Source organism: Benincasa hispida, chromosome 5, assembly GCF_027475165.1.
Source record: "Benincasa hispida cultivar pf3 chromosome 5, pf3_genome.v1.1, whole genome shotgun sequence".
Lineage (NCBI taxonomy): Eukaryota > Viridiplantae > Streptophyta > Magnoliopsida > Cucurbitales > Cucurbitaceae > Benincasa > Benincasa hispida.
In genome coordinates, this window is record NC_143482.1 from 46,195,895 (window position 1) to 46,267,983 (window position 72,089).

The following is a 72,089-nucleotide window of genomic DNA, read 5'->3' on the forward strand; positions in this document are numbered from 1 at the left end:
ATGTACTATACATAAAAGCGAGTCTTTGTATGTGTTTAATAAATCATTAAACTTTCAATATTATGTCTTCTCAAATTTTAAAAAACGTAAGTTAGATAAAAGAAAAAAACTTATTAGACCTAAATTGAAAATTCAAAAAAATTGTTAGACATTTTAAGAAGTTCATGAACCTACTAAACACTAAAATCAAAAGTTGATCAAATAAATAAAAATTTTTTAGAGAGCATTTGGACCCCCAACTTACCTCGGGTAGAGTGGACTATTATATCACACTCAATATTTGAGTATTCGTTTATAATAGTTGAAGTTCTTAATCATTATCGTCCACACTTAGTTACAATAGGACCATTTAAAAACCCTATTGTCTACCGTGCTTACAATTTTATAACCATTATTTCTCCACAAACTATCATAAACTATTGATTATAATAACCAATTGTCCAAACAACCCTTTAAAATTTTAGACACTTACGGGATGTTTAGGACAAGAAGTTGGTTATTATAGTCGTAGGTTGTTATAGTTGGGTTATAATAGTTTGTATTTTAGGTGTAGATTATTTCAGTTTGAGTTATGATAGCATGTATTTGGGATGTAAATTATTTTAGTTTGAGAATGAAATAGTAAACACCGTAGTAAAGAATAAAAAAAGATAAATATAAAATAATAAAATATATAGCAAATGAAGGTTTTGAACTAATGTTGACTATAACTAATCGAGAATTTTGAAATAATATTTACAAATAATTATTATAATCTTAGGATAGTTCTCGTCCTAAATGTCTAATAAAAAGAGAAAAGTTAAAAGAATTAAAAGCTTAAAAATTTTCAACTACAATTATCACATATCATGATGACTTTGCAATCCTAAGTGGACTTCTCCACTAAGTCACTAACTAACTGTGTGGGGCCAAAGCAAAAATAGACATTTCACTTTATGATCAAGATGTCTCTTTGATGGTGGGTCCATTTTTCTTTTCAACACACTTCTCTTTGCACCCACTTTAACAAAATTATAAAATTAAAATTTGGTCAATTCTCCCGTAGGAAACTCAGAAAAAAGGAAAAAACAAAATAAAGAAAAAAAATCTCCCACAGGTGAAAAAAAAAAATAATAATGGTGGGCCTCACCTACTTGAGTTAAAAAGGGGGGAAAATGATACCCAAGTTTTAAATTTACCACTTGATAAAAGGGTAATAATTTTTTACACCAAAACTTTCCGTTTCATTTCATCATGGGTTATTTTAAACTTGGATGAGTATTGCAATAATGACCTTTTAAATAAATTTTTATTTAAAATTTTGTTACATTTAATAGATATTATAACGTATCTACGGTGATGACCCAAAAAATAAAAATAGGAAATGATATTTTATCATTGGACAAATTTTCAACTTTAGAAATGATAATATTTTATTCGAAGGAATTTCATATTTCCATCGTGAATGTTTTTCATAACTATCCAAATAGATGAGTTTTCTCTATTTTTAATATTTTTTTTTCTTTCTCTTAATTTTTTATCTTTTCATTTTATTTGTTTAATTTTTATAGATATGTTTGAATTAAGTTTATAGTTAACATTTATAATTAATTTTATCAATAATAATGTCAATATAATGATTTATTATGAAAAAACATAATTTTTTAAAAAAAAATATGAATAATCATTATTATATTTGCTTAAATCCTTTTTATTGGCAGTATATATTAACATCATAAATTGTTTCTTAAGATTATTAATTCTCTAAAAATATTAATTAATTAACTAATAATAAAGTAAGTTAATTTTTTAAATTAAACGATCTTGTACATTTGTACTTCTAGTTTTAATCTATAATCATAGTTACTTTTTTAATTAAAAACATTGTTTGATGATTTAAAATCAATTAGTTTATATCAATTATTTTGTATGTATATAAGGCTTGTAATTGAGATTAAACAATTAGTCAATTATTTTTTCAATTAATAAAACTACATAAAAACAGTATTTAAATTAATTACCAACGTTTTTTTAAATAAAAATTGATAATATAAAATATTTGATTGATAATAAATATATTAAACTGGAGGGTGAGTGGTAAATTTCATTAAATTTTAATGGCTTAAAATTGATTTAGTATTTAATGTAATAAAAATAAATTAACAAATGAAAAATAATTATTAAAGTTAATTTTTAATGATTTTATATTTTAGAATTGCATAAAAAAATATCACACATTTCTAAACATCCTATTCACATTCCAATACATAACCAAACACATTCATATTTGATTCTCAAGCATCTTACTCTTAGCATATGAATATATTAGCGATTAAAATTGTAAAAGGTTTGCGGTTTGAATTTCACTATCTCATTATACTAAAGAAAAATAGATTAAATTGAAAATTTGATACATATAGTTTGGAGAAAGTCAAAATTCAGTCCTTATGGTTTAATAAGATCTTCATAAATAGCCTTGATTTATCAAAAAGACCAGTCACGAGGTCTTATCAAACCATGTGGACTAAATTCTAATTTTTAAAATCGCAAAGACTAAAATTTAATTTTCTTCAAAATCAAATTTGTAAAAAAAACTTAATTTCATGCAAAAATTGATGTCACAAGCGTTTTTTTTTAAAAATTTCGAACCATAAAGCTCTTGGTTGTTTAACACATCAGTATACCAGTTGAACCACTTTGACAATAATTTTTATTTTATCATTAAATAGAATTATGTTGGTGAATTTAGCGAAAATTGAACCTATATGTAAATTTAGGTCGAATTTGATTAAATTTATATTGAAATTTTTCATAAATAGAAAAAATATCAAATTATTTATAGAAATAGTAAAAAGAAAAAAAATGATAGATACTAATAACTTCAATCAATCTATATTATCTTATTTTACTTTATTATTATTATTTCCAAGCGTAGGTGAATTCTGGAGTAAAAGTTGATTTCCCCCCTTAAATCTCGTTATTATTATTACACTTACTAACCAATTCCAAACCGCCCAAATTAAATTCTTATCTCTTATGACTCCTTTCACGCTTCTTTATTGGATGTTATTTTTCTTTTTTCTCTTTTCTTAAAAAAAAAAAGGAAAAAAAAGAAAACAAAAATAGAAATTTAAATCCTAAACCTTCTTTTTAGGAGTCTTTTCGTAGCTCCCTCTTTTAGGAGTCTAGTGCTACCAACATTTCATTAAATCGAATTATTCTATACTATTAATATAATTTTAATTGAATGATTAATTTTACCATATTTGAACTTGCATGATAGTAACATTTTAGTTCTTCTACTTCTAAATTTACGATAATCTAGTATCTACACTCTAATAAATATTAATTTGGTCAATTTACTTTACAATTTGTAACAATTTAATCTCTATTACGAGACATTCGATTAAGATTTAATTTTTATTTTTTATTTTTTATCATGGTAGATTGATTAACTAATTAAAGATTCAGTTTAGTTATGAATTATAAAGATAAAATCGTTACATAATAAAAATGGACAGTTAAAAGTTGAATAAGGAGGGTCAGATTTGATTGACTTCTAATTTCTCCAAATCTCCACAATAGTAGAACCTAGGCTCAAATTGGATGGGCCAAGACATTTCGGCATTCAATTAAATGGGCCCGGCCCACATTGTAGGTCCATTATCTCACACAAAAGCCCAAAGCATAAGCCATTGCTACGGTTTTGGATTTCAGTGATAAGCAAATAATTGAATTTGGTTTCCGGTTCTCCGTCCACCGGCTTTCTCCTCCGGCCATTTGACACTCAAATTCTCTCACTCTCCAGCAACGAACCCCACCGTTCTTCACAGAAGAGATACATTAACGTCCTCCGATCCGACGGAACACGGCGGAGATGGGTCCACCCAAAACCCTCCGCACGATCTCACAGGAAGCCTTCGACGAGGTGGTAAGAGAGAATGTGGAGGACCTGGGGATGGATCCGACTGAAGCTCTCCAGGATGCAATCGAAACCTTAACTCTCCAAGGCGTTGATCTCTCAGGTGATTTGTTGAACTCCATTCGTAACCATTATTTTCATTTTCCGATTGTTGGTTCTTTCTTTATGTAGGCATTGTGAGATGTGTTCCTGGAGAGGGTAGCGCGAGAGATAATCCTTTGGTACAGAGATTGGAGAGGCTGAAACAATTGGATGGTGATTCGAAGGATAGAATCAGTGACGAGTATGTTGACGAGATTGTGGTTTTATTTGATGGAATTTCTGAGCTATGTGGATCAAAAGAAGAATCCGGAAATGCATCGATTGCATTAAGAAATGGGGGATTAGGATTGCTTTGTTCTCTTTGTTACAAGATTCCAAATGATTGTGAACGTGCTATTGCTTCTGCTTTGAAGACAATGGTGTTATTGCTTCCAGGTACTGCACAATTGTTTTCAGAATCATGGAGGTTGGAAAGTAAACATACGGAAAACAAGCAACTGTGTGTAAATCTAAAATGATTTTCTAGAATGAATTTGGGGTTTGCAAGGAAAGAGTTAGTCGATGAATAACTTGGTGTAGCTTTACATTTGGCTTCATATCATCATCCTATGAATTTGTTTGGAATGTTCATATCTAGTGTCTGAAATCTTGATATGATTGCAGATTTACACAGTACGGAAATATTTCGTACTAGCAATGGACCCAAAATCGTAATGGATATTCTGAATAGTGGCAAGCAAAATGTAGACATCTTACATGGTGGATTTGCTGTCGTTGCTGCGGCTGCAACTGCTAATGAGGTTCTTAAAGAGGTATTCATGGAGATGAACATTGATGAGCTTATTTTGCAGACTCTGAGTACGTACAGAGGTGATTGTATTAGTAGCTTATATGATGCTATTCGGATTCTGCTGACACCTGATGATCATCGTGTAGTTGCCTCTCAAGTAAGTGGTCTTATTCTTTTCCATTACCACCTTCCTTATGGATGATTATATGACCAAGGTTAATGATGTGGATGTCGATGAAAATCTTCAGGTTTATGGTTATGCCCGAAGATTTGCAAAAATTGGAATTGCTAATGCTCTTGTTGACTTGCTACATGGAGGACTTAACTCAGCTGGTCTAGTTTCTGCGAGCATTGCTTTAAGGGCTGTTGCCGTTAATGTAAGTTTTCAAATTTGGTTGGAAAGTAAAAAGGTATATCTTTTTATTGGGGAAGAAAAAAAAGACTCTTTTCATAACACACATAAGAACGAGTAGTTGATATTATTAGACCTTTCTGTTGATTTCTCATTACTTTAAATTGATTGGAAGAGTTCTCTCTCTTCACAGAAAAGATAAGAACGAGGATTCACTTTATTAGACCTCTTCTATAAATTTTTTTCCTCATTAATGCAAATTGACTAGACAAGATTTTGCAGCTGGAATCATTTGGCTAATAGTCATGCACGTCATTTTTAAAGTCTTATTGGTGATGTATGTGGTAAAATCTGCCATCTTGATAGTGAGTCTTCTTGAATTATCACTATGTTGTGATACTAACTAAGAATATGTTGCTTTTTCTTTCTTTCACTAAACTCATAACTATTAGAAGCTTCTTATGTGAAACAAATGTACTAAGATATCTAGCGAGGTGTGTGCTATCTCGTGGGGCTTTGGGGAGAAAGAAAAAATAGAATTTTTAGAGCACTTGAGTGATGTCTAGGCCCTTTTTAGACCTATTTAGACCTAATGTTTTTCAGTCGAATTCAGTGGTAAAAACCTTTTCGTAATTATTCGTTAGGTCTTATTTTGCTTGAATGGAGGTCCTTCTTGTAGGTTGTCTCCTTCTTTAGTGGCCTCTTTTTGTGTGCCATTGTATTTTTTTTATTGGATGTGTTGATACCAAAAATCGTACCAACGGTGAATTTGTATTTCTTGAGGGAGAGTAGCCCAATACCCTGCAAAATGAACAAAACTAGACACTGGTGTGGTGTTGAGCTAAATCCACTCCGACGCTCAAATTAGAATCAAGTTTGAAAAAGGTTCAATTGATAGAAAATAAGTCTTAGTTTTCAACATACCTCAATCATAGCTTGGGGATTATATAGGTTGATCTTTTAGTAATTGAAGCCAGCAAGACCTTTACTCTTCCAAGCCACTTCCGGACTTCTCTTCTGTCGTTACCCATCCAGGCCATCATTGCTTGAGCCGTTATACATCTCAGCCTTCAATATGCTCGGCTCTTGGGTAGATCTCTGACGTCCGGTTAACTAACTACTATCTGCAATGTAATTATACATCTTTAATACAATAATTGCTTAGTTAATAGTTTAGTAACATAGAACGGAAATGGACATCTTATAAGTCTCCAAAATAATTATTTTGAAACACACTTTTTAATGTAAATACATGGCTCATGCATGGTTCATGTATGTTGAAGCCATACAAAAATTCTCTCACAACATACTAAAATTTGGCCTTTACATGGCCAAACCATGCAAAATTCCACTAATAAACACACACACATATATATACAGATACACACACATATATTACTCCAAAATGCATGGCCAAAAAGACCATGCAATGCTTTAAATGGGCATAAGCCCAATTGAGATTCATTGCCACCCATATTTCTCTCTTTTAAACGTATGTTGACGTCACATGAGGTTAGCCTTCCGTGAATGGGGTCAACAAATTGCCGACCCCTCTTGCAGTGCTCCTTAGCTGACCCCTTCATGGGGTTGGTTCTTCTATCTTTTTGGGAGTTGTCGACCCTTCGTCTTATATATATATACACTCTAATTTAACTCATCTGCATAACTAAAAAGTGTGCATAACTATTGCTTCTAAATGGCTAAAAACCACCTAAAAGCTTCTTAGCTCGATCTCTTAGGTGGACCTTATTTCTTAGCTCGATCTCTTAGTTCAACCTTCTTTCTTAGCTCGATCTATTAGTTCGATCTTCTTTCTTAGCCTTAATGGGTTGAGCTAGCTAAGGTCGTTTTCTTTAACTTTGGGCCTAATTAAAATATATTGCTCATAATGGGCTCTTGATTATCTCTGCCCTAATCTTGGCTTTAATTTAATTAACCAGGTTTAATTCTTCTACATTTGCCCCTCTCTTGAGCTGAGCTGTGTATAGCTTTTAAATAGAGTCTAGTTTGAGAGCTCTTTCTCAAAATTTTAATGCATCCATTGCTTTAAGCTCGATCTTGGTAAATTTATCGTTTTTCGTGCCAAATTTCCTTTTTATAAGATTCACTTGGCCATCAAGATTCAACACACTTCATTTTTTTTTCACCTTTCTCCCATCTTTCTTAAGGTAATCTCTTATTTGGCTTATCCTTGTTCATGGAGAACATTCAAGCCTTAGATCTAGGGTCGATGTGTCAACCGACTTCGATGATGTCAATTTTGTTCCCAACCAAAGGCCTCGAAATTGTATTCGTAGGGGATGTGTGTCCTGAAATAACGATTCGGTTCCCCAGATTTCTTCCTCATGTCCACTAACCAATTCTCTTAGGAATAAATTTGAGATTTCTGATTCTGTGCATATGAGAATCTCTTCATTAGACGAGGAACCATCTAACTCTCCTTTAGGTGAAGTAGCTTTTTATCCCACAATGTTCACCTATGGGGTCAGGTTTCCCTTCCACCCCTTTATTCAATAGTTCTTAACTTATGTAAATGTAGCGCCCTTTTAACTATTTCCCAACGCTTACTGTGTGCTGTTAGGTTGTTACATCCTTTGGTTTCAGTTAGGGAACCCAAATCCCATTACAACGGAAGAATTCATGTCCCTCCATACTCTAAAAAAAATAAAATCATCATCTAATTCTTATTATATTAGTACTCGTAAGGGAAATTCCATCATTTCGTGCCCCACTGCTACAAAAGGGTGGAAAGAACAATGGTTTTTTGTCAGTGGCGACTGGCTCGTATCAGACTATGGAGGTCCCTCTTTTCTGGTCTTGATCGAGTTCGGGACTTTTATTAAGTTTCTTACGTATTCATTCGATCGGGACCAACTTTTACATCTCATGCTGGCAGTTTTTCTTCTCTACTTTGTATAGTTCATTATAAGCCTACCTTGACCAGCGCATTTGCCAACTTTCGTGACTTAGTCTTCTTGATTAGCAATTTGATCTGCTACGGTTAGAGCTTGGTTCAACGAGAATCACTTGGTACCTTTGAGCTCGACCTCTCAGGTAGACTTGACTTTTTTTGACCTTTATATATATATATATATTTTAAATAAAAAGTATTATAACATAAAGTTATTTTGGAGCTTTATCTAACCCCTTTTCTTTTTAGAAATGGCTCCTCGCCAAATTATGCATCGAAGAATGGAAGTGGGAACTACGACACCTGTCCCTAAAATTTGCTCCACAAACTCCATTCCCATGACTTTTAGGGCATACTAGTTGGGTCTGTCCCCCCTTGGAGTTCATATGATGAACCACCTTCCCAACGTTTGTATTTTTGTACCTCTCCTCACCACAATGTTTCTAACCAAACTGTGATAATTTCGACTCCCTCAACTGTTGAAGGGTCCAACTCATTCCTCCATATCCTTTCAACTTCAATTGTCCATACGAGTCTGAAAGTGACAATGCTGCGTACTTGACTCGAGTTATGGCCTAATGGTCAGGGGTGAACGAAAAAGTGCGACCTGATGGCACACCGACCCAAGATTGGGTATCCACAGGCCCAGCAGAACCTTCACATGGTAAAAGACTTTACCAGATCATATCCTTGCATTTTCCAGCTAGTCTCATTTTTCTTGTTTCTTTTCTTCAGACATATTACGAGATGTTGATGTCCTGTTAGAAGCTGAGTGATGAGGTGGAATATCACAAGCAAAATCATGCGAGAATGCGCGAGCAGATGGAGCTTCTCAGACGAAATTCTATCCCTCGGGGAGAATTTGATCGAGTTTCAGCTCTATATGTTGAGGCGTCCACTAGACTTGTTAATTCTCGGGAATCTTTGGTGACAATTCAATCTAAGTATGACACTTCGATCGGCGGGCTAGGAAAAGCTATCTACTGCCAAGACAGAATTGCAAGAAGCTCGGGCCAAGCTATCAGATGCTAATGCTTGACTCTTAGGTAGATCTTTGATGTCCGGTTAACTAGCTACTATTTGCAATATAATTATGCCTTTATAATACAATATGTGCTTAGTTGATGGTTTAGTAACATAGAACGGAAATGGACATCTTATTAGTCTCCAAAATAATTACTTTGAAACGCACTTTTTACCGTAAATACATGACTCATGCATGGTTTATGCATGTCTAAGCCATGCCAAAATTCTCTCACAACATACTAAAATTTGGCCTTTATATGGCCAAACCATGCAAAATTCCACTAATAAATATATGGATCTTATTTGATCCATGCAAAACTTACTCCAAAATGCATGGCCATGCCTTTAACTCAATGGGCATAAGCAATTATCTCTCTTTTGAATGTATGCTGACCTTACATGAGGTCAGCCAATTTGCCGACCCCTCTTGTGGTGCTCCCTAGCCGACTGCTTCATGGGGTTGGTTCTTCTATCTTTTTTTGGGACACTCCCTCTTATTATTATTTTCTATTTTATATATATATATATTCTAATTTAACTCATTTGCATAACTAAAAAGTATGCATCATTATTGCTTCTAAATGGCTAAAAACCACCTAGAAGCTTCTTAGCTCGATCTATTAGCTTGATCTTCTTTCTTAGCCTTAATGGGTCGAGCTAGCTAAGGTCGTTTTCTTTAACTTTGGGCCTAAATAAAATACATTGATCATTATGGACTCTTGATTATCTTTGCCCTAATCTTGACTTTAATTTAATTAACTAGGTTTAATTTCACCCTCTACAGTTGCCTCTCTCTTGAGCTGAGCTATGTATAACTTTTAAACGGAGTTTAGTTCGAGAGATCTTTCTCAAACTCTCCAGGCATCTATTGCTCTAAGCTCGATCTTGGTAAATTTTTCTCGAATTTCTTATAAAAATGGTTCACTTGACCATCAAAATTCACCACACTTCATTTGTTTCACCTTTCTCCCCTTTTTCTTAAGGTAATCTCTTATTTGGTTTATCCTTGTTCATAGAGAACATTAAGCCTCATATTCTAGGGTCGGTGTGTCAACTGACCCCGATGATGTCGATTTTGCTTCCAATTAAAGGCCTCAAAATCGTATTCGAAGGGGACATGGGTTCCAAAATAACGATTTGGTTCCCACGTTCCTTCCTCGGGTCCACTAACCATGAATATTTTAAATTCTCTTAGGAATAAATTTAGGATTCTCGATTATGTGCATATAAGAATCCCTTCCTTAGATGGGGAACCATCTAACCTAACCCTCCTCTAGGTGAAGTAGCTTTTTATCCCACAATGTTCACCTATGGAGTCAGACTCCCACTACACCCCTTTATTCATAACTTACATAAACGTAGCACTCTTTCAACTATTTTCCAATTCTTACTGTGTGCTATTAGGTTGTTACATCCTTTGGCATCAATTAGGGAACCCAAATCCCATTACCATGGAGGAATTCATGTCCCTTCATACTAAAAAAAAAAAAAAAAATTCTCATCTAATTCTTATTATATTAGTAATCGTAAAGGCAAAAGGGTGGAAAGAACAATGGTTTTTTGTCAATGGCAACTGGCTTGCATCAGACTATGGAGGTCTTTCTTTCCTTGTCCCAATCGAGTTCATGACTTTTAGTAAGTTTCTTACGTATTCACTCGATCGGGACCAACTTTTACAACTCATTTTGAAGGTTTTTCTTATCTGCTTTGTACAGTTCACCACAAGCCTGTGTTGACCAACACAACTGCCACCTTTCAAAACTCAGTTTTCTCGATTGACAATTTGATCTGTTACGGTTCGAGCTTGGTTCAACCAGAATCACTTGATACCTTTGAGTTCGACCTCTTAGGTAGGCCTACCTGGTTTGACTTTTTTTGTTCCTTCTTTTTTTAATAAAAAAAATAACATAAAGTTATTTTGGAACTTTATCTAACCCCTTTTCTTTTCAGAAATGGCTCCTTGCCAAACTATGCATCGAAGAATGGAAGCCAGATTGGGAACTAGGACACCTGTCCCCCAAATTTGCTCCACAAACTCCATTCTCATAACTTTTATGGGCGTACCAGTTTGGTCTGTCCTCATTCGGAGTTCATCTGACGAACCACCTTGCCGACACCCATGTATAAGTACCTCTCCTCGTTACAATTTTTCTAACCGAACACAGTGATAATTCTAACTCCCTCAACTGTTGAAGGGTCCAACTCCTTCTCCCCATATCTTTTTGACTTCAATGGTCTATACAAGTCTGAAAACGGCGAGACTGTGTACTTGACTCAAGCTATGACCCAATGGTCAGAGGTGAACGAAAAATTGCCGACCGATGACACGCCGACCCAAGATCGGGTATCGCACAAGCCCAGCAGAACCTCTGCATGGTAAAGGACTTTACTAGATCATATCCTTGCGTTCTCTAGTTGGATATGTATATATTCTCATTTTTCTTGTTTCTTTTTTTCAGGTGTCCTACGAGATGATGATGTCTTGCCAGAAGCTGAGTGATGAGGTGGAATATCATAAGCAAAATCATGCGAGATTGCATGAGGAGATGGAGCTTCTTAGACGAAATTTTGGCCCTCGGGGGAGTTTGATCGAGTTTCAGCTCTATATGCTGAGGCGTTCGCCAGACTTGTTAATTCTCAAGAATCTTTGGTGACTTTTCAATCTAAGTATGATACTTCGATCAGGGAGCTGAAGGAAAATCTATCTATTGCGGAGACAAAATTGCAAGAAGCTTGGGCCAAGCTATCAGATGCTAAATACTTGGCTAAAAGCTTCAGAAAAAACAAAAGCCTACTGTCAGATGGAGGACGATTGTCTTCAATATGGAGTCACGCTGGCTGTGGGCATTGTTAGAGCAAAGTATCCCGACGTCGACTATAGCTTTGTTCCAGCTGAAGTTAATGCTTGGCGAGACGACGAGAATCGAAGCCTCGATAGTTTAGGTGTTTTTGCAAGCCAACCTTTGCTAACTACATGACGTCTTGAACTTCACTGACACGTTTCTCCAAGGTGTCTCTGATTTGCCTGACTCAAGAACCTGAGCAGAATTAGGCGACATTGATAACATAGATGAATTATTATTATTTTTTTTAAAATTTCTCAACTTGTAATTTTTGTCAGTCATCATTATGTAATTAGAGCATGTAAATTTGCTTGCAGCTTGGGCTGGCAGCTTGAGCTTGCAGCTTGGTCGAATGAAACTTGCAATTTTAGCTTCTGTTTATTGAGCTTTGTATCCAGCTTTTACTTACAGCTCGAGCTCGCAACTCGACCTATTGAAACTTGTAGTTTCAGCCTTTGCTTTGACAAATTTAGTACTCTTTGGCCCCCATTCATACATGAGTAACTTTATTCATTAGAGAAAAATCTCGTTGCTTGAGCAAATTAGAAGACTCAAAATGCTCATTATAAACTTGAAAAAGATAATTCTCATTGTTTGAATTAAAAGAAATTATGAAACTTTTGTTGCAAGTTTGAAACAAAGCTGAAAAATACAAAAACACTCCTTATGAAAATATAAAGAGATATTTACTGAAAATAAAATTTTAGATGCTCAGCATTCCACGGGTAAGGCATGCTTTTTCCACTTAGGTCATCTAAGCTATAGGTTCCAGGTCGGATAAGCTTGGCCACTTGATAAGGGCCTTTCCAATTTTGTCCCACGGCTTCGCTACCGGGATCTTTAGTGTTAGGCATGACTCGCCTCAGAACTAAGTCATCTACTCTAAAGCTTCACTTGCGCACATGGGAGTTATAACATCGAACAACCTGATTTTTATGCTCTGCAACTCGAAGATGTGCAGTCTCACGGTGTTCTTCTAAAAGATCTAGGTTTAACGGGAGTGCCTCATCATTCTTAGTCAGATTGAACTGTTTAGCTCTAGGTGAAGGAATTTCAATCTCTATCGACACTATTGCTTCTACCCGGAACGGAAGTGAGAAAGGAGTCTCACCGGTAGAAGTTCTTGATGCCGTCTGGTAGGCCCACAAGACATTTGGTAGCTTTTTAGACCACAACCCTTTTAATCCTTCCAGCTTAGTTTTAAGATTTTGCTTGATGATTTTATTGACAACCTCTACCTGTTTATTAGCTTGCAGATGAGTTGAAGAGGAAAAGTAAAGCTTAATGCTGAGGTCGGCATGAAATTGACGAAACGATGCATTATTGGAGGCTTGAAACTTCATATTTTGCTCATTATACTGACAAAATTACAAGTTGATGAATTTAAAAAAAACTAAAACTATTCATCTATGTTCCCAATGTCGTCTAGTTCTGCTAAGGTCCTTGAATCAGACAAATCAGAGACACCTTGGAGGAACATGTTAGTGAAGTTCAAGACGTTATGATGAGAGGCAGTCGGCAGAGGTTGGCTCATAAAAACGCCTACCCTATTGAGATTTCGATTCTCGTCTTCTTGCCAAGCATTAACTTTAGATTGAACGAAGTTATAGTCGACGTCAGGGTTTGTTGCTCTAGCAATGCCCACAACCAGCGTGACTCCATATTGAAGGCAATCATCCTCTATTTGATAGTAGGCTTCTGTTTTTTCGAAGCTTTCAACCAAGTATTTAGCATCTGATAGCTTCGCCCGAGCTTCTTGTAATTCTGTCTTGATCGTAGATAACTTTTCCTTCAGCTCGCCGATCGAAGCATCATACTTAGATTAAAGTGTTGTAAAAAATTCTTGAAAATTAACAAGTCTGGTGGATGACTCAGCATATAGAGCTGAAACTTGATCAAATTCTCCCCGAGGGATGAGATTTCATCTGAGAAGCTCCATCTCCTCACGCAATCTCGCATGATTGTGCTTGTGATATCTACTCTCGCTCAAGAAATATACATTCACCGTTACGATTTTTGGCATCAACAGGATGAAACTTCAATTTTTAGATGAAACATACCAAGATACCAAATATACCTGGCGTAATGTCTTTCTTGCTTGATCTGTATTGCATTGTGGTTGGTGGACTATCTTCTTCATTAGGCCAACCATTCTCCACTGTGTCTGTAGTTCTTTTATGTCAAAATGGGTATTATCACAAGACTCACTTGTAACCTAGGAAGCACGGATACTCTGATTAAGGTCGAGTATCCGTGTCCGACACGTCCGGACACGCTCCGAACACGTGTCCGACACATCAAAAACGTGTCCAAATTAAATATTTAATATTTTCTAATTTCGGACATGGCGGTGGGACATGGCCTGGACACGTTGGTGGTGGCTGATTAAAGAAGAAAACGAAAATAGGAAAGGAAAAACTAAAAAAAAAATATGAAAGAAAACGAAGGAAAAAGAGAATAGGAGAATAAGGAGGGAAATGAAAAGTAGCCTTGAAATCTGGGATTCTAAAAGGTTAATAAATAAAGATAATATTTGAATCCTTGAAAACTGAAATCCGTGAAATATTTGGAGGTAATGAATTAAAATAATTTAACTTGAATGGAAAACAAAAAGAACGGAAAGTATGCATGTTTTTACATGTTTTATCTATTAATATATTAATGGACATTTGACGCGCAAAGTTGAGTTGAGTTCGTTTCGTAATTATTATAGGAGGGGAGTAATTGAGGTAGTTGATGCGAATAACGAGGTGAGAAATGTGTGTTAATGCGGATAGCGGAATAGTAAACCTCTTCAATTATTGGTGAACCAAACGGTGAGTGAGTTTTTTTTATCCACCCAACTCAACCTAATTTGGGAGGGCAAATGCCCCTTTAATCAATAGATACACTACACATATATTAATAACATACTAACAATTTGTTTAATATTTTTTTTAAAGTATTTTCTTCTGGATGATGTCAGATAATCAAAATCTCAAAGAATTTGTTTAATATTTTTTAAAGTATTTTCTTCTGGATGATATCAGATTATCAAAATCAAAATAATTTACATGCTTTATCTATTAATATAGTAATAAATAGATACACACATATATTAAAAAAAATTGTTACACACGGTTAAGAACCAAGGTAGTAAGGATGCCTTTGTCCCACATTGGTTAGAATGGGATGATCAATGTGGTAATTAAGTGGCTTGGCTCTCCCACTTCAATAGCTAGTTTTTGGGGTGTAGTTTTCCAAGATGCTTAAGTACTTAACAATGGTATCAAAGTGACAGAGCCGATTGTCCACGTTTCGAAGTGGAACCATCGGAGGATTCCGACTGAGTGTGGCCGAGTGAAGTACCGCTGGAGTAGCCGATGGGACGTCAATTTTACGGGGATGGGGTATTGTTAGGAACCAAGGTAGTATGAGATGCCTTTGTCCCATATTAATTAGAATGGGATGACCAATATGGTACTTAAGTGACTTGGCTCTCCCACCCCAATAGTTAGCTTTTGGGGTGTGGTTCTCCAAGGTGCTTAAGTACCTAACACACACATAGTATTAATGATTTATCTATTAATGGATATGTTTTTTATTATATTATATTATATTGTGTATAATTAAAAAAACGTATCCCCAACGTGCTGTGTCCTTCATTTTTAGAAATTGTAGTGTATTGCATGTTCCGTGACATTGTCTGTGCTTCTTAGCTTGTAACGTTTTCACCCACTTGACGGATGGTATAGACTCTGCCTCCTCTACACATCTCTAGTCTCCCAGCTATATTATCACTGACCAGAAAAGTGATATATTAGTTTTTCTGATAGTGTTTGTTTTTCCCCCCGATCAATTGCTATTCACGAAATGCAGGATGAAATTTGTAAATCCATAGCTGAAAATGGTGGTATTGATGCAGTTCTGAGATGCATTGACGACAGTGGTGATCAAGGCAATAAAATGGTAGCTAAAGTTTGCTGTTCTTTGTTATCAAAGGTATGAGGTTAAAATCGTGTTTTGTGGAGTTGTTAGTTTCCCATTCATTGAATCTACTGGTAAGGTTGAATTATTTAGTGCAAAGTCTGTCTTCTTAGATTCACCGTAGCATTTATGTCTCTTCAGTTTATCATCAACAGACTCAACACTTTAACTGATCTTTTGTGCCCTGTTACTGAAGGACTACTTTCTAAAAAGAAATAAAGAATTGGAGGAGTAGATTTAAGAACAAGCGTTGCCTTAGTCATTTTCTTCAAAAAAAAAAAAAAAAAAAAAAAAAAGGTGTAACTGCAAGCTGCAAGCTCTCTCTCTCTCTCCCCCCCTCCCTCCCATTTTCTTTCTGCAAAAGAGAATAATACTACTTGGTTTTAGAATTTAGTAGGAAAAATTAGTCTGAAGTCTTATGATACCAAAGCTGATAAATCCAATAAATAATTAAGTGTAACTGGAGCAAGGAAAGGTAGTTTTGTACTTTTGTTTAGTTTTTTAAGTAAATTGTAAATAGGCTTGTTTTATTTAATTCATAGCTGCATTTTTTGTGGTGAACAACGATTTTAATCTGCTGGCTTCCTTAGTTGGTATTTGTTAGATCCTCTCATGAGATCTACAGGTTATCATTTGCGTATTTCTCCTGTTTTGCAGATAACTTTCTATGTTGGTTTTCGTCTCATTGCTTTTATTGAATTAGTTGGCAGGAAGTGATGCTAACAAGAGCGCTATTATTGAAAAGAAAGGATTGGATAAACTAATCAAGCTTTCATCCAGATTTAGTGATGATCCATCTGTTCTGCAGGAGGTAAATAAGGAAATCTTATTGGCAATAGTGAAACTTCCGGGTTTTTTTTTTTTTTTTTTAAATATTATTATTAAAAAAAAATTAATTAATTATTTTAAAATTTTAAATCATTATTATGCTATTTTAGATATAGCCTCCTTGACATTGTAATAATATCACATCCCAGTCTTGAAGGGTTTTACTTTCTTTCTTTGGATCAGCATATTACCTTGATTCTGGAAGCAATCAAAGATACAACATCACCATCAGCATCATTTCTGTAGTATTTTTTGAAAAACTCAAAATAAATTCATTACTTAAACATCCATCTCTTTCTTCACAATGTAACGTCTAATGTCTATTATAAAAAGTATAGTTTAAAGCTAACATGATTATGGTATATATGAGATTTGAATTTCCACCCCTACATGTTGAACACTTATATAATTATGATACGATATCCAGAATATGATATCAATTCCAGTCTCAAACTCTTTTAATTTTTGTTACAGGTAATGTCGATTATATCAGTGCTTTCATTGAGATCTCCAGAAAATGCAACACGCGCAATTGAAGCTGGAGCTGGAGATCTTGCTATTCAAGCTATGCAGAAGTTCCCTTCAGCTCAACAAATGCAAAGGAACTCCTGTAACATGATACGAAATCTTGTGGTCAGGAACCCAGAAAACAGGTGTGCTTTCAAAAGCTATATTCTCCATTAATGTTAACTAGCATTATATATCTCAAACTATTATCCACTGATGTCAACATTTACTTAATCAACTACATTCTGTATTATTCAGAGCTGTTTTGCTCAAAAGTGGAATCGAGAAATACATTCGAAAAGCGAAGCAAAACCATGAAAGCTGCAAAGATGCTGCAAGTGATGCATTAAGAGACTTGGGGCTTGACAATTATCTGTAGCCTTTGAGAGCTTGGTTTGATTTCCTTTCACTTGTTTTTTTAAATTCACAATCTTTTGTGCAACTTTGCATTCTTCTTTTTTGGCTCATTTTGCTTCACTTTTAGTGTAAGTTAGGATGGGGAGTGGGAGAAAAAGTGATAACTTTGGTTAAATTTTTTAACCCACGCGGCCAAAATTCATCTGTCGAAAAATTAGGTTGGCTGATGAGTGTAGAAATCCTGTAGTTACAAGGAACCTTACATGTAACAAATACTTGCCTGTTTGTCCTGTTTATGATATGTTTTACAGATGTTTTGTCAGCGTGAAGAAACTTGTGTCGGTTTTTCACTCTTGTTGTTTTGCAGATTTTAACCATGGTGAGGCCGTCATATTTTCACTCTCCGTTTTTTTACAGTTGAGTACTTGAATTTATATCTAGTGGTTATTAGGAAGCATGCAAATGAATCTACATCCGATGGTCATATAAGACAGCTATATTATGAGGACTTCAATCTGGTCTAGAATGAAGAAACCTAGCATTTAAAAAAAAAAAAAAAATGTAAACCAAAAAAAGAATCAAATAAAAACATTAACAGGTGAAAGGTCCCCCTCCTGGGCCTTGGTTTTGTGGGATCCAAGGCCAACCCGACAAGAAAACAAAGATGAATCTGCAAATAGATACGTTGTTGGATGTGACATTTAGGGCTTATTTGAAAAATCGGTCTCAAAATAAATATTTATTGATTAGTTTTTTTTGAAATTTTTAATAAGGGAAAAATAACTTTTGGTCCCTACATTATGGGTCTATTTTTTTTATTTGGTCTGTAGGTATCAAATGTACATCAAGTTTTGAGTTTGGTTTCAATTTAGTCTATAGATTTCAAAATGCTATAACTTTACTAACATTTGAATTTTGCTTCAATTTAGTTTCTATATTTCAAGATTTATACTTTTAACCTTGATTTTTCACTAAATACCTACTTTTCATCTTTAGAATTAATTTATGTTACATTAAAAATTGTTAAAATAATTATAATTAATTAATTTTCACTACTTTATCACTTTTAAAATTACCTTCATAATTTCAGTTCATTATTATGTTTTATTAATTAATAGAAATTAACGTCAATTATTGAAAGTGAGTATTTAATAAATAAAAAAAAAAAATTAAAAGTGTAAAATCTTAAAATTCATAGACCAAATTGAAATAAAATTATAAAAATTATAACATTTTGAAATTTAGCGATTAAATTGAAACAAAATTCAACTAAATGTGTGTATTAATGACCAAATAGAAAGCATAACAAAAAATATATTATTCCCTGTTAATAAAATTATACAAAATGACCTGATTTAAGAAGATGGTTTTAATTCTGTACTTGTATAATAAGGGTTTATTTTTACCTACAACCTGTTAATTTCTTGCAAAAGTAAGTGCTTCAAATCAAATTTTTTTTATAGTTAAGAGAAATTAAAACTAATGACCTAAGTAAGTATTTTGCATAAAAGTTATAATTGATTGGAATCTACTCAAATTAAAGCTAAATTATAAAATCACCCTGAATTTTGTACTTTGTTTAAAAAGCATCCTAAATTTTGAAAAGGTTTATCAATTCCCTTGAACTTTTTTTTAAAGGTTAAAAAATAAAAATTTTTGTAAGTTGATATGTATTTTTAGCGGTTTCAATCCAATAAGAGTATTTATTTTTATTTTATTTTTTTAGAAACTTAATGGTATTAGCTGAAACTTTTATAACTTGAGTATAAAATTCACGATATAATGGGTATGTTTAACAATTTTTTTTTGTTAAGGTATTATAATTAAAATGTAGGGTGGGGAAATCGAACCTCAAACCTCAAGGTCAGTAGTACAACCACTATATCAGTTGAGCAACGCTTTTGTTAATAAAAATTATAATCAATTAATTAATTAAATATAAAAGAACAAATTGATGTAATTGTAATATTTATTTTATAATTTAATTAGTTAGTTAATTAACTCAAATAAAAATAAGTAAAAAAATTTATTTTAAACGTTTTTTTGGCAAAAAAATTTATATTAAACGTTAAACATTAATTAAAAAGTAATATGGACTATTAAACAATTCAATTTCTCACTAAAAATAATTAAATTTATACTATATAAAAAGGGTTATGGGAGAAAAGCATTCCATTTCTGCTTTTGCTTACGGTAGGAATATATTAGGTAGTTTTACATCTAAAATCATTAAATAAATTATTTGACCCTATCTTTTAGCATCACATGAAAAAGAAAAAAAAAAATCTAATTTTGTCCTCTCTTTTTTAGCATCAAACGTGAATTTTATTAAATATTTTTAAAAAATTAGTTTCATTTTAACGTGGATAATATCTGAATTCATTTATAAAAAAAAACACTTTCAATTTTGATTTATTTTAAGATTTGATTCATCAAAATATCTCTACTACACTCCAAAATTTTCATCGATTATCTCTCTCTTTCTCAAGTTTTTTCCCCCTCTTCTTTCTATTTTGTTAATTAGTTTTTGTTTTCCTTTTGCAACGTTATGCCTAAGTCTTAAACTCCAACTCAAACTATTCTTCCATAATTGATAAAGTGTTTTGGTAAAACAATTGAATATTAAATATTTATGAGTTTTGCTATTGAAAAAAAATCTCAATAATCCACTTACATTTACCTTTCTCTCGTTTTTTTTTTCCTTTTATGAATACTTTTTTACAATTGAATGTAAAATTAAATTTGATTAATTGTATGTATAAATTTTTTTAATTAAATTTGATTCATTGTATGTATAAAGTTTTGAAATTACATTTGATTAATTGTATGTATAAAGTTTTGATTTTAGATTGAATTAAGTTTTTAAGGTTTATGTCTAAGAAAAGAAATAATATTAAAACAGAAAAATAGTATTTTAATTTAAAATAAAGTTAAAAATTAGAAGATAATCATAACATTCAAACCCAAATTTAAAAAGATTCTTTTTACGCGAATTAACACAAAATAAAAACAATGATAAAATGAAAAGATTAAATCACGCCATTCCAAATAAATAAATAAATAAAATTTTGTGCAAAAAAAAACTTTTTTTTTAAAAAAGAGAGGATCATCATGAAATTAAAAAAAAAAAAAAAAAAAGAAGATAAATAGAGATCAAACAAACCAGATAATAAAATCATCCATATCAAAATAAATAAATAGAAAGAATTTTAAACTAAGAGACGAATATCACGAATTTTGAAAAAAGAATGGAAATAATATTTTCATTTAAATTAGGAGATATCTAAAAAAAATAAAAATGTATATATCTTTTAAGAATACTAAAAGAGGATTAAAAATTTTAAAATTAAAAGAAAATTATCACACAATTTTAAAAGATTGAGTTTTGTGAAAACATATGTAATATAAATTCTATTACCTATTTTTCTTAAATTGTTCAAATATTTATTTTATTCCTATAAAACATGTGCGGAATTTACAGGTACACAGTGATATCGACTAGTAAGTCTAAATTAGAAAACCAAAATTAATAATAGAATTTCATAGTAATAGTGACATTGTATAACATGTTAATTATAATTGCATTAATTAAAATTCTTTAAGTCTGAATAATATACTTAATAAGTAACTAAACATAATTAGTAATGACTTGTCAATACTAATTAGATTATATTTTTATGGTTTCATGTAAAAAAATTCAATCTAAAGAGAGAGAGTATTAGAAAAATCCATGTTGGATGAGCTTTTAAGTTTCAAAGATAGTCCTGGATTTAAATAAGTGTCATCTTTGAAACAAGGAAGAATATTAACCATGGCAAAACTCATAAAACCAAAGACCCTAAAAAATATTTAGACAGATGGCAAAACCTATAAAATCCTAACCATTAAAGCCAAAAACCTGTCCAGAATGCCATAGAAACTTTAAAAGAGGAAAATAAGAGAACAAATAATGTATTTTTTTAAATCTCATTGGTTTTTCTTGTTGACAAAATTGTTTGAATGGAGAGTTTCATCCAGCCTTAGTACATTACTTTTAACATCTTCCAGTTCAAAGCACCAATGCAGTACCAACCATCGGTCAATCAAATATCGATCGATTTGATTTCGCATGGGTGAAACTCGTCGGGTATGGATCTAGCTCTCTACTCCATAAACCTTGATTGAAGATGGGAAAAACAAACAAACAAACAAAACAAAGAAGACTATCAGCCATGGAACATGACAGATGAACAAACAAAGATCAGTTCCATACAAATAATGTGAAGAACCCAACTTACTAATCAGGGGCTACTGGAACATCTTGCTATATGCCTTTCTTTCTTGATTACGTCTGTCAGCAATCTGTATCAGTAAACCATATAAACCCGTCAATTAACAACACGTGTCATCTCGACGCACAGAATTTACTTCAATTAGTTTACCTTTTTCCTCGCGGCAGCAAGCTCTTTCTTTATGGCAGCTGAAATTCGAAAGAGTAGAAAGTGATCAGCAAGTTCCAGACACAAGAGGCATTGATATACAGTAACACGAATCGAATATCGACAGCTATAGAGTGAAATAAATAGACGGTTAGCTAGTACAGTCTTGCACTCTTTCAATGAGTTGAATTAGTTTCAAGATAAAAGGCTTTCCTATAATAAAAAGTTAAATTATATAAAATAGTCACGAACTTTGCGTTTTGTTTTAAAAAATACTCCTATTCTTCAAAAGTTAACCTTTCATTAACGTTTCAGAAGTTACAATACAAATGGGACCTGACAATGGTGTGACGACGACATAAAACAAAAATTGAAAGTGCCAATCCATTTTAGATCACTGCCAAAATGTTCCACATCTCGATTTTCTTTCTTGTCTGAAATTCTAAATGCAGATCTTTTCCTTCAATCTTCTACACTTCAGTGGGTTTCTCTATATATCTCATGTTTCGTCGACACCTTCTCAAGACCAAGAAAATGGGCACGTAGTGATATAGATAACATTTCATAGCAATACTACAATAGTAATGGGAGGAAATAGCCACCCCTCTCGATTCTAAGTTGGGATCTCTCCCAGAATTTGCCAGCATTGTTACTACATTTTCTGATTTTCTCCCACCAACATCGATTCATAAGAAAATGACACTTCCTTAGAACTCAAGGACACAGGTATACAACCTATAAAATAGATCCTGTTCAAGTAAGATCGTCGTATGAAAATGACATTTCCAATTTCAGACATCAGAGAAGCAAATGAATACCAATCCACTCTACTGAGATATGAGGTGGCTAGTTTTCAAATTCTAAACAGATAGCTTCTAAATCAATCATTTAGTGCAAATCATGAAATATATCCAGATGTTTTCTAAATAAATAATATAAAATACTTTGAAATAAGTACAGCAGCAGCCCAATAAAAAACTATTACCATCATTTGGCTCCAAATCTGATGCCTTTTTGAAACTTTCGACAGCAGAATCAATGTCATTAAGAGCCATGTATGCCTGGATATGGAATGATTACCATAATCAGTAAGCTACAGCAATAAGGGGATACATTTGTAAAAGGAGGCTTACATACAGAATCATGAATACAAGAACGGGAAAGCACAAAGCAAAAAAGGAGACAAATGATTATGGCTTGTAGTGCTTATAAGCTCATTTCTTTAGCATTTGTCTTTAAATCGATGAATGTATGAGCATACTTATGAACACTTTAATTAATCTCATGAGCCAACAGTCGGAGTCAGATCCATTTAGTTGTTAGGAAACTCCTAAATTTTTAACATCCTATTGCACCATGGGATAAAAATGCATTCTCCCAAATTTCCAAACCATGGTGGCTTTCCATCGTTCATTTCTTTTAATGTAAAGTTATTTTATAAATGAATTCATGGAGAAATTTAAGAAAAATCAAATTAGAAGCTTTTTAATTATCCAAATAATGTTTAATAAAACTGAAAAAAATACTGACAATTAAAACAAATTCTAGAAATTTTAAAGAGAAAATGACAAAGAATCACATATTATCCAGGAAAGCAGAGCTCCATCCACCCCTTTGAGCCATCGCCTTCTTTGCCACAAGAAATACCAACCTGACCTTGGCGAAACAAAGCCTTAACATTGTTGTCTCCGTCACGCATTGCAAAATCAGTGTCTAGCAATGCTCCTTTTAGATCCCCTAACTTCAATTTACAAGCCTACATCAACAAAACAACCACATGATCATCAGACTGACAATAGTTAAGTTTAATCTGCTGAAAAATTCAAAAGGAATAATAGAATCACTTTTTAGTTAAGTGGTAATTAATGACAATGAAAATGAATCAAACAGTGCAAGCAAGGACAGTCTCCATACTATGAAAGAGCGTAGTTGGCACTTCAACTAAATAAATCTTCAAAAGACAATGTGCCCACAGCAGAGTGCACCAGAACATATAATCATAGAGCTGAAAGAGAAGCATCATTGCAAGAAATCTGAAATATATGCTCATTGTAGCTGGAACATTCTCACCAAATCATCTCCCCTTTGGGAACTGGGCTTTCCTTAAGGGTTCCACCACAACCCATTAGCATTTGTCTAAATTAGCAACTTTCCTATTCCAAGGACTTTTATGTACATTTCATAATTCACAAAACTAGATGTGCCAAATTCTGTTAGATCCAGAATATTTTATTGTAAAAATATCGGAAGATTCCTACCACAGTTTAAAATTTTCTTTAAAATTTTCTATTCAAAGAAAATTTACATGATTTTAGTATTGTTTTAGGTCTTACACATAAAACCACATTATGTATTTTAGCAATCTTTATTCACGAAAAAAGTTTGAAGTTGTTCATTTATCTCACTGTATCTCTCGATGGAAGCTTGAGTTTTTATTAAAAAAAAATAATAAAAAATCTCAGTGTTTCAATGTTTGCAAACCAACAAGGCTTAATTTGGTGTTGTGTTTGCAGACTGTTGTCTTTTTCATTCAGTCATAGGCAACTTTTACAAACAAGGGATAAGTTTGGTGAAGAATTGGAATTACAATCTGTCCAAACAAAAATTGTGAAATGGGAATAAGGTTTCGTAGTATTACATTCACTTCAATTATTTTGGATTGAGAAACATAAATAATATTGTTTCCAAAATGATTGGAGAAGCAAATTTCAATTGATGATAGAGCCAAGAAAAAGGTAAAACAGTAAAAGTACAAAAGATAAATGGAAAAGTTAAGAGATGGTGGAATGGGGATAGATGTGTCGATTACCACCTCCCAAATGATTGTCAAATAAGTTTATCAACGTAAATTAGAAATACTGAAATTCCACAAATAACTCAACGAAGAAAATGAAATACATTAACTAGGACACTTACCGAACTGTTTGTGAATATCTGTGATTTAGTTTTTCTAAGATATGAACTCTTCTCTGCAGACTCAAAGGAAAAGACGAGGAGAAATTGAGGGGAGGGGGGAGTCAGTGCAGTTATTTATACTTAAGATATTCATAGTAAAAATATCTCTAGTTTCATGATACTACCAAGTACCATTTATGTCAAAGGAAAGATGTACCTTCATCGATTCCTTCTTTTTCCCAGCAGATATCAAGGTAGCGTAAAGCCTTCCTATACTTTCTGAGAGCCATCTTGTAGTCTTGCTTCTGTAAGGAGAGATTATTCGAGGTAAACAGAATCTATCACTAGGTTTTAATGATAAGCCAACCGAAAATCTGAACCCAAGGTTCTTTCTCATAAGTACAGAGGACGTAATCTCATACAGCAGAAAAAACTTTTACTGAAATAAAACAAAATACATTCATGTCAGATGGAAACTAATGCCAATACCTTGTAATGCTCGTTGCCAAAAACCTTCACAGAATCAACTGCATTCACCCACCATTCAAGTTCATCAGAGCTTTGTTCCAGGTCAGCTGGCCAATCAGGAAACGTATCCCCATCATTGAAAAAGTTTGAAATTCCATCATCTGCTCCCTCAGGAATTTCTCCACAATCCACAATAATAACATCGGCAGTAGGGCAGTTATCGTCACCAGTTGTAGCATGCTCAATTGAACGAACAACACCCATTCCTTTCAGAACCTTCCCAAACACTACATGTTTCCCATCTAAATGAGGAGTTCGAGTAGTTGTGATAAAAAATTGGGACCCATTTGTGTTGGGACCAGAATTAGCCATAGACAACATTCCTTTTCTTTCATGTTTCACCTCAAAATTTTCGTCATCGAATTTCATGCCATATATAGACTCTCCACCAGTACCATCTCCAGCAGAAATATCTCCACCTTGTACCATGAATCCTTTTATAACAAGGTGGAAACATGACCCCTGAACAATTCAAATTTCAGAATGAACACATAAGCATCCATCCACATACCCAGTTCAGGGTAATCAATTCTAAACCAACAAGTGAAACACATTGCTTAAAGAGTGAAAAGTTGCAGTCATTACCAAAGACCCTTTTCATTACTTCATGAAAAAGTTCCAAAATAATTTTTAAAAGATATTGTAGTTAAAGTGTGGGGTTGGGGAATCAAACCTCAAACCACGAGTTATGCCAGTTGAGCTACACTCTTGTCGGTGAAAAGTTCCAAAATAATCAAAGTGAAAGAACATAAAAGAATATTACAAAGCCCACAACCAAAACCCAAAGTCCAATGTTCGTTATTAACCTTTCTAATCAACGGAACACAACTAATTGGAGACCCCGAGTAATTCCTCTGCTTTCAAACAAGAGAAAAACAAAAGAAAGAAGAAACAAAACCCAAAATTTTGAAGACCCATATTTATATGAAGAAAAACTAAACTGAATCCAACTCCTCAAGGAAAAAATTGCTACCACCATGGAAACAACCAAGCAATAAGATAACAGCTATAATATCATCAAATAAGTAGAAGAACAACACTATTTTATTTACTGATCAAGGACACAGACATCATCATTCAACTGACACCCATAAAGGAATGGAAATCTAACGTCTTTCTAAAATAAACAAGTCATACCAGAAAGGGGAAGAAAAAAAAAAGCCATACACGTAAATACAAAGAAACCCAGTTTGTATTATGCATATACAAAGTACAAAACAGCATAGATATACAGAGCAATGACCTTGAAATGAAGGGGAACGCCGGTATGAGGACCAATGCCCTTCTCGCCAGTGCAAAGAGCCCTGAAATTCTCAGCTGTTTTAGGCACTATATCGTCGTAAAGCTCCACCACAATTCTACCCTCAAGATCACCTCCAATACTGATATCCAAGAAGCACCGGATCCTCCCCATTTCCCACAATCACTGAATCTCAAGCCTCAACTAGCTTGACCCAGTAATGTAAACGAGTTTGTAGAGTGTTCCGAGGCCTTCAAAACAGAGTGAAAACAGAATCGATGAATCTGGGAGAACGTGGAAATGAAGACAAAAATCGATGAACCCTAAAGAGGGTCGGCCACTATTTATTAGGAAATCTGTCACTCTCTCTTTCTCTTTCTTTGTGGGTCTGTGTGGGACTGTGTCAGTGTTGAAAAATTTGAAAAGAAAGTAGGTTTAGAGAAGGGTTTAGGGTAATGAAATAGAAATTGGAAGAGAAGGATTGAAGGGACTCTGGATTGTTCTTTCAGATTCAGAAGATATGGCGATGGGCCTCGTGTGATCACTGCATTTTTTCATTGTTGATCCTCATTGTTCCCTTTTGTCATCATCTGTTTCACCTAAGACTCATTCAATCTCTCTTTCCTTTTTCTTTCTTCTCTTCCTCTCTTAAATCTTAATTCACCTCTCATTTAGGTTAACCTTTCCTTATTTGGATTTAATAAATCATTTCATAACGTGTCAAATAATAAATTAAAATATGAAATATTATTATAGAATTAGAAAATTTTCTTCCAAAGATATCATTTTATATCGTTATAAGTTATATGTATCTCGATTAATCAAGTTTATGGGACTACCTATCTTATAATATTGAGTATCAAGAAAACTCGTATGATGTTTAGATGACCCATGGATTGCACTTGTTCCCTTTAAGCTCTTTATCAAACTCATGTTATTTATTTACCTTTAGGTCAATCCATAGTGGTTCTATGAAGTTGTATCGTTTAAAATATTGAAGTAATAAATTTATCGATTTAAACTCCGAACTTTTGCAAGTGTATTAATTCACATTTACCACTAGACTTCGTTTTGACAAATATTTGGTGAAACTTATCATTTCTATAACTCATAAACTTTGAAACAATTTAGACTCTTCATTACAATTTCTTTTTTGGATTAGACTCTTTATTACAATTACTTTTGAAAATCATCCATATGCATTGGTCTCATATGTGTGTAGACTTCTTCCATTGTCAATTTCATAAAATAGATGATTAAAGTCGATGTATGAACGATTTTCAAAAGAAAATCTAATAGAAAATTTAAATTGATTTACTTATGAAAGTTTAGAAGTAGTGTATATCATTATAACTCTCTCACAATATTTTTCCAAATAGAATATAATGGAAATGTTAATTAATAAACTTAGAAAAGTTTAGAGTTTAAATTGATACAATTATAACATCAGGATTTTAATTGATACAAGTTAAAATTTTAAAAGTGTAAATTAATATTTTTCTTAATAAATAATGGGTATTATATTCTACTTGAAGAAAATAGAAGTTTAAAATTTAAAAATAAAATTTATTTTTTTTAATTTATGATTTTAGCTCATTTGAGTTCATATGCTTTAATACATCAACGTTGATCCCTATATTTATTAAATTTTGTTCATTTTTGTCCATCTATTTTTAAAAAGAATAAAAAGTATGCATGATTGTTCTTCTACTTAAAAGATGTTTTAAATAGAAAATGAAAATGATAGTCAAATAAGCATAATTTAGAGGTAATTGATCAATATTTATTTTCTTAAAATCGAAGGTTTAAAATCATCGTACCCTAAAAGAAAAAATTAAATAAATTTTGAATACTACAATAAAATTGGCGTGGATGTTACCTTAATTTAAAATTGAAATATTCAAATATCACTTTGATTATAAATCATTACAAAATTATTTCACTCCAACCTTGAAGATAGCCATAGGATATTTCATGCTCTAGATAATTCCAATTCTTCAATCTTCCTGATGTAAGAAATAATAAAACTTCAACAATATTGAAAGAGAGAGATTAAGATGTGCAATATAAACAATATATATGTGTATGTATATATATTAAACATAACTGTGCAATATAAACAATATATATGTGTATGTATATATATTAAACATAACTGTGCAATATAAACAATATATATGTGTATGTATATATATTAAACATAACATCAAATAATCGAATTGTAATTTAGGGAAAAGATATTTTTATACACATTTAGTTTAGTAGGTAAAGTTTAGCCTCGAAAGAAATATATAAATGCCTTATCTATCAAACCATGATTAAGAGGTGATTTAAGAGGTATAATATTAGCTAAATTAATCTCTCTCTCGATATGTTAGGGTAAAGAATAATTGAGTCTCTAAGTTTGAGATTGATAGTACAAACACTATATTAATTGAGATATAGTAAAAAAAAAAATCGATGTTATCAAATTTGTAATTCATACTTAAATTCTGCCAATCTTGCTGTTTCATCGGTTGAACTATTTTACGTTGTACTAATATGTTGAATTTTTTGTATGTGTTCATAAGATCTTAAATGAAAAACTCTAATTGTTATTGACTTGATAGATGCAAGATTTTTGTCCTCTTTATTTAGTAACCATATTGACTCCTATATCATCCAAATCAACGTGGACAATCAAACCATCGACCTTTTGACATAGTAATTTGTACTTTATCCATTGAACTAGGATTTATATTCTAATGTGGAGACTTTAAAATCTTTTTTAAATCCTATTATTAAATTATTAATAGAAAAGGAGTTTCAAAGTCGAGATCAGTAGAGGCATTGATGACACAACAATAAATTTGTTTAGAGGTGTGAGAAGAGCATGCTAAAATTCACACCAATATGTTGTTTGCCACACATACTCTAATGCTTACGTCAAAGAGTGAAAGAGTATGAAAGCTTTAAGATTTGAAAGTAAAAATTGATCATTCACGTTCTCTAGATCTATAATGATGTACTTATTGGAGTAGATGACCTAGGTTATCTCCAATAGAGTTTTAAAGCTATATTAGGATAATACTTCAACTCACATTGAGTTGAGGCATGCAAGAGGTATGTTTCGTTGAACATTTTTTCAGGCTTAATCTCAATCTTGGTAATGACTACCCACCTTTTTCTAGACTCATGTTGGTTCTAGAATGATGTTTCAGTTTCGGATGTGTGTAGAACATGCCTCAACATTAACTATTTTGCTAGGCTCGACTTCGGTCTTGGTCGAGGTAGAGGACAATTAATTTGTTTTGGGCTAAGCCAACCCTCCCTTCTAGGTCATTTTGGTCATAGGGTTTTATTTTCAGCCCAGATCTAGTTATTTTTTTGGTCCCAATTGTTCTGTTTTCGTTTTATATCGATTATGCCCTGATTCAAAATCACCCTGACAAAAGTTTTTTCTTTATCATATTGGATAAATAATAACCATTTTTTTCATTGTAAAGTGACAATAATATATACTTGCATTTGGGATATTTTCACCCTTTTTAAAAATTAAAAAGTACAAATTAGTTCTAACATGATGGTGTAATTTGAACCTGACCTTTTCATCGAGGTTAATAATATTTGATTAAGTAAAACATTGATAGTTTAAAAATCTATTATACATTTTTTACAATTTAGAGAGATATGTAATTAGATACCACCTTGAAAGTTTCAAAATAACTTGTATTAGAAAAAGTATATCATTTTATCTAACAAATAAATTATATATAGTTTTTACCTTTCTTTTTAAATAAATGATATATATACATACACGTACATATACACATTTAGATCAAACGAACGAAAAATAATCAAAAATACCAACCTTAATTTAGAATGGTGAATCATTAAGCTTTAATTAGTGTGAGATTTAACCATTTTATATTTCATGTGATAAAGATGTTGCAAATGTTTAAAGAACAAATATTAATTTATACTCATAAATTTTGGGAATCTTATACTAAAAATTGTATCAATTAAAATCATAAACTTTAGATTGATAATTTAAATCCTAAACTTTGAGAGTTGTATTAATTTAAACCTAAACTAATAATCATATCAATTTAAACCTTAAAATTTCGTAAATATGTCAATTAAACCCTGAACTTTCATAAGTGTATCCAAATAAAATATAATAGAAAGATTAAGTTGATACAATTGTGAAAATTCAGAATTTAAATTGATACGATTATTAGTTTGGGGTTTAAATTGATACAGTTTTTAGTTTATCCAAGATTGAGGGAATATAAATTGATATTTATCCTCATTTAAATTATAATAAAGTCATTGGCTTATTTTAAATTCTAAACAAGTTTTGTGCTACAAAAAATAATCCTGATATAATACTCCTCTTGAATCAAGACAAACAAAAAATTTAAAGTTCCCCAATAAAATAATGGCATGTGATGTGCATATCCAAACAAAAACCTTGAAATTTGAGGAATTGAAAACCCTAATTTGTTGTGGACCACCAAATTGAGTTGATAAAATTTTCATTACAAACACTTTAATTAATTCTCCAAGTTGAGAAAAGAGATTTTAGCAAAATTTAAAAATTTTCACAAAGTCGGTGAATTTCAACCTGGAGTAAAACTTAGGTAGTGGTTGAGTTGTCTCCACGTGGCAAAAATCTATTGAATTAGATTTTTATGGTTTTTATAATAGAAGATATTTTATCTAAACTAAACTCTGTTATATCAACATTTTTTCTCATTCTTTTTTTTCTTTCATAAAACGATGTGAGGGTCTTGAAGAAGAAACTCAAAGCACACACTTCATCTTTAATTTTGGTTGGCTTCTCAGATTGTGTGTATTTCTCAGATCAAAAACTTCTCGCAGGCACTTTCTAAGGTGTTTAATCCGCATACCTCAGCCTATCTCCATGTGGGTTCATTTTTGTTTCTGTTCGAATTAATTTGTTTCTCATTTTCATTCAATTGCTCAAAGATTTGGAGAAGAAAAAAATATTTTGGAAGAAAATAATGATGCAAGCAATATAGAGGATTCAAGTCAATGACGGGAATTAAGAGAAAGTCTACCGTTGGTCGTCAATGTAATCAAATGAAAGATCCACTTGAAAGGAGGAGACAAACAAAATGTAAAATCACAATATGTCATATATTCACTCAATTTTAAAGTAAATACATTTCTTATTCTAATGATTATTTTTTCAATTAGGAAAATATTATGGAAAAAGATGCAACCGTTGTGTTGTTGATTATAAACCAACAACCAATATCTGTAGATACACAAAATAACATGTCATTCACTCAATTACTTGGTTAACTTTCTATTCAAAATATATTGGTTGGATATATAGAGATTATTTATTAATTTTTTTTTCTTTTTATAGGAAACATTGGCACTTGGTAACAAAAATCCAACAATCGAAGATTAATAATTTAGAGTATTAATCTATTTTGTTCAAGCTTATTTTGAACTAACTTTGTTTACAATCCATTATTGTTGAATGTTTCTTTATAATTTAGACGTATTTTTTTGTCACATTGTTATTTTAGGCCTTCCATTTGTAATTAATTGTTTAGAACAAATTTTGTAATTTATCGTGTATAGAATCTAACCTCTAATTTTTGTAAAGTGGACTGACAATTGAATTAGATTTTGAATAATTGTTCCAAATTTTATTTATAATAGCAAAAATCTATAATTATATGTCATTAGGTGTACAATTGATAGTGTTAGGAATCAAATAACTTTACGAGACAAAAGACGGAAATGAGACTTCTGTCTCTCGTGAAGTTGAATTCATTGTTGTAAGTCGAATGATGAGTTTTTTTACAGAGGAATGAACGAGAAGAGATTCCAAAAAATGGTAAAGAAAACTCAACAATGAGAAGAAGAATGGAAAACCCTAAATTCCATAGGAAGATGACTCATATTTGATTTTTGGAGACTTGATTTAACTCTTTGAAATGACCATTTAATGAGAGGCAAAATTGTCATTTTACGTTGTGGGTCCCTCCATAACTGTCGGGAAATAGGGAAACCTAAATCAATTTTTCTAGCCTAACCTAACGGAGGTTAGCTCTAATAGAAAGTATATTATTAAAAAAAAATCATACTTTATAGATTAATAAATATTTGCCGCGTGACCAGGCTACAAAAGATAGAAGCAGCTCACCCAATTTACACCTAAGTTTTACTCTTTCAACCCCTAGATTCCACTCTATTACCAGCCCCTTCTTTTACTGCATATTTTAATTAATTTGACTAGTCTTAAAACTTTATATTATAATTTGAATTTATCCCTCAAATGAAAATGTTTGAAGAGAAAAAGGATTGAATTTTCATTTTTAAGCATTTAAATTTATTCCCATATTCAAGTTAAATCTTAAACTTCTTTTGATATTTTTTTTTCTTGGAAAATTACATTTAGCGGTCCAAATAGGACCCCAATCTGGAATAATTGATATTTTTTAAATTCGTTAATTTATGACCAACTCTTGATGTGGAAGGCCACATCTCCCTAAGTAAAGTTCCAATTCTGCCCTCCTAAATCTCAGTCTCCCAACAATTACGATTGGGTATATCCTCACAAATTTAACAAAATCCACAACAAATTTTTAGCTTATTCAAAGACATTTCGTTGGGATTTAGTTTTTAATTAAGAGGGATGGTTTAAGATTTTGTTAAAATAGAGTGCTGATTTTTTTTTTTTTTTTACAACAAACAAAGCTTCTATCGCTCGTAGTAAATGGTGCCAAGGATCGTGATTTGGATTGCAATCACTACCATTAAGTTTTGGATTTTTTTTTTTAAAAAACTTAAGTTGTGTAATGATGTACTCAAATCTCTAATCTTATATATTTGTTTACTACCACATTATAATCCATCGATTAAATGTTTGAAATTGGGATTTCATGACATTTAAAAACTGTCAGATTTAAAATTCGTGACAGTTATTTTTAGTCATTGTATCTTCTATAAATATATAGATATCAACGACAATTTTTTAAAAAAGATCATAATTGGTCTTCTCATGATAATAAATAATGGTCAACAATGAGTAATTATTGATAATCATGAATTGCCATTGTCAAATATATTGACAAATTATTATTGTCATCAAATGACTCAAAATTGGATTTTTTTTGTAGCGTCATGAGCATTGACAATAGTTATAAAATATCAAAAAAGAACATATAATGACATTTTTTTTCTTGTCAAGAATATATGAACAAGGACACTTTATTGTTAAGAATATTTAAACCATCACAATTATTTTATGTGAACAAATGTTTTATCACGATACATTTTTATTGTCACATGATTTCATATTTATGACACTTTTATATTGTCAATAAAATACATGTCTCGATAGTTATTTATTTGAATCTTGTCATTACACACATGATTTCCATCATCAACTAATTTTATTTAATCCCAAAATTGACACAAACATAAATAAGAACTTTTATATATAAGAATAAAGTTGATAACCTTTTATAAAGAAACTAAATAAAATGAACTATCAAATATCCTCCATGGGACAAACACACAAACTAAAAACCAAATTTGATAAATTTTTTACAAAGAAACTAAATATAACAAGGTATTGTCACGAGTAACTACATTACAACAAGTTTTATCGCTAACCAAACGTCAATCACTTGCTTGGTAGCTTCACCACTTTAATAGGTTTGTGCAAGACCTAGCAAAAAATACAACATTCATTTTAGAGTTCAACTCAAAGTATCGACTTCAACGATAATTATAATATTCATGTAAGTCTAAGCATCTTTTTCATATATCATTTATATAACAAAAGTTAAATCACTCAGTCTACTAATACACATTAGATAACATGCATGTTTTTTATATTCTTCTACCTCCAATTTACAACGACATATATAAATATTCCTTTCAAAATCCGTCCCCCCCACCCCCACAAAAATCAAAGTATCAAATATAAACACCCTTTTAAATCTATCAATAACAAAGTTTGAATTAATACTCTAATGTAAATATCTACCGAGAAGAATCAAGATAATAAGTAAATCTCTGAGCAAATGAAAAAAAAATAGTGGAACTCATTTTACTATGAACCCCAACTGCCCAAATAATATCTAGAAAAAAAAAATGGATAGAATTAAAAGACAAACTTACATTGGGTATCAAAACCGATTGGTTTTTAACAAATGTAGAGAGAAAAGCACATCAAATTTTCTGTGTCCTATCAACTCAGGCATTCATTCGTAGCAGTGATTCAATAGAGTATCAAAACCGATGATTTTAAGTTAATCTTATACATAGTGTGTTTGGTCTTGCGCTGATATTTGAGCCTAATTTGTTCTAGCCTTTTGGTTTAAGCATGTAGATGCACTGTGATGATTTAACAATAAAATGCTTGAACCAAAAGGAAATGGTAGTAGAATGTGGTAAAAATACCTACCTCAATCACGTATGAGAACCCCACAACGATAATGAGAATAACTCCTAATAAACAAAATGATAACAACTCCAAGAAGTTAAACAGATTTGGTTTGGAAGATTAATCAATGATCAAGAAGAAAGGAGAACTTATTCCTAACTTCAAGATTTTGAACTCTCCACGATCTAATTGATTAAACTAGATTGAAAGTTTTAATACATGCATTCTAAATACAAGAATACAAAGAAAAAACATAAAACTTGAGAGAATAAACTCTAATGAAATTTCATTCAAATTCAAAGTCTTCTCTTAAATGACAAAAGTACATAGGTATTTATAATAATTGAAAAGACAACTTGAAATGACACAACCTTTCACCTAATTGAGTAGGTTCAACAAAAACCCTTCAACTACATACATGAACCTCCATAAATGTAAATACATTGTCATAAATTGATACATCTAATATTAAATATGTGAATGAATATGAATTTTCAGATTTATTATGACTTTTGGTGGCTTTGATTCTTGAAGGGTTGCAACTTTCCATACTTTTAAGCTTAATTTGGAAGTAAACCTTTTAATGTTCCAGCTCCTAATTATTGCCAATTATTTGCTTATCAGAATTGGCCTACAATATCATTTATACAACCTATTACTTCCATCAATCTAATGCAACAAAATATAAGAAAATCATAGTAAGCACAACTCAAGAAAATAATAACCTAATAAACGGTAAACACCAAGCCTAATGTTAGGCAAGAATCCCCTTCAACTAGAACCCTCCTTTCAACTTCGCCCTTACCTCTATTCTTTTAAAAAATTGAAAGATTATCCTTTTAACTTTTCATAAATGACTTTTTAAAACTATTCTTAGAGTAGAATTCTAAGTACCAATAATTTCCATTCTAGGTTACTAAAATATTGTTCCAAGTCGAAATTTTCAATCGAGATGGATTTCTATTCCAAAGATAGTTTTGAAGCATTTATTAAAAGTCAAGTGTAATAATAAACAGGGTGTCATTCTCTGCCGTCGCTCTGCATATAAGCAACAAGCGCTTCAAGTTCCGTAAACCCTATGAAGGGGTTTGAATCCCAGCAAAAACGTTTGATCACTGTTCTTTGATTTCTTGAATGAATTAAAAATACAAACAATAGAAAAATGTTAAGTAACATACCTTTGTCAATTCACAATTGTACAGTGAAATCTCCTCTCGAAATTCAAAATTGGTAGTCTTCTTCTTGAAACGAGTAGTCTTCTTTTTGAATTCTTCTATTCCACAGGATCCAGCTTGTGGGAACGGTTTCTTGAAAGAGTAGAGGGAATGGAGAAGAGTTTCAGAATAATTCTAGAGGAGAAAGTTAGGACTTTTAAACCTATTATAAGAAAATTAGGAGAATTTCTAGGGAAAGAGTTTTAGAGTAATTCTAGAGAGTGTGTCTCACTCCCAAGAGCCTTATTTATGTTATTTCTAATCTTGTTCAGATAATGCTTCTGCATAGATTTTAGGGTTGTTTTCAAATATAAGAAAATGAATCAAAATATTAACATCTAATAGCAAAATGATAGACTGCGATAGACAACGACAGATAGACGGTGATATTTTGCTATCAGTGGTAAATATGTTTAGCAATTTAGTCATTTAAAACAATTTTCCTAGATTTTAAATGAAATATTTAATAATATCCAATATTAATAAATATCTACTCAAATAATAATACAATTAATATTTTCCCTCATAAATTCAAATATTTCAAATTTTCTTTCAACATAGTTGATCCTTGTTGGTCCATGGTGAGCTAGTAAGGGACTTTATGGACCAACAAATTATAAGCTCCAATGATTCAAGATTAATTAATTAAAAAATTTAACATTCATTCATTAACTAGAGGGAAAACCACTATAGACACATAGTTGAACTCTTATGCACTATAGGACAAGTTGTGTCCATGGATATAATCGATATAAGCAAATCGATCATTCACGAGTTGTTCATAATTACAGTCAGATCAAATATCCGTTTTACCCCGTAATTACCCATTTTCCTTAAGTACCACTGAGTGAATTCCATCCTATGAAGTTATGTTAGCTCCCCATTTAGTCAAGTCCCCAAAATAGTAGGCTTATTGTTATTGAGTCGACAACTTGGGTCACTCTCATCCATGCAAATCAAAGGATTGACCTCACTGACAGGAGTTCATAAATCACTCATGATTAAGATCGAGTCGCACATGATCATTCTATGAAATATTAATCTCATCGAGTAATGGATTTACAATGAAAGATTAAATATTTCGCAGTTCGAACTTGTATAAACTCCTTGTATAGGATACTTCCACTCACATGTCTCTACATGAATGGTTTGGGTCAAACCATTTGTAACTATTAAAAAGTGTGTTGTATCCATAGTGTTTCTAAAATAAAACACCCAATCTTATCCATATACTATAGACCTTTAGGTTATCCTTGTAGGGAATCGAATCCCAAGCGGAAACATGAGAACGTCTTGCATTCGATTTTTTCATTTTAAATAAACAAAAGATAGCAAGCTTAAACAAAATAGATGGGGATAAACATCATACTAAACATGCATTATAAAGAAGAACAAAGGGATGAATGATTCTTACATTCGTAGATTCCCAAACTTCTCGAAATTCCTCTTGTTCTTCACATGAACGTCTTCTCAACGATCATTGATATTACCACAAGAATAACCTTGTTATTCTCTAGGATTCCAAGAGTTGGATGAGTGGTCTCCAACCTTTGGAAGAGGAAGAGGTTGAGAGAGTGTAGAGAGAGAGTGTAAAGAAGAATTGTCTTGGAGGTAGGGGATGTTTTTCACCAAAAGAAAGCTTGCCCTAAATGGGCTAATAGGATGAATTTACATGGAGAAGGGTTTTACCACTTCTCCAAGTATTTTTCTTTTCACCCTTAGTGGTCAATTAACTAAATAAGGTTATTTAATTAATTGACACATTAAATAAATGACCAAATATTAAATTTAATTTAATATATAGTTAATTAATTAATATCACATGTTTATATGTTTCCACATCTCTAACATTATAACTAATTAAATCTTCATGAATCTAATTCACATGAATTAAATATTTAAATCTCATTCATATATTTCTCTCTAACATTATTTGAATTATAGATCACATCTATAATTAGTTATATATTAATCACATTAATATACAATTTACTCAGTTGATTCAAACAATTTAAACCATTCCTCATTAATATCCTTTAGTGAGTTAACAAGGGGACTTGGTGGACCTACCACTTAGAAGCTCCAATGATATGAGATTAATTAGCTAAACTCATTAACCAAATTAATCAATATTTGTTAAATATGGGTACACTCCACTAAAGACCCACAATTACACTCTTCTCATTGCAGATGTATTTTTGTATCTACGGATATAGACCAACAATAGTAAGTTAGTCTTTCATGAGTGTTAATAATACCAACTGGGTCAAATTAGCTTTTTACCCCTGGGTTACCTCTTATTCTTAAGTACCAGTGCCCCTCTAATGAACAACCTGTTTATGGTCCAATCATTAAACAGAAACCTCTCTCGGGTCAGTGAGAGGGTAAGGTCTTTTGTTCAAGTCTCGGAGACACCATTTAAGGGAACACTCATCTACTTACCCTTAATTTGGAAGTAATGAATTCCATTTTGTATTATTATGTTCCTAGCTCCCCACTTGGTTTTGTCCCCAAAATGATAGGCTTATTGAGTCGGCAAATAGCCACTCTCACTCATACAAATTAAATAACAAATGTTATGCATAATCATAAATTTACAGCATGCAAACAAAAAGGAAATGAGAGAATTAGGATGAGAGAACTAACCCTTGAAGAACGATCTTCTTCGTGTATCCTCTTCTCCAAAAATCATGAACTCGAAACTCCACAATGGACACCACCACTTGATTGCCTCAGTATTCTCTGGGTGAGAATCCAGAAATTTTGTGGGCTCTGGCTATTTTGGAAGAGAGGGATTTTTAGAGAGATGAGAGAAATTGATGGGATTCAGAAGAAGAAGATCTTCTTTCCCCTGCCTCACTATCACGTATTAGAGAGAAAATAAGGGGAGGGGGTTGGAGTTACAACACCCTCCCAAAATGATTTTTAAAATAAATTTAATTAAGTTAATTTATTTTCATAAATAAATTTAATATATATTTATAAGATAACTACCTTATCATATAATATATATTAAACTATATGTTATATCAAATATAACACATAACCTATAGCTTCTATATTATATCAAATACAATATAACATATAATTTATATTCTCTCACTAATGGAATTTAACATATAGTTTCTATTTATATTAAATTTAATTATATGAATTAATATTTGGATCATATTCAAATATTTGTTTCCTCTCAAATAAACTTTATATGATAATGTATCAAATACATTATAGTAATTATATCATATATAATTAGATTAAATTAATTATATCACATATAATTCATTCCCTCAATTAATTTGAACAATTCAAATTAATCCAAAAATTGATTCTCATTAATTCCCATTGAGCTACAGAGGGGACCTCATAGACTTGTAGCTTGAAGCTCCAATGATACGTGAATGATTAATTAAACTCCTTAAATTAAATTATTCATTGTCCGTTAATTATCGAGCACTCCACTAAAGACCGACGACTGCACTCTTTGCACTACAGATATATTTCTGTGTCCATTGGATATAACCAGTCAACAATACAATGACCCTTCACAAATTTCTCGTAAGTACAGCTGGGCCAAAGTTACCGTTTTGCCCTTGTAGTTACATCTAACTTCTTAAGTACCACTGATTCCTCTAATGAACAATAAATCATAGTCCAACTATGACCAAATCCCTCTTAAGCCAGGAAAGGGTGTGGTGCCACATTGTTCAAACCCCGGAATTAGCCCTTAAGGGAGCAATTTATCTACTTTCCTCAACGTTGAGGAAGGAGTGAATTCCTTCTTTTATAGCTATATTCCCAGCTCCTCAATCAAACAAATCCCCAAAGTGGTAGGCTTGTTGAGTCGGCGATCTGGCCACTCTCATCCATACAAATCAAAAGACTGCCTTCATAGACAAACATTCACAACTCACTCAAGATTCAGGTCATGTTACTTATGGTCATCTTGGTGAAATATAAATCTCTATTATGAACTAATGACTAAAATTTAGTGCGAATGCAATTATGCAATGCATGTCTTAAGTTATGCATTAGTTCTCATGCGTCGGTGGTCATGCCTTTCTGTCACAAGTTTTCTTGCACTCTCGCCAAGTATAGCGAGAACGCAAGTTTCTCAGGTGATCCGAGGTCGAACTTAGGGACTTGTAGCTAAATGTATGCGGTGATGTGTTTGCGGCGGATGAATAAAAGAATGATGGGGGTTGTAAGCTATAAACTACTCCTACTCCTAACTAACAGACAAAACAGTGGAAGTATGAATGAGAGATAGAGACATGACAACTATTGACGTGTAGTAAAATGCATGGAGAAATAGATAAAATGGTGAGGATGTCTTCATCGCAACCCTTAAACTTGACCGCAAGGGCAACCTCAACCAACACAAGCTATGCGATTATACTACACACACTTGTGCCTAATTCTAGGACGCATACGATGTATATGCGATAGTGCCGAGAAACCTATTTCTAAGCCTCCATAACCCGCTCACGTGTTCTCACACATAAGCATGATGACCACATACCACCATATCCTACTTCTGGATGCATGCAATATTCTATTTGTAGGGTGCATACGCTGTATAATAGCAAACGAAGCTTATCTCTAAGTTCTCCATTCTTGCTTATGCATTCCAATCCGCTTTCTCGAGTCTTAGATTTGGTTTTTAGACTATTCTCCCAAGTATGCCTAAATGATGAATGATGTGATCATAAGACAAAGTAATCGCATAAACCTAGCTGACATAAGATTATTCCTATCTCTAGTGAACACTTACTTACATTGCTTAATGCGACCAACCACTTACCCTCTCGGGCAATTGGTTGTTGCCAAGCATTGTGTCCGCTTATAGACAAGGGTTACTACAGCTTCACACTAAGCAAATAAGGTTTTCTCACAACACTCACGCAACACACACCTCCTAGTGGTTTGCTACATGCTTCATATTCCTATGCCACATGATTAAGTATGCGATACTCTAACAATCTTACTAAGTGATGCAATGAAAGTTAAGGATACTAAGTAAATGAAGATGGAGATGGAATAGAAGGAAAATATAGAAATGCATTGATCACAAAATGTATTAATTCCTCAAGCCAAAATGTAATAAAATACAATATAAGGAATGAAGAGAAATGGAAAGGCTAGCTGGAAGCAATGTCTTGCTTCTAGCATATGTGAGTCAAGGATGTCGGTGGTGCCATGGATGGGCAGTGGAGCTGACTCTCTCGAGCTCTAACTCCGGCGAAGGCTCCGATCATCACTCAGAATGGATGAAGGAGATGAAGAACTCTCAAGCTTCCTTCTCACGCTTTCGTTTGGATCATAAGGATCCACCCGAAGGTAGAAACTTGGATGATTTGAAATTCCGCTCAACGGCTTCTATTTATAGAGCTTGATTGCCGACAACATTAATGAACATGCTCTGATTCTGACACTCGCGGCGCGATGGTGCTTTTTTGAATCTCTACTGCTAACGGCATGGTAGGTGAAATGTCTACATCATTTTTTGATACTCCCGAGGTATGCGTTCATGTTTCATTCCACCAACCTTGCAGTCGCCCTTCTATTATGGTCATCATTATGTAGCCGCAACTTCTATGCGATGACCACATTCGCTTGATGACCGCAACTTCTATGTGATGACCGCATTCACTTAACAACCGCAACTTCTATGCGATGGACGCATGCGGTCGATGGCCGCAACATCCTTGCGTCGAACGTATGCGTTTGTCTTTGCGATGGAGAGTTTCTCCACATGCAGTCGTTTTTGCGATAGTTCGACTTCCGCGTATGCGCCCGCTTCCTGCGTTAGCTACAAAGATAGACAATTGAACACATAATAATGTATAATAGTAGGTTAGTCGAGATTCTTAATGTCGATCGACGTAAACTCATTTTCTCATGAATTCCTAACATATTCGCCGCATATTTTACTTAACAATCCTCATAATTCTAAATAAAAGGCTTAAGATGACGTGCATTTTTGCCCGCCATCATGAACGACCGTTATAATGAGACTAGTCATTTTATGGTCCAGTCTTATATAAATTCTTTTATATAGAATATCCCCACTCACATATCTCCACATAAATGATCAAGATCAAATCATTTGTAGCACTTTACAATAATTGTAACATCTACAAAGCGGGTCATACTCATAGTGTCACCAGAATAAGGTATCCAGCCTTATTCATCTACTATAAACCATTTAGGTTATCACCTAAACATCACCCATATGTCTCAATATATATGTTTAAGTTACAAAATAACCTTTGATGTTAATTTATTAGTTTGTAGGTTTAATGCAACTAAATGTTAAATAAAACATCACATATTTTATTAGATAAATAAAATGTTTGTATAATACAATTACAAAACTATAGGACCCTACGAGATTTAGGGCATCAACCCAACATTTCTCCCCTCTCAATTTGATTATGGTCTTGTGTCATGGAATGTCATTTTTGTTGTAGTGGATACATCTTCCGAAGTAAATCTTCCCTAACGCATTCTTCCTAAAGTGCAATTATACTGACAAAGTTTAGGTTTTTTCAAGTGTACGATATTTGTGCGGTTCAATTGATGAAAATTTTAGTTATTTTTAATACAAGGTATTTGCATACTACAGTACAATGTACATATTTAGATGATTTTTTTTATAGCTATTACGAGGTCTTTTTTTGTTGTTACAATGTATAAAATTTAAATTGTTTTAGGTATTTTGTGTTGCTAAAAGTGTAGTGAAAATTTTAGCTAGTTTTAGTACAAGGTATTTGTATGGCAAAACTGATAAGAAAATTCTAGCATTTTTTAGTAGAAGATACACAATGGAATGCGCTGGATATGAAGTAAAGGAATTGAGAACATAAGACAAAATGCAAATACCCTCCTTATAATTATGAAAAGAGAGATTTTCAAAAATAGAAAAATAAGGGAAACTATTTACACAAAATAAGAAAATTTTAATTTTCTTTGATAGAGACTGATAGAAGTTTATCCGTGTTTATAAGTGATAGAAATTGATAGAAGTCTATCATTGATAAACGTTGATAAAAGTTTACCGGTGTCTATCATTTATTTTTATTTTTTTACTATTTCTGTAAATATTTTGACCATTTGTGAAAATTTTCCTATGAAAAATAGATAATTAATAAAGCATAGATGATTTTTTTTTATTATTATTAATAAAGGAGTGGGTTGAGTGGGTATATCGTATATGATGGACAATCCTAAATTAGGTTTTATTCTTCACATATAAAATCCCAAATTAGATATATGGTTCTTTTGACACAATTTTTTAAACTTTTACGGTAACATGAATTTATGTTAGGTGTTATATTTTTTTAATTTATTGTAAATAACGATTTTTTTTTTTTTTTGGCTTGTTTTAGGATTGTTTTCAGAAGTTAGTTTACTGAAGTAAATCACCTAACATTCCTTCTTTGGAGAGATTAGTTTGTTTTTATTTGAATTTTAAATTTGTTAGTATTTCAGTTAGATAAGAGGTTTTTTTTATATTTGATCAATTCTATTAAAAATTCTAAAACAATCATATTTATTCAAAGAAAAAGGGTCAATAATTTATTTCCAAACCACGTAATTTATTATCAATGTGAATTTAGCTCAACTCTTATTGAATATATCTTAACTTACATCAAAGATACATGGTTCAAATCTTTTATTATCGTACTGAAAAAAGGAACAATAATTTAACAAAGTTAAAATATTGTTTTCATTTTAGTGCTTTGAACTTTTTTTCATTTTAGTCTAAATATTAAATGCATAAATTTTGTTTTTGTACTTTCATTAAATCTTACCAATGGTCTCCACGATTAGTTTATGAAAACGTTTCGCTAAAAAAAATAAATTAGTCTTCTTTTTCCTTTTGGTATATCAGGCTAGAGTATAAGATTTAATCCTCTAATTTCACGAAAGACATTGCATACCAATAATCACTAAGTTATGCTCATTTTGCTCCCATCTTTTAGGAATTGCTTTTAATGACAGTTATTATCTTTATCATTTTGCCAAAAAGACTAATTTAATTTTAAGATTTTTCCTGAAAATATAGAGACTAAAATATAACAAATTATATAGAATAGAAACCAAAATGAGATTTTGATCTTGATATTGTTGGCTCAAGAATTGAATTGCTATTTTAAATCATATTATTTGAATTTAGTTTTAATTTTATTCCTGTAGCTTTTGAGAGTTTCATTATAGTTTTAGGGGTCATTTGGGGCGCAGGGTAGGTTATTATAGTATATGGTTATTATAGTCTATGAGTTATGATAAACTGTCTGTTTTTATAGTCTGCGTTTGGAGTGCAGACTTTTATAGTTTGGTTTACAATAGTCTGTGTTTGAGGTGAGGTGCAGAGTATTGTATTCTGTCTTATAATAGTCTGTGTTTGGAGTGCAGGTTATTATAGTATGAATTATAACAGTCTGTAATTTGAATGTAGATTATTTTAGACCATGTGTAACTTTTTCTACTACCACGTTTTATAATACTAATAACTATGCATATGAAATATCATATGTTGAAAATATAATTAAGACTATATATTCCACCAATTTGTACAAAATTAATTTGATTTTAATTTATATTAAAAGCACCACGATTTTTTTGTTATTTTCAGATACACCTCGGTTAACATGGCCAAAAAAGAAAAGAAAAAAAACATTACTTTCGGATGCAATTTATGTGTTTCATATATAAAGCTCTTTTTTTAGGTACAAGTATCTCTAAGACAAAATAACTAACTCATGATTGCATGATTAAAATATGACCTTTTTTTAGGTACCAAATGTACTACAAACTTAAATGCATAATTGAAACAAACTAATCATTGTTCATTATTGAAAAGCAGTCCAAATAAAAAATTCTCTTCAAGGAGGAGGTTGCAATAATCCAACTTCAGGGAACGGATATGAAGATCTGTATCTTGCACGTTGCGGAATATGATTTGCATAAGCTTTACCTTTTGTCGGTTATACAATTCAGGAATATCTTGAAGTTGGTTTACGACTGCACGTAGTTCGGCTTTAGTTGCACGCTTCTCTTTCGGTCATTCTACAATCGCCTTCAATTGGTCATTTGTGAACTCCATTGCATTCCTAACAATCTCTATCGTTTCATATTGATTCCCATTTCGCTTCCTCTTACTTCCTCTTGAAGTATTTCCTCCTTCAGTGCTTCGACCGGTACATGTTCCATGCATGTCATCCTGTGACATGTCCATTCCCTGTTTAGACATCGTGGGGATGTTTGGATCCTGTGATTCATGAATAGGAACTCCATCATTCATAAGGTTTGGCACATTAGACCCGACATCCATAAAGGTCTCTGATTGTCCTCCCGTAGCCCGATCATTGCCAAAGACGTAGGCCAGATCATCATAGTATGGGAACGACTTGTGTAGAAGCCCCTTTGCTGTAGGATGACTCTACATGAAGGGTAAAGTGGATGTTATGATTTTGTTACCAATATTCGTAAATCAATTTAGACAAAATTGTACTTTCACCCATCCATCAAATAACTCCTGCTTTGTAGTGATGCATTGGAATTCCTCATTCTAGCCAAATCCACTACAAGTTGGTCCTCTCATTCCTACGATCGCTTGGTAAGTTTTTTTAGGGATTTGATTCGACAATCTATAGTTAGTGATCCTTGAATATTACAGTCGGGCAAATTCTCAGTCATCAAACCTTGTAGTTGTGCCAAGTAGCCAGGTCGAAACATTCGATTGTCTGATCTCCATCCACCAGATGCGACCAATGCCACCAAACACTTGATTAGCTTCGCTTTTTCCTCTTTAGTCCAAGTGTGCTTCGGGGCTCTTGAGGAATTTGACATTCTAGTCTATACACGTACATATTTTAATACAATTAAACAATAAATGACAAGTAATTGTAGCAAAGCTAATGAGAGAGTTCATGGGTAAAGTTAAGCACAAAATATAGTAAACATAATTAGAGAGTTCCTAATGAAATCATTTCACAACAATAAACAAAAAGTATAAAGGCACTACATGCTACTCCCATTCAGTAAACATCTATTGCGTCAGTTCATCCTCCATTGGGTCCATTCATTTGAACTCTAAATATAATTTATCTCATCCCCTCCAGTTGTAGCAAAGCTTGAATCCACCTCATCCAAATCCTCGATTAGTTCACTGTTAGTCATCTCCCTATTGATAAGATTGTGTAGAAGGCAACACGCCATGATGGTTTGACATTGGATTTACACTGGGTAGTATGATTTTCCTTGCAAGATTGCCCATCTTCCCTTCAACAACCCGAACATTCTCTCGATGAAATTTCGTTCAGAATAATGCTTCATATTAAAAAATTCTCGTGGAGTTGTTGGTGCATTACCTCCTCCACGCTACTCTGAAAGATGATATATTTCGCCTCTATATGGAGCCAAAAAAAACCTTCCGCATTTAGGTATCCGGCATCACATAGATAATATACCCTGTTAAACGTCCAATTGTTTCAAACCTTATATTACAAATACAATGAGTAGGGAGAGATGATATGTGTAACCTGTTACCCTTTGAAACCTTCAGTCCGTTAAGTTGTGATATTGCATCTCTGAGAACTCGAGAATCAGTTGTGGATCCTTTCCACCTTGATAAAATAAACACAAAGTTGCCATTTGTATCACACACATGGAGTACATCTATTGCAATTTCACCCTTCCTCATCCTATACCTTGTGCGATCAGTTGCATACCTTGATGTACGTGTCATCTAATGCACCCAGACAATTCTGCATTTGAACAAAATAAGAAATATTCATGCACATATGTTCTCCTGAGAAATAAGTCACGTCGAACTAATATTGGTGTAGTTGAATTATACCTCTAACCATTTCTATCACGGATCTGTACACGAGTTTGTGACCGACAAAGATTTTTTTAACAACACGTCGTGTAATCTTAACACTGCTAATAAAACAGTGTTGAAATTTCTAGAAACAGTCTCACCCGACCGTACAAATTCTCTTCGAACTCTCCGATTCTTAACGTCATGGGCTAAAATATGTAACATGGCAACCATCTCCTCCACATCTATAACTTCAGTTCCAACTAATCTGCCAGTTGTCTTAAGTAAATGATATAAAATGGCAAAACATCTTCTATCCATTCTTATACTTTGACGACAACATAAATCAGACTCATGAATGAGTCGAAAGTATGCTAATTGTCTAATACGATATTTACTATCTTGTGATGTGTTTTTTATCTTCCTATGGTCATTCAGTAATAACTCTAGTGTTAAAAGTAACTGACGTTGTGAAACTGTAAATGTTGTTAGTATCGTAACTAGTTCTGTTGGGTCCATTATGTACTAATAAATTTGGAATTGGTCTTGAAAGAAAAATTTTAGATCATAAAATAATTACAAAACTAAAAATAAACTTAGTCAAATTCCAAAATATTTCTTAGTCATGTTAACATTGTTTTTTCTTTTTTTTTTCCTTTTTTTTTGTTTGTATTACTATTTTTATATTACTTAAAAAACAACACTTTTTATATTACTTTTTTTAAAAATATATATATTATTTTTTTAAGTAAACTTAGTCAAATTCCAAAAAGTTTTTATATTCTAATACCATAGATGTCTTTACACAATCAACGACCTAAAAAATAACATTCCGTAAAAGGTAAATGATGAATGAGCATCATGCTATATGTAAAGATATTTTGATTTTTTTTTACCATTTATAACATTTTTTTTTTGTTGTCTACAAAAAGAAAAAGGGGGGTGAGTATTAACTGTTGTTTGTGGATATTAAAAATGAAAAAAAAATTCATTGAAATTGTTTGTTTGTATTTCTCACTCTTTGCAACACTTGATAAAACTCATTTTTATAAATTGAGAAAATAACTTTGATAAAAATTGTTTAAAACACACACGTAGTTATTTGAAACTCTTGAAATACATCCAATTGAGAATATAATTTATTCTTACCTTCCTCATCTTCTCTGCTTTGCTCCCTTATTCTAATGATTGTTTTTGCTACTTTTTCTTGTTTCATAATAATAATACATACCAATTCAAAAAATAATAGATTGTTTTAAATACCATGTAGAAATTTGAGAAATGACAAAATCAAGCATTTTAATTCTTGTTCCAGTTTCCAATTTATCAATAACATGAATCAAAATATTAATTTATCATTTTTACTAATATAATTATAATGAAGCTTTAGAAATAAATATTGCAAAAATTTCCCAAATTTTTTTATTTTTTAACTAATTGTTATGAAAATCTGTTTTTAATTTAAAGCTACAAAAGAATGAACACAAAAATAATAAATAGATAAATAAAAATAAAAATAAAAATAGATAAGAAACAATTAACAAAACGTTACATATATTCAATCATCCAAATCTAGCAACAAATATTAGGTCGTGATATTGTTACAATCAATTATCCAAATATAGCAAACAACAAATTACAATAAACAAAACTAGCTAAACAGTATTTGCATGTAAACAAATTAGAAACAATTAACAAAAGTAACATATATTTAAGTGCATGTAAACACCTTAGCAAGAGAAAGTTGGTAAACAGTGTTTGATCCGACTGATTCATATAAGACCAACCCTAAAACAAATTACAATAAACAACATTAGTACACTAGTCAACAACCGTAATAAAAAAAAATGTTGGATAAAGAGGGAGAAGGCATACCATTTGCATTTATGAAGTATATGGAATGTGTTTGTCCTTATACTTGAAGGCAAGTGAGAGCATAATTATAAAGTACAAAAAAACAAAAAATAGAATAGGGTCCAGCCTCAGAGTTATGAAATTCATTCATTGAAACTTGAATTTCAAATAATATCATGAATATGATAAATTAGAAACCAACAAGAAGAATGGAATAAACAGTACCAATAAATGGAGAAACCAACAAGATGAATGTAGTAAACCAACGATAGAAACTAAAAAGATGCAAAGAAGAGAAATAACACAGAATAAGAAAATGTTGGAGACAAGAGAAATAACATACCAATTGCATTAAGCAAGTAGATGGAATGGATTTGGCCTAATGAAGTAAAGTGAGACACATATATATAGTTGTGTGAATACAATAAACAGTAACTAACAACCACTGTCAGTAAATATAGAATAGACCATCCAAAAAAAGGATATGGCAATGATGAATACCATAAACAGTATCTAACAACTACTATCCATCAATATATAATAAATCATCCTAAAAATAGGGGATATGCTAATGATGAATGCAATAAACAGTACCTAACAACCGTTGTCAATCAATATACAATAAACAATGGTCAAACGGAGGTCAAAAGTTACAAATTGGACAAGCAATGGACAAACAGAGACTGAAATGAACAAATTTTTGACAGAGACAGTAATAGCAATGAAGAACATAACATATCTTTGATAAAACCTAATCATATATCCTAATCGAAATCTATTCTTCTTTATCAAAATTCAAATATATTATTCTTCATTCTAATCAAAATCCATTATTCTTCAGTATAATGAAGAGCATAATTCAACATAACACAGTAGTAATTGAAAGCAAAATAATTCAGTATAATGAAGAGCATAATTCAACATAACATATAGTTGGCAGTAGTAATTCAAAGCAAAATAATTTAGTATAATGAAAAACATAATTCAACATAACATATATTTGACAAAGACAGTAGTAATTCAAAGCAAAAGAATTCAATATAGTGAATAGCATAATTTGGAAGCAAAATAATTGAAAGTAAAATAAGGAACATAAAATAATTTGTCCACTGATTTACAAAAATTTGAGCTAAAATTGAAAGGAAAAAAAAAAAAAAAAAAAAACTCATCATCGGCTGGGAAAGGGAAAAAGAAGATTATTTCAACCTTCCCCCTACCAAGCTCCAAGGCCTATTTCGACAAAGTGAGAAGACCGAATAAAGCAGAAAAGGGAATTAAAGTTTTCAAGCGACGAGAGAGAGATTATTTAGAGCAGCAAGGTGAAGAGACACAATCTATAAATCTATGAAATGCGAAACCAAATCTGAAGAAAAACATGCAAGAAATGCAAAACCAGACCTAAAGATGGCACCAAAACAGGATCTGAAGTCGAAGAAATAAAGAGAAGGAAGAACGAAACCAAATCTAAAGCCGGAGAAGTAAATAAAAGGAAGAACAAAACCTGAGTATAGCATTTGATTGGACAAGAAAGGAGAAAAATCGAGGGAGAACGATCGGACAAGAAAGAAGATAGGAATGCGATGGAGAACAAAGGAGATGCAAACAGCGAATCGTGGGAGTTGAGAACAATTCCTCTAGAGTTAAAATGTGATAGTATAATTGAAGCTTTAACTAAAAATAATTGGAGCCCAAACAAGGAGTAGCCCACTCCACCTCACTCTAATCTTGGGCTTAAACAGGCCCTTAATGATTTGAATTAATCTACCAATACCTTCATATTGTTACTATACATTAACAGTTTCCTTGAGATGAATTTGAAACAAAACTTCAACTAAATTTAAAGGACTATTAACAATCAAATAACAAAACAAACGCTCATGAAAATAGTTGTTCTAATCATAAACCAAACATTTCCAATCATAGTATTTCTTTTTCCCCTCAATCTCACCAATAAAATATATTTAAATTTTACATTATCCCATCACTTATAAACTTAGCTAATAAACTTCAGAACTTAGTAACATAACAACAAATACTAAAATGAAAATATAAAAAAATAAGTCAAAATATTTAAAACAAATCATACACTTGCCAAAGTAAACCTTTAGATCAAAAGGTTCAAATCTCCACCTCTAAATTCACAAATAAATAAATCATACATTTTAACTTGAAGAAATATGTGTAATAATGAATATTTTGTAAATTTACATTGTTCCACCAATCTGTTTCAATACCAACGCTCTCTACTCTCACCACAACATATACTTTTGCTAAAATTTACCAAACTCTCTAAAAAAGATTCTACTTTCCTACCTTTTACTCATACAAAAGTGTTCTTAGAGGCCAAGCCAAATAAATAAATAAATAAAGAAGTTTAAAGAAGAGTAAGCTGGAGCTTTGGTCTATTTGGTTGGGGCTCCACAACCTCCATGTGAATTCTCACTGCCTGTAGAATGTTGTATGTGATGCTTCCATCCAACTTCTTGATCTTCTGTTCTTGCTCATCCACAAACCATTCTCCACTTTGCTTCTCACATTTTCCTGACAAGTATACCGGTCCTTCGATACCAAATCTGACAAAGAGGAAAGGGAAAAAACAATGTTCACCATCGGAATGGTTAGCAAACAAAGCCACCAATGTACAACTGTGTTCTATCATCACTGAACACCGTTTTATCGACTTATCAACCACATCACTGATTTCCTATAATTCGATGTCAACCATCCAACATTTGATGTTGGAAAACTCATAGAATATTTAGTCTTACGTGCAAAGTCACCCTTATTTGAGCTCGTCCCACACAGTTCAGATCAATCAAGTGAAAAATAGAGTTAAAGAAACACTAATATAAAACCGAAGGTTTGGGAAACATACTTGGGAACAAATACTATAAACCCATTTGATCTTATCTTCACTATTCTGGCCTCCGTGTCCGTAGGCCTACACATCAGAAAGAGATGAAATTTCTTTAGATTGAACATGATATAGAAAAAAGTGAACGTGAAAATAGTTTACTCATACACAAGTGATGAACAAGCTTGATCACATACCGTTTTTTGAAGTAAATTAGAGTATGAAGCTCCACTGAAGCCCGGCCAGCCATTTGGGCATTTCTATGTCGGTAATTTAAGTCTGAAAATAATTTACAAAGTCAGCATATCCATGTCATATTAATTTTCTAAATTAGGAGTGCTTATTGAGAATGCACTATGCAATATTCCATGTCATAACAAATAACTAAGATGCAGAGAGAATTTCATACTATCAGCGATTGTAGTGAGTTTCGGTCTATCAAGGAATAGTGTTGGAAGTTTGAATATTCCCAAAGAAGCAGCGAGCAATCTGTGCACGATGACATCTGCAATAAAAAGATGGCTACAGACCCAAAATAATAGGATAATGTCCAAACAGACAACACAAGGCAAGCCTGAACCTGCATATCGTCGAATAGGAGAGGTGAAATGGGTATAGAGAGGTGCTGCAAGCCCATAATGTTGATATTCTGGAGGACTGAGGTCTCCGCTATAGAAGTAAACAGCCTTCACTTGTACAAAAACAGATTTCAGAAATGTCCATAAGCAATTAAATGTCAAAATTCCATATTTAACTGAAATTACCTGTGTCATACATCTAGTAGCTAAAATTCTGATCAGCTTATTGAAGTACGGATCATCACCCTGATAATATATGAATTTGTTCCAGTTAAACAAACAACAGAAGAGAAAATGTTTATAACAATAAGGAATTTGAATAATTAAACAAAGCCACTAGCCAATCAACAATTTGAAAACAAATCTAAAATTGTCCTAAGATTCAATATAATATACCAATGCACGATCAAGAGAATCAGCCAGAGCTTTCGATGATGAGACATCCAAGTCAAGACCAACAGCTACAGCTGTGCGAATCAAAGGTTCGAGCATCTCTTTAGTTGGTGTAGGATGGCGCCTGCAAATAAAAAGAAAGGCCAGAAAGCAATAGTTTATTATAACAATCTCGTCATTCAATCATTAGCCATGAAATTCGATAAAAGAAAGAAAAAGGCATATTTTGAGAGAGAGACAAGAAATAAGTCATATTAGGATATAGATCAGAAATTCCAGCTGAGAAAAATGGATGTTCAAGCTTTTAGATTTTTTCTTTTTTTAAAAAAATGCGGGGGGGTGGGGGTGGGGCGACTCTTCAACTGGTGTTGAGCAAACGGGCTAGTCAGATTAGGCTTGCTTTTAATATGGTAACTGTAAAAAACAGATGTGAAGTGGACAACTCGTGGAAATGTTTATCATACAACTCCGCTCCAACCATTAGACCATTCCACGACGAAAAGCCCCCATAAAGAGATACAAGAAGAACCAAAGGGAAGCCCCAATAAGAAAATGTTTATGTGATAGCTCTTTACCTTAATAACGAACACAGCGGAAAATGCTTTAAAATTTTTTCTGCTACCGAAACATTTGCTGCAAGCATAAACTCCTCAACCATTTGGTTAGCTTCTCGAATTTGATACATACCTGGAATAAAAGGTTTGAGAAGCTTTAAAGAAAGGAAAAGGAAAAATCCTAGCACATTAATACACAACTAATAAGGAAACAGAAGTCAGTTTAGATTTTTTTTTTTAAAAAAAAAAAAAGGATAACGAGAACATCTTTTCATGTTAATTTGACTGTTTCAACTTAAATATTTGTGTGCTCGAGGATTCACAAAACCATTTTTGTGTCCAAGGATTCACAAAACTATATATGAACAAATGTCACATCCAGACATACCAATATCAAGAGGGTCATGTGTCTCGGTGTCAATTTGAAATTTAACTTCAGCAGAAGCAAGAGTCAAAGCTCCTCTCTCAATTCGTCTCAACCTCATTTTCTGCAGGTCCACAAAGTTGTGGAATGTTAAAACACTACAAGTCAGTCTGAGGCAAATCCTTGCGATTATTTATAGAACAAAAGTAAATATAGTATACTTACCTTTGCTAAAGCATTCATATTTCTCAAATCTCTAGTTATTGGATCCATCAATCGACTGCAAGTAAATACAGCTTTGTCAAAATAAAATTTTAGGTTTAAATAAACCCCAAACATATTCTGAAATTAAGTAAAGCACAGTGATAAATAAATCCTTAAAGGGAATTGGCAAACATGTTTAAGCTTGATTTGACAAATACGCATATAACAAAGAAAAGGTTGTAGATTATTCACAAAGGTTGCAACTCAGAGATTCTACGGTTCTGTATGAGCACCAAAATGAACAATATAGAGAGATAGAGGGAGACCCCAAGAAAATCCTACACAGTAAGGAACACAAGAAAATATAAGCAAATCTACGCTCAATTAAGAACATATAAAAGGGGGAGAAGGCACTGCTAACCTCTTCTTCATCCCAAACACATAAAGTGGAATCCTTCCCAAATATCAAGAATGCAGCACACTGATTTTAAATGAGAAATTAAGCCACTAGTTCAAAGCTATTTTGGTCGTACTTTCTATTTTTGAGGATAGACAATAAATAACATATATTTGGTAAACAACATTTATAACATATTTCGGAAACTATTTTAAAACAGGTGAAAATTTTCTTCTTTAAAAAGTCGTGAGAGTACATAAATAATTATTTCAATTGCAGAATAAACTTTTATATTCTACCCAAAACAATTCCTAAATACAATTTTGAAAACAAAAGCAGAAACCAGGAACCTCTTTTCAGAACAGCCCCCAAACAACCACTGATAGTCTCCATAGCCTCATGGTACTCTCTCCACGACCAAAATAGATGAGCATCTCAAGTTGGAGAATCCTCACTTCCAAAGACTACAATATGCTTTACAAAACAGCTCCCAAGCAACCCCCATGAATCCCTCACAAGTTTTCTTACCACAATCAATGAGCATGTCCTGCTGACAAAGTCTCATTCCAGGAAAGACTTATTTATGAAGTTCCTTGATATAGCAACTTACTTAACAACCAGCCATGCAATGCAACTATAAGATGCAATAAAGGGCTACTGCATGATCAGAAAAACCAACCCTAAAGACATCCAATCATCCACTGTTCATGACATCAATAATGGCTTAAAAAAAATAAAAGACAGTAAAGGCTTAATAGGAGACATGATCACCACCATGTCAAAATGCTAGCAATCACCATAAATGTTATAGAAGGAATATTACAAACTCCAATAAAGTTCAGACAGTTATAATGACATGAAATTACCTGTCGTCCATCCTTGCTTGAGCTTCAACGTATGATAATGCGGCACTTGATTTAATGATGCTTTTGGTGTAGCTAGTAGAAACAATATCGGCTTCAGGTGTCATTTCCTGAACATCAGACGCAAGTGATTGAAACTAAATTCGCAAATTATGGGGGAGGAGGGAATACTGAAGTCTAAACATAATCGCGTATGAGTAAATTTTCCCACATAGGAATCTAAGCCTAATTGATTAATAAACAATAGATAAACAAATAATCAAAGTAAACTGTAAAAGATGACAAAAGTTAATGGTATCATAAAAAAGAGAATGTACAATATGATAAACAGCCAAAGGGTAGGATTTTCATAAATTTAATATCAAGAAAAACAAAAGTATGAAGATGTTACTGCAGAATAAAACTCTATCCACATTTCCCAAAAAAATGATAAACCACATACCCAAATTACTGAAAATGCCAATCTTTCCACATCAGCTCGAAGAGAACATATATCTGCAGATTAAGATTTCTCATCACATTGAGCTAAAGTGGATAAGAATAAAACCTATCAAACGTGCAACATAATAGCAAATGTGGACCTTCTGTTAATGGTTTCGGAAGCATATCTATCCTCCGCTCAACAAGGTAGACTGATGTGCCCCTTTGTGCAGCCTCGTCATCCAGTGCAGTGCCCGGATGAACAAAATTTGTTACATCAGCAATATCTAATTGAATCTCATTAAAGATGCAAACAGCAAACCAAGCTTTTATTACATAAAATGAATGAATATACAAGAGCACAAAAAAATACCAGTCCCAGAAAAGGAATCCAAAACCTAACAGCAAAATCAAACTCCAATCCAAAAATATAGAATCAAACTTATAATTACAATAAAGTTGAGTAACAAACTGCAACGAAGTGGCATTAAATCTAATAATCTCCAAAATCTCCACCCAAGATCTCTCTAACCACTCTAAAAATCCTACAATTTCTCTTGAGCCAAATAAGCCACAAAGCAGAAATATAACAAGCATGCCAAGGCGAGCCTTCTCCCATGGAAAATTCACAAATTTGTGAAAGAAATAAAGAAAAGGGAGAGAGAGAGAGAGAGAGAGAGAGGGAGGGAATCCTAAAGAAATAACAATCTGAAAGGTTTTTTTTTAACTAAAGCCCTTGGACCGGCAACCTAAAACCCACAAAAAAACATGTATAAAAGAAGAAACACGAGGCAAGGCTTGATTAAGAAGTGGGTTCTTCTTTTGTATCTGGTCTTGGCTGTTGCTGGTGCTCTCTAAAAGGATATCCCTAATGAGGATCTTAACTTTTCTAGAATACCTGTTATCTTCCAAACCACTATGCGTATGTCACGATTGAGGACTGTGAACAGGCTTGAATGAGAGACCAACATGAGAAAGGAGAATCAACATCTATCGTGAGGGAGTAGCTTTCCATGCATCACAAAGTGACATTCCTAAATATTGCATCTGCTACGGGTGTAATAGAAAAAACAGTAGCACCTGCAATCCTACTCAATCCACCCTAGTAAAAACTAATCTACTTCTTTCAGTCTTATTTAGGATGACATTATTTGAATAGTAAACTAGATATAATTTTTTTTTCAATGGGGTCTCAATCCTGGTACAACTGAGTACTGAGAATATTATATTTCAAGAATCCAAATAAAAGAATATTTAATTATTCTCTATAAAAGGGATGAATAAATGGCATGAACCAAAGGATTTAATTAATCATTTAAAATCTTTTGGAACCATAAAAGTATTTTAGAAACCCATCGTTAAGACTCTTCAGTAACATAAACCTCTACAGCATATAGAAAATCAAAAGATTGAGGATACGAACTCCAACTTCAAAATTCCCATTTGGAAGAGCTGTACAGTGAAGTGCATCATCGATATCTTTGCAACCTGAACAAACAAAAAAAACATCGACTCCAATTGTTGTTTGACAGAATTGACATGACTACACCATCAGGCATCAAGGAACAATAACAGGTAAATAATGGAAAATGCAGGGGCAATAGAGTAAAAAAAAAAATGTTCAACTACCTGGAGGGTCTACACTAAAAACATTCAAATGCCGCAAATCCTGTCGAATGGGGTTTGCTACATCAACAGGAGACACTGACCATGGTAATGGTGGCAAGCATGCCATAACTTGTGAAGAAAATGGCCTGGAGTTTATATCATTTTCAATTAAGACCACCTGAAGTATTCAAAGGGTTCAAATAATTCAATGAATAAGAAAAGGCACTGAAAGATCTTCCACCCCCCCAACCCCACGTATTTCAAACTAACTAATAACTAACAATGTGTACTGCTCGTATTTAATTCTCACTTTCTTATAAATTGTTAGATGTCGGTATTGTACAAATACATACCTCGCTTTCTGTATCCCGATCTCCTATTTCTCCTATAGATCGCACATAATGTCCTGAAGGATATCTAGATAGACGGTCCCAAGAATCAACTGCTACAATAATTCTCTTGTCCAAAAGATTCTCAAGCTGACGAGTTTGGATTCTAATCTTAGGAATCCGACGATCTTTGGAAACAAATAGAGCATAGGCGACGCCGCCACTTCCGGCAGGCATAGGCATTGGATCCAAAGAACCACAATAACTGCATTAAAATTCAACATCAGACAAACAACTCCACTGTGATACGAAATTTGTGCTACAATCTTGGAGAAGTAAAGAAACAAAACTGTAATGAAGAAAACAAAAGATTTATAAAATCCCCAAACCAACTATAAAGCTAGGTGGAAAATCGCACACTATATTTTCAACATTATCTACAAAAGTTAGTACCATCTTGATAAGCTCATAGTGGGCTAATACATGAATTGAATCTAATGGGCCCTTTACTGAGCGGTAGAGTCACGCTCTTTAAACGCCCTAAGAAATAGGCATAAGTCATCGGTTCTAATCCAATAAAGGTGCTCTATTTTCCACAAAACTCCCGTCTTAGTCTTGATTTTTCAGCAGAGGATGTAGATTTGGAAAGGAAAAAAAAAACAGATTTTATATACATATAAAAATATATTCATGTACATATGCACCTAGAATGTATTTAAGTATTTATTAGAAGAACAAAAAGTATATGTACATGTGTAGAGCAAAAGACACTCTATGGAACAGAGGAATCTAGCAAACCACCAAGATAACTTACGAATGCCAGTTACGCTTTATGATACCAACAACACGTCCAGCTGGACGTGGTGAACTAGAAGAAGAATCTCCACTAGAGCCCTGTAGCACAGATGCAGCTCTTGGGGCATCATCAGCACTACCAGGAACAAGATGAACATCTTCTTCTTCTTCATCTTCTGCAATATGACAATCAGAATGTATCCATCATAATGATATTGTGTGTGTACACACGCGTGCAAGCCCGCATGTGTGTGTGAGAGAGAAAGAGAGCGAAGTTCAATCCCCAATAGAAACTTGAATTGAAAATACAGGGCAAATAATTAGTCACTTCCTGATAGAGACATTTTTATCCTTTCTACCCTCTTCATTCAAGTTGGCATATAATTGAAATTGTTATAACTCAAAAGCATCCGACTCCCAACCTAATCCTTTGCACCGCCCACTGCCCACCACCCACACTGAATAGAAACTTATATTGGAAACACAAAGCAAAATCATTAGTCACTTCCACTAAGGGAATTTGCTAACCTTCCTATCATTTTCATATTTAAGTTATCATATAATTGGAACTCTTATAATTGGTAAGAATATGACTCCAACCTAATCTTTATCCCGTTTCACCATACACGGACACCCATGCACACTCACATATACATGTTAAATCCTAACAGAGTTCACACTGACCTCAGTTCTCATTTAAATAAAATATTCATGAGGATAAAAATTAATCACCTTCATCTACTATAGTCAGAGACTTCTCTTCATGCCACTGATCTCGAGACAGAAGTTCAACTGCCACAACATCACCATCGAAAGCCCGGTTCATGTTGGTACGCCCATAAATGATAATTTCATCACCAATACTCTCACTTCCCACATATGCTTCAAATGGATTGTATCGATTAACACGGAGCTTTCCTTGATGATATATACCACGATGCAAACCAGAAGTAATTTCTGACATAGGTTTATGCTGAAAGAAAGAAGAGCAGGATATGTTAAAAACTAGAAACCTAATAAGATGGTAGTATGTTACCCGAAATAAATGAAGTCAGCATATTCATTGTAATACCTCAGAGTAAAGAACCTTTCTCTTCGATGGCCTCAAATCTTCAACGTCCTCCATATTTGCATCTTCATTTGCACTTTGCACTAATAGGTCAAGTAAATGAGTTTGACCCAAAGATCTAACATATGATTCAACTGTAAAGACCATACAAATTAACCAAGTTAGCCAAGTATATGACATTAAAAAATGAAGGGGGGAAAAAGCATACGCACGGGTGCACACACACAATCATTACAAGCGTGCCTTTAGTAGACACCAAGAGAGATGCTTGAAGCAACACTAAAAATAACAAAATATTCAACATACTCGTCTCTGCACAAATTCCCTCTTCAATGGCCTTTCTCCTATTCTCTCTGTCATTGCTTATGAGTAGAACACGAGTAGCACCACCAAGATGATTCTGATACCACTGAGCAGCCACTCGAATTGCTGAATCACAATGTTGGAGAAATCCCAGTCATTAGCTTATAAAAAGGTTATGGAAACACATATACAGAATATTTTGGCAGTTGATGTAAATAATGAATTAGAATGTGAGTATGAATTATATCAGATATAAATATTGTCCAAGTGGGATAGAGAGGATGAATGAAACTATATGTAGTCCAACTTCAGTACAACGTTAAAGCATCACATTATGTAATTTCAAGAGAATACCTCTATCATTTCGATCATTTTTACTTTCTCCACTCATCTCCTTAATATATGTATCCCTGCCAAAACAATGTCTGTCAAAGGAAGCTCAAAATTCTAACTGCCATGAAAGTGCATGTTTTTCCATGTAGATTTTGATACTTTTTGCCATAGGAAGTTACAAAAAGATTTATAGGGAAACACAGCAAATTAGAGTTGTAGGTTTATTTTCTATCAAAAACCTTGATATCACACTTCATTCAACAATTACAATAACTAGCTCAGCCCTAGTAAAGCTCCTATAAGTTGTAATTAGTTTTTTCTTTCAGTTTTTACCTAAAAGGCATAAAATCACTAGCTTGATGTACGTAGAAGTTCAAACCAAAGGCACCCAATCAACTGGTTAATTGGCACAGTTTCTATTTGGAAGCTGGTATTAGCAAAGGAGTTGGTAGTAAATAGCAATATCCCAAGTTCCCATATAGTTTAGAAACAAAATAAAAGAGGATAGATTTTGAATCTCCAACCCGTGTGAATTTATCCTATTGTTTATTTAGAGGGTACAATATCATTCAGAGATGACCATGAAAGGCAGCATTAACGAAAGGGTAAACAGAAAACATACCTGTGGTGCTCGTTAGAGAAAACAAAGAATCTCCGCAAAGGATTGCTGCAGAGAGCTCTAACTCTATTGTAAACAGACAAGTTCTTGTTCTTAACCTCATCCAGCACAACTGATAGCATAACCACGTCATCAATAGCAGGATTTTCGAGCAAATCAATCTGTAAAAACACTTCATTTCATAAAAACACTACAAGTTGATAGCTTAATGTTATCAACAGGAACTACATGAAAATAACCTGAGTAAGAACAACATTGGTGTCAAGAACTAGAATTGGAGATGTAGCACTCAAGCGAGCAACAGAAGAATCGCATTTTTTGCAAATTGAAGTCCCGCAATATATATCATCTCGAAGATAGTGTTCTCTCACTTGCTGTCATGAAGAATGGAAACCCCAAAAAACAAAGTAATGATAAAAATTATGAAGTACGATATAAGGATGGAAATAATGAGAAGCATATAATGAGGCCCGAGATTACTAACCTTCATCACCTTCCCAGACTTTGTCTTTTTAACAAACGACTTGTTATGCAACATGTCTTCTGACGGCAGCTTCAACTATTATTCCACTAAAAGCTACAAGAACAATCATGAATCTGAGACATTCTTAAATGAGACTAACTACTCAATGACCCAAAGCAAAAACAACCACTAGAATTGTCGCTAGAGCACAGCTGATTGCCGCAGAAAAAGTATGAAAACCAACCTAATGTCTAAAGATCAACGAACCCATCACATAAAAAACCAATTGAAGTTGCCAAGGTAGCAGGCAATGCTTTCCAACAACTAACCCAATACCTTCAACCAATAGGATAAGCTGGAGAACCAAACTTAGTGAAAACACATTGAAAAACAATAACTAACCCCCTGTGGAAATCCTTAGATGCAAAAGAAGAATAAAAAAAATCAAGGTGTAATAACTCAACTTTCTGAGATCTAACAGGAGTCATTACTACATGCATACAATTTCGAAACCAAAACTAGTTGACCAGTTTGACATAAAATAAAAATTTCTAAATAAATAAAACATTGCCAAGACAGTTTAATGAAAATCAAAGAAAAACTTTTGTTCGAGGTCCCCTAAAAACGTTAATAAAAAACATTTAGAGTTAAAATCACTAACTCAAAGGTTCTAAGTCAAAACATGAAATATCTCAAAGACATGAAATCAATTGGAAACATTGGTACTAGTCTCATGGCATCGTCAACAGATCGCCTTGTCATGCACTTCCAACACTTGATTGTCTTGTCCCTGCTTAATCTTTTATTTTGAGAAGAAGATTCTCATGCTAACACTGAGTTCCATAACCAACAGCCTAAGCAAGCTATCTTTTCAACCAACGCATACTCAAGTCCAAAGTTCCAAGTAGTAATCATATTACTTGTACCAATTAGAGGCTCGTAAACACATGAGTCCTATCTTAGAAACCAAACCATACTTAAGTACTTAAGAGTCCCTGACACATTAATTTCCTTTGTATTTCCAAAATAACAACCTTTTTCAAACAATCTTCTTTTCCTCCCACCTATCTTTGTTTAGGCCAACAAACTTAAGGTACTCTTTCCACTTTTTAAGTGTTTCATATATTCATTATACAAATTATGGTCTACTTAAAAGTTTTTCCCTTCCCGTTTGAAATTTCCATCTCGTAGGATTCTCATTCACCTATTGTTGCTGCTTTTAAAGTAAACTCCATAAGTTTTCCTCTCGATCAAGTTAACTAAACTAAGGCCTTTTTTTCACAACAAGGAAATGGATATGATCTAAGTACATTGAGGTACCTTGAAAACAATAATTCAGTTAACAACTTGCTTTTCCACTTTAAGTCCAAAGTCGTATTCAATCATTTCGGCTTTCTTCATATTATCACTTATACTCCAACTAGTAACTTCATTTCTTTTAGGCACAACACCTGAAGAACCAAAAACAAATATATATATATATATACCTTACTTTGTCCATCAGTCCCCAATACCACAAAAGTGATCATGACATATTAACCCTTTCAAAATTCTTCTTGAGAGACATCGACTTTATTAGATAGTAACCTTTGAAGACTAAAGTATTTTTTAAAAACCTTTTCATTCTTTCTTACCTATAACCAACTTTAATCTCGTACCTAAGTATGTGACTTGTTGTGATAAAGTTTCCCTTAGCGCCACTTTCATTGTCTAGCAAAATAAAACCCAATTTCCTTAGCAGATTCTCACCTTGACAACTTTATTCTCTTGCTTAAATAAGTACATCCTTTTTTATCTTCGCTGTCACAACGCTACATAGTTTTACCAAGCTCTAAGATCTTTGAACTGAAATATTTACTCCTCTAACAGAGTTATTCTATGAGTTACACTAGTGTCATGTAGCCTCCTGAGTCCTAACACCCTTTCTTCTTCTATAGATCCATGACTAAATAACCAATGCCTACTAACCTTTATCAAATCAGTAAACAAGTAAAAACAAACAACTGTCACATAAAGCTAAATAAATAACTTAATGTACAACTTACTCTCAAACACGAATATAACATCCAAATACCATGGGTAAACCAAATCCTTGGCCAAATCTTAATGGGCATTCAAGAGCTAGTGAAGAAACCAAAGAAAACTCACCAAAACTTGAAAAAGAAACCCCTACCCACAATATGCAATAACCGGTGGTAGTGGGGCAGCGGACCTCAGAGAGACGGAAAGAGAGAGAGAGAGAGGACGAACAGAAAAGATTTTCACCGACGATCGACGGCGAACGGCGCCACTGTGAGACGCGGAAGGGTGTCGATTGAGAGAGTGGGGGGTTTTCAGGTGGCTGCTGAAAATCCAAAATTTCCAGCAATGAAGCTTGTGAATTCAACAAGCGAGATAAAAGCTTGTCACTGCTTTCGAAGTTGAATTACGAGAAGCTTGATTTTGAAGTTGGAATGGAATGGAAGAAACTGGGGTTTAATCCAAACGTTAAGAAGGGTTTTGAGGATTTTTTGTTTCGGCTTGGATGACCTAATACAGAAATCAATTGCCCAAAATGCTTCCCTCCAAAATCAACCAAAATAACCTTCTTTTTTTTCCTCTTTTTTTTTTTGTTTTTTTTTTTTTTTTTCCTTTTAATAACCAAATATTACTTGCAATTTGATGTATAAAATACACTCAAATAAATATATTGAAGTCTTACATGGAATTTCATAGAAGAAGCACGTAAAAAGATGTCTTAGTAATAATACCTAGTTAAAGCCAATACTAAAATGTAGAGTTGGTCAACTCGACAAATAATGTCAGTATATACACGTACAATGAAGCATAAGTAGTAGTCTAGTTCCTATTTCATAAATTATGTATATATAATAGCAATTTAATAATAGTTAGGAATGAACATTTTATTTAAGACGGTGTCAACTATACAACAAGTTAATACTATAAGCATAACAATCATAAAACTCATGACTGTCACAATTTAAAAGCTAAACAACCCATCCCCTTTCAAACACTAGCAGAATCAAAGTATTTAACAATCATAATTCCGTATTGTCACAATAACGAAACTTTCAAATTACATAAACAAAAGGAAAGTCTTTTTAAAAATTTTAATCTCAAGTCTCATGTCTCAAACATGCTATATGCCACACCCCCTTCCCGATTATCTTCTAATTTTGAGAAGGGATGTTAAGACAATAGTCGTCAACCCTCTTGTGACAACTATTGTCCAACATTTTCCTGTGAACTTGTCTCCTTGGAATCTGTTAAATCTGATTAGCAATTTATAATCTCTACATCTTACCATAATCTTGTCATCAAACCACTGCACATATACATATACACTGTTAATCAGTTATCAAACCAACATATATTAACAGATTTTGGAAACTTAAATTTAACCCAAAAACAGTTTGACACAAGTTCTACCCCTTCTCCCATGACATGTACAGACAAAAACTAGGGTATAAACAAAAGAAAGTGGACCACCTCAACTTCAAAATGCTCGGAAGATCCTGAGTGGTGACTGACTGGCATATTTGCTCAGCTTGGGGACATCGACCACTACCTGTGGAGGAAAACATTTGAAAATATGAGCTTAAAATGCTCGATGAGTGACTATTTTAAAAGAAACGTGTTTTGATACATACATAACACAAACAGGCTTATCATAAAACATTTACATTCTCATTTTAAGGGTTAGAAAACAAAAACTAAAAACATAAATCATAGCATAAAAATCCTGAATTACAACTCGTCATCGTTTCATGTAAAACACCTCTACTCCTCTGTCTGAACATAGGGGAGAGTCTTTTTGTTCAATCCCTAATAACCTTAGTTGAGAGAGAGCCCTTTTATTCAATCTTATCAACGTCGATAATATGGGTTGTACACGTAGAGCTGAATTGGAACCTGACCATCTTACCATACCTTCGGTGTCAAGGATTCCTAACATAACTGTGATCTGGGTACCTTACCATATCTTCGGTACCAACATAATAGTAGAGTTGTACAAGGCACAAAACATTTAAAAACGTTTCATGAACATGAACAGAGTACTTATAACAACATGATTAAAGTTTCTGTCACTGCATAGTGTCTTGTAATCAGTAACGTGCTTATAAGATTCCTTTCCTAAAAATATCATGTTTCACTGTATAAACATAAACCTATGGAAATCGCATGCTAGTTTTACATTTAAAACCTTATTCTTTGAAATCACGGATCATGTGATCAACATATAACTAAAGCATGCGTTGAAGAAACTATGGTTTTAAAACAACATGTTAAACTGACTATGCGCTTAAAATTATTTGTAAAACTACACATTAGAAATCATTGTGAAAACTTGTCACTTACTATCTTAAACTACTTATTCAAGGGTTTGTAAGCCTCTCCTATTCGTGTCTACTCTGAAATAGGGAAAGGTTCCTTGGTATTAGTATAGGTGAAAGTGGCCAAATTGCCAACTCAACATGCCTACCTTTTTAGGGACTTGTCTGATCTGGGAGCTGAGAACTCAATCCACAAGATGGAATTCACTCCTTTCCCGAAGCAGGGATAAGTAGAGAGATTGCTCCCTTAAGGGCTGATTCCGGGTCTTGAACATAGTGGCCACAACTTCTCTTTGGAAGAGAGGATTCAGTCATAGTAGAACTATGACTTATGTTCATTAGAGGGATCAGTGGTACTTAAGGAGTTAGATATAACTATAGGGGCACAATGGTTATTGGCTCAGTTGTACTTACGAGTGATCTGTGAAGGGTTGTTGCACTTCTGATTGGTTAAGATGGACACATAATATATATGTGGAAGAAGAGTTCAGTTGTCGGTCTTTAGTGGAGTGCCTGGCCGTTAACGGATGGTGGATTGCGTGACTAAAAAGTTTAGTCAGTTATTCACATACCATTGGAGCTTTGAGCTACAGGTCCATAAGGTCCCATTAGTAGCTCAATGAATTCAGTTGAGGAACAGTTCTTGGTGTTAATTTGAAATGTTCAAATTGACAAGAGGTATTTTGATTATATATGATATAATCGATATGATGTATGAGAAACATCTAGTGGAGGATTGATGTAAATGAGATTTACATTAAGTACCATGGAATAGAAAAAGAATGGTTTATATGTTTCATGATATTAAATATTAAAACTATAGGTTATAAATATAGTATGATAAGTTGGTTATCATTTATATTTATAATAATATTAATTATTGGATAATTAATTCTTTTTATTTAATAACCAATTGAGTGAGTGGTTATTGGTGATTCATGGTAATCGTGAGTTAAAAAGAAAATTGTTTTCCCAATTTTAGTAAGTTTTTACAAAAAGCAAAAATTGTTTTTTAGTTTTTCTCTCGCAAAAAAGAAACTCACGGCGCTTGTCAAGTAAATACTGATTTACTAAGCGACAACGTGTTTTAGTAAACGATCGTGTAGTGTTTTTTAGGCGACAGACACTGAGCTAAACGATCGCTTAGCTTTTGCTAGACGATCGTTTAGTTTTAGCTAAACAATTGGGCATCGACCTATGCGATAGGTTTCTATCATCTCCCACTTGCCCAATCGTGTACACAATTGTTCATTCCTCACTCGTCTGCCTCATTCCAAGTCCAAACAGAGCCCATCCTCTAGGTTCTCACACCTAGAATATCAAGGTAAACTTCTTGGTGGTGTCATACTCAACTCGACGTCGTCGAGGTTCTGTGGAGGTTGTTCGTGTTGCTGAGGAGTTCGTGATCGAGTCGATCACTGAGGACAAGCGCGAAGTGTTCGTGCAGTGTTACGGTCGTGTTGTTCGAGCGTTTGAGGTTGTTGTGTTCGAGTGTTTGTGAGCAAGGAGCATGGAGACGAGTCTACAAATGTTTGTAGCTTTTGTCTTGTTCATTTGTAGTTATCATGCTGTAATTTCTATATTGATTGTATAACTGCATGTTTCTGTTTCGACTGTAATTTATAATGCTCATTCATGATTGTAATTTGAAATGATCTATTTTTCGCTGCTCATGGAAATCTCGATTTCGATTTCCTTCAAAGCATTCCTGGTAAGACTTACCTGAATAGTCTTCCCTCATTAACTTCTTTAACTTACTTTATCGCATCACATCAGTCAACGACCGCCTCGTTTGCCAATTGAGTCTTTTGACCGATATTTACTTCGCAACCCTTCTAACACATTGCCTTTGCATCCTCTTGGAGTGCTTGCTTGGGCAACTTGGTCGTTTGCACACTGCCTATTGACCTTCACCAACCTCATGTGAATTTGGTTGCATACTTCTTTACCAGCCTCAACCAACTCTTACTCACACAAGAGCCAACTTAACTCCCTTTATGGCCTTCCACGTACGTCATGACTATACTTAGCCGTAGTGTCTCCTTCTCGAACTTCTGGCCACATGGTATTGGAAAGACAGGCCGCATAGCATGTCATAACTTCATCACATGGAATTCTTTGTTTTCGTCTATGTATTAATTTTCTGTCTACTTCACCCGAAAGCTTAACATTCCAAAATTAGAATATTTTTCTGCCCCCTAAGTACTCGAGAGCATTGCTTTCTAACACTTGGAATATTTTCCTCGTTTTGACCTTTACAACAAACACAATAAACCTTACAAACATTATAAGTACATACTTACAAGAGTTTAAATACATATTTAAGAGGACTTAAACATAATTAACTAGTAAAACAAAGCCAAGAGTTTACAATTTACCTTTTCCTTAAAGAAATTTTGTCATCGAAATTTGCCTCAAGCTCCGTTAAGTGAATAAATGAGGATATTTGTTTTTCATTTGTTCCTCGGCTTCCCATGTAGCTTTTTCTATTCCATGATTTCTTCATAACACTTTAACTAGTGGAATAGTCTTGTTTCTCATTACCTGCTCTTTTCTGTATAGATTCTGTATTGTTTCCTCTTTATAGGACAAAATTTCCTTCGACTGTATTGGCTGGTCTCGTAGAATATGACCAGGGTCTGGAACATACTTCCTCAACATAGATACATAGAAAACATCATGTATACTAGATAACTCTGCAGGTAATACTAATCTATAAGCCGCTGGCCTACCCGTTCAACTATCTCGTAGGGTCCTATATATCTAGGGCTTGTAGGTTTTATGCCCTAAAACTCGTAGATAGTAAATTTTATTAATTGACCATCATCAATAAAGAGTTATGGATGTTAATTCAATAAATGTTATCGCTTGTATTGTTGTATGTTTTGTCTTAATATCCTTAAATCCAATAAACTAACATCCAAGGTTGTCTATGAGTCTTGAACCATATGTGGAGACATATAGGGATCAATGTTCAAGATACAACATAAAGGGTCTATAGTATAGAGATAAAATGGTTGGTGATGGTAATTTGGAAGTCAATTTTACTCGACAACCAACTTCCCTTGAACGCGTTATGCGATGTATGTTCATAAGATATGCGTTGACAGTCATGCGTCGACGGTCATACGTTTGAATGAAAATTGCGTTAACGAATGTATGCGATGATCATGCGTCTTGCCACAAGTTTTCTTGCGTTCATGCCAAGTATAACATGAACGCAAGTTTCTCGGGTAATCCGAGGTTGAACACAGGGACTTGTAACTATATGTTTGTAATGATGTGCTTGCGGCGGTTTAAATAAAGGTGATGTTGCTAAGTTAATCCTACTTCTACTCCTATCTAACAGACAACGCAATGAGAATTATGCATGAAAGGTAGAGATGCGACAAACCTTGACATGAAATAAATGTATGGGAAATAGATAGAATGCGGAGATGTTTTCATTGCAACCCTTAAGAGTGACCACAAGGGAAACCTTAGTCAACGCAAACTAATGTGATCATGCAACACTCATACAATAGTAAACCACCTCTCGATACGAATGCTACGGTTTTTAATGCTAGAACGCATGCGATGTATGTGCAGAGGTGTCTATAGGGCCTACACATAAGCCTCTAATTCTTGTCTATGCAATGATACACAAACAAGGCGACCACATATCATCATTCCTATTCCTAGGGTGCACGCGATGCAGTGTTGACAAACAGAGCTTATCTCTAAGTCCCTATCTCTTGCTTATGTCGATCTAGTATCGCTCTCTCGAGTTTAGATTCTAACCTAGCTCTCTCGAGTCATTAGGTTCTTTCTTTAGACTCTCTCTCAAGTAGCTCTAAAAGGATGTTGAATACAACATACGACAAGAAAAATGCATGAACTTGGTTGACGCAAGATTGTTACGATCCTTAGTGAACAACGCATACCTTGCTTAATGCGTCCAATCACTTACCCTCCCAGGGAGTTGATTGTTGCTAACTTCATCATAGACAAGCAATGCATTAGCCTATAGACAGGCGTTGCAGCAGCTTTACACTAAGCAAATAAGGTTACTCACACACTCGCGCAATGCACACCTCTCGGTGGGTTGCTACATGTTTCATATTCCTAATCCACATGACTAAGTATGCAATACCCAAGTAATCCCACTAAGTTTTGCAATGAAAGTAATGATGCTATGCAAGAAGATAGAAATAGAGTTGAAGGAATAAAGAAATGCATTGAAAACACATTGTATTAATTTCTTAATTCAAAATGTCATACAATACAATGTAGGAAAAGAAAGGAAAAATAAATGACTAGCTAGAAGCAAAGCTTTGCTTCCAGCGGATGTGCGTCAAGGCTGCCGGTGGTGCCATGGATGGGCGGAGAAGCTGACTCTCTCGAGATCTAACTTCGGTCGAAGGCTCCGGTAGTCACTCGGAATGGATGAAAGAGGTGAAGAACTCTCATGCGTCTTCTCACGCGTTTGTCTGGATCGCGGGGAAAATCCCCGGTTGAGAGAAAATCTCCTGATGATTTGGAATTTTGCTCATCGGCTTCTATTTATAGAGTTTAAACTACCGACAACATTAATTAGACTGCTCTGAGTCTGACGTTCGGCACAACAATTCTTTCTGAACCTCTTCCACCAACAGTGCGGTAAGTGAAATGTCAGCATCAGCTTTTGATTTTCTCGAAGCAGATGCGTTGATGCGTTCATTCCACCAACCTTGCGTTGATCCCATTAGAATGCATTGTCGCATAGCCACAATCATTCAATGGTTGCATTCGCTTAACACCGCAACTCTACATGATGACCGCAATCGCCTAACGAACGCAACTCCCATGCGATGGACGCATACGATTGATTACCGCAACATCCATGTGTTGATCGATGCATTTGTCTTGCAATGGATTGTTTCTCCGTATGCAGTCGTCTATGCAATTGTCCAGTTTCCGCGTTTGCGTTCATTTCCTGCATTGGCTACAAAAGTAGAACATTGAACGCATAATTAACACAAAGTAATGGGTTAGCTGAGATTCGCAATGCTAATCGACGTAAACTCCTTTTCTCATGAGTTTCTATCATGATCGATGCAATTTCTACCTAACAACTTTCATAATTCTAAGTAAAAGGACTAAGATGGCATGCATTTCTGCATGTCATCGATACCTTATCCTGATAACACTATGGATACAACCCACTTTATATCTGATACAAACGTAATGATCCAACACGTTCATGTAGGTGACATGCAAGTGGGGGTATCCTATGCAATGAGTTTGCGTAAGACTAAACAGCAAAATAGTAGCCACTAGACGTAACACCGTTGACTAGTTAGGTTTCTATTTCAATAGAATGATCTAGGCAACTTAGTCTTAATCCAGAGTATATTATGAACTTTTATTCATGAGGAATTGTCCTTTCATTTGCGTGGGTAAAGATGGCCAGTTCGCCGAACCAATATACCTACTATTTTGGGGACAAAACCGAGTGGGAATTGGGAATATAATAATACAAGATGGAATTCACTCATTCCCTCCTTAAGGGTAAGTAGATGAGTGTTCCTTTAAGTGGTGTCTCCAGGACTTGAATAAAGGGCCCTACCCTCTCATTGGCTCGAGAGGGATTTCTATTTATTGGTTGGACCATAAACAGGTTGTTCATTAGATGAGCATTGGTACTTAATAAGCCAAAGGTAACCCAAGGGTAAAATAGTAATTTGATTTAGTTGGAGTTACGAACACTCATGAAGGACTAACTTGCTGATCTTGATTTATATCCATGGACATAGAAATACATCTATTGTAAACCTCGTACTCCATTTTCCTACATAAGTGAGTAACAAGCGTATTAAGTAAAATTATGAAATGAGGTAAAGAAAGTAGGAAGATGGAGGAAGAAAATTCTAAGTGTTAGAAATATTTAGTCAAGGGTGAGTTTTAGATAATATAACAAGTGAAAATTGGCCAAGTATGGAAGCAAAGTGTAGTTATGCGTTGATGGAGAGGTGTGGATGCATGAGGTTGCGTGTGTAGCAACCAAGGCTTATAGAGGCTAAGTGTTGAAGGCAAGGATAAACCAGCGTTGGTACTAAGGATGGAAGCATGAGTTAAAAGGCATGATGCATTGATAAGGCTTATGGCAACCAAGGGGCTTGCGAGGGTATTTGGGCGCTGGGCGTTGGAGATGCGCGCGCTGGACGATCGTGTAGTAAATAAGTGGCACTACACGATGAGGTATGTGATCGTCTAGCAAACGACTAGCGTTACACAATCAGGTATGTGATTGTCTAGCAAACGACCGACACTATGCGATGAGGTAGGCGATCGTGTAGCAAATGCGCGAAGTTAAGCGATGCGGTAGGCGATCATGCGGTAAAGTGCGGCGCTAGACAATACGAAGGGTCGCGTTAAGCGATAGCACTATGCGTTGGACGATAGTGTTAAGCAACGAGGTGTTGGCACTGTACGATCGACATCAGCACTAGACGATGAGCTGCACGACAAGCGCTAGACGATGGAGTATGCGATGTGTGCAAGGCGTTGAAACTCGATGCACGCCAAAGTCATGTTATGAAATGAGGAAGGCCTAACGCTTACTTGATATGATAAGACTAAGCTATGCGTGGGCTAGGAAATGTGTTGGCTTAGGAATATGTGACCAAAGGGGGGGACTAATAGCCTCTAAGTGAGCTATGTGTTAGCCAGATT

The 72,089-nt window shown here is 33.5% G+C and overlaps 3 protein-coding genes, 1 long non-coding RNA gene and 1 pseudogene across 9 annotated transcripts; 1 reads left to right on the plus strand and 4 right to left on the minus strand.

Annotated features, from left to right (window-relative positions):
• The first annotated feature begins 3,673 nt into the window (after positions 1-3,673).
• On the plus strand, positions 3,674-17,856 carry LOC120077588 (ARM repeat superfamily protein). The gene is made up of 8 exons (XM_039031524.2): positions 3,674-4,004; positions 4,073-4,378; positions 4,607-4,890; positions 4,982-5,110; positions 15,724-15,846; positions 16,535-16,642; positions 17,134-17,312; positions 17,425-17,856. The coding sequence occupies exons 1-8, from the start codon at positions 3,857-3,859 to the stop codon at positions 17,543-17,545; spliced, it is 1,398 nt and encodes a 465-aa protein (XP_038887452.1). The 5' UTR covers positions 3,674-3,856; the 3' UTR covers positions 17,546-17,856.
• Positions 17,857-21,458: 3,602 nt separating this feature from the next.
• Positions 21,459-27,277, minus strand: LOC120077894 (peptidyl-prolyl cis-trans isomerase CYP40-like). 5 transcript variants are annotated; one of them, XR_005481855.2, is made up of 9 exons: positions 26,608-27,277; positions 25,326-25,826; positions 25,054-25,141; positions 24,858-24,910; positions 23,521-23,697; positions 22,927-23,002; positions 21,945-21,982; positions 21,801-21,864; positions 21,459-21,678 (listed from the first exon to the last, which is right to left on the minus strand). XR_005481855.2 is itself a non-coding variant. In XM_039031993.2 (9 exons), exons 1-8 carry the CDS (start codon positions 26,776-26,778, stop codon positions 21,811-21,813), a joined length of 1,086 nt encoding a protein of 361 aa, XP_038887921.1. In that variant the 5' UTR covers positions 26,779-27,277; the 3' UTR covers positions 21,459-21,678; positions 21,801-21,810. The 5 variants fall into 5 exon arrangements, 3 of the variants coding, with proteins under 3 accessions (XP_038887921.1, XP_038887923.1, XP_038887922.1); XR_016529524.1 differs by having other exon boundaries at positions 21,797-21,864; XM_039031993.2 differs by having other exon boundaries at positions 23,593-23,697.
• A 6,761-nt stretch (positions 27,278-34,038) lies between these two features.
• Positions 34,039-35,310, minus strand: LOC120078345 (uncharacterized). Its single transcript, XR_005481987.2, has 2 exons — positions 35,042-35,310; positions 34,039-34,300 (listed from the first exon to the last, which is right to left on the minus strand). It is a non-coding gene; the product is annotated as an uncharacterized LOC120078345 (long non-coding RNA).
• Positions 35,311-45,079: 9,769 nt separating this feature from the next.
• Positions 45,080-46,089, minus strand: LOC150036190 (uncharacterized; annotated as a pseudogene).
• A 4,987-nt stretch (positions 46,090-51,076) lies between these two features.
• EMB2763 (ribonuclease II family protein) lies at positions 51,077-63,640 on the minus strand. Of its 2 annotated transcripts, none has more exons than XM_039032013.2 (25): positions 63,211-63,640; positions 61,084-61,176; positions 60,839-60,973; positions 60,603-60,760; positions 60,002-60,057; positions 59,651-59,773; positions 59,348-59,478; positions 59,008-59,248; positions 58,295-58,451; positions 57,505-57,745; positions 57,173-57,329; positions 56,963-57,031; positions 55,705-55,830; positions 55,566-55,618; positions 55,127-55,233; positions 53,885-53,939; positions 53,684-53,783; positions 53,317-53,428; positions 52,745-52,865; positions 52,535-52,594; positions 52,351-52,456; positions 52,180-52,275; positions 51,968-52,049; positions 51,792-51,857; positions 51,077-51,489 (listed from the first exon to the last, which is right to left on the minus strand). In XM_039032013.2, exons 2-25 carry the CDS (start codon positions 61,135-61,137, stop codon positions 51,291-51,293), a joined length of 2,805 nt encoding a protein of 934 aa, XP_038887941.1. In that variant the 5' UTR covers positions 61,138-61,176; positions 63,211-63,640; the 3' UTR covers positions 51,077-51,290. The 2 variants fall into 2 exon arrangements, with proteins under 2 accessions (XP_038887941.1, XP_090169798.1); XM_090313672.1 differs by having other exon boundaries at positions 63,236-63,613.
• Between the last annotated feature and the right edge of the window lie 8,449 nt (positions 63,641-72,089).

What these genes read in the sequence shown, in the direction of transcription:
- LOC120077588 (XM_039031524.2), top strand. Translation starts at nt 3,857, where the DNA reads ATGGGTCCACCCAAAACCCTCCGCACGATCTCACAGGAAGCCTTCGAC. An exon ending in CCAAGGCGTTGATCTCTCAG is followed by an intron (nt 4,005 to 4,072) that starts GTGATTTGTTGA and finishes TTCTTTATGTAG; the next exon opens with GCATTGTGAGATGTGTTCCT. An exon ending in ATCCATCTGTTCTGCAGGAG is followed by an intron (nt 16,643 to 17,133) that starts GTAAATAAGGAA and finishes TTTTTGTTACAG; the next exon opens with GTAATGTCGATTATATCAGT.
- LOC120077894 (XM_039031993.2), bottom strand. Translation starts at nt 26,778, where the DNA reads ATGGGGAGGATCCGGTGCTTCTTGGATATCAGTATTGGAGGTGATCTT. An exon ending in TTGGCAACGAGCATTACAAG is followed by an intron (nt 25,142 to 25,325) that starts GTATTGGCATTA and finishes CTCTCCTTACAG; the next exon opens with AAGCAAGACTACAAGATGGC. An exon ending in TTGCTGCCGCGAGGAAAAAG is followed by an intron (nt 21,865 to 21,944) that starts GTAAACTAATTG and finishes TTACTGATACAG; the next exon opens with ATTGCTGACAGACGTAATCA.
- EMB2763 (XM_039032013.2), bottom strand. Translation starts at nt 61,137, where the DNA reads ATGTTGCATAACAAGTCGTTTGTTAAAAAGACAAAGTCTGGGAAGGTG. An exon ending in ATCGGGATACAGAAAGCGAG is followed by an intron (nt 57,330 to 57,504) that starts GTATGTATTTGT and finishes TGAATACTTCAG; the next exon opens with GTGGTCTTAATTGAAAATGA. An exon ending in ACTCACTACAATCGCTGATA is followed by an intron (nt 52,050 to 52,179) that starts GTATGAAATTCT and finishes AATTATTTTCAG; the next exon opens with ACTTAAATTACCGACATAGA.